Genomic DNA, 72,089 nt, shown 5'->3' with positions numbered 1-72,089 from the left:
CCCTTTGTTCTGGGAAAAATAAACCTAAGCCAGAGCTCTGTGGCTTAATCGTTCCCCACCCATAGAGAACACAAGAACCCCTGGCCACGCTGAACATTCCTGTGTATGAGGAGGATGGGGGCCAGATGGGAGAGATGACTGATGGCTGAATGATCATTTGGCCCCCGTCTGCCACACAGGAATATTCAGCACATCCTGTGTTCAAATGTATGGCCACCTTTAGAAATGTAATTATAAGTATAATTATAGAGTTCATTAACACTCAGACCCTTGAGTCTACAGGTAGTCAGCGATTTATCAAACTAGTGTAAAGTAGAATTGTCTTAGTTGTCCCTAGCAACCAATCAGATTCCACCTTTAATTTTTCAAAGAATCTGTGAGGAATGAAAAGTGGAATCTGGTTGCTAGGGGCAACTAAGACAATTCTACTTTACACCAGTTTGATAAATCTCCCCCAATGTCCCCCAAGGACACTTGCTTCTGGAACAATGAGTTTAGGGCTGCTCGTATAAAATGTGTTTCATACATTGTTAAATATGTTATTTCTCAATGAAAGACTGAGGTGTAGAGAAGCTGCCTATACATAACACCTCACTTGCACTTTTTTCCTGTATCTCATTTTTTATAAGTATAGCAATTTACGCCATACATTTTAACTCTGATTATTCACTAGTTTCCAAGGCAATACAATACGCTTCACTGTGTGTGGTTTATAGGCGCGGAGCTTAGTGTCAGTGTTGCTATGCCAATCAAGTATGTGCCTTTAAGGTGTTGTCATTTCATTAGTTTTTAGTAGGTTTACAGTAAAATAGTATACCACTAAGTATACAGTATATGGATATGCTCTCTATACTTATTTCCAGGATCGTAGACTTTATAACATAGTGTAAATATGCATATACAGTATTATACCCGATCATTATAAAAAAAAAAATTGTTGGGGTCCTGTTATACAGGTTGATCATCAGGCAATTGAGTGTTTATAGCGTTCCCAGCATTAGGCCTGTCGGATGTTTTACAACCGTCTTGGTGGATGGCCGTAATTTTGGCCACATCCTACAAAATTTGCTAAATACACCTGTGTTTTAAGGTCAAAATGATGGCCATCCAATAAACAGCAAAAGGAAGACATTGTAAGAACATAGCCTCAGAATGGAGAACCTTGTGACCCTGGGTATAAAAACACCATAAAAAAAAGAAAAAACATCAAAATACTGGTTTCACACATGGTAGTTTTTTTAGAAAACTGCCACAGCAGTTTTTTCTGCCAAAACCAGAAGTGGATCCAATAGGAAAGAGAAATACAATTCCTAACATTATATTTTTCATCCCATTTGAATCCACTTCTGACTTTGGCAAAAAAAATTGTAGACTAATAGACTACAAATACAATAGATTACAAAATGAAAACACTGAAATATCAGGATTTTAAAAACACTGAAAAAGTAGAGTGTAATGTGTGAGAGCAGCCCTAACAAAAAGTGAGCAGGCTTTCTACTAAACGTTTCGTTAAATCTTCTGTTTTTACTAGATTGGGACAGGTTTTGAGCCCAATATTTCTATTCATCCAAACAATGTCTCAATCTTGAATACGGTGGTATTTTATTCCGAGATAAAGCTCTATTCACCGATGTTCCTTCCAAATAATACACCAGGAAATGCTTTTTTTTCTTGTTAATGCCATTCATTGCTAAGAGCTTGGAAACATCATTCATTGTTGAAAGCATTGGGTATGATTTAAAAGAAGGTTGCAATGTCAGGTTTTTCGTTCATTGTCACTTGGTATCATTTTATTTAGCAGAATGACTTTGTATTGAACAGTATTTTTCAGAAAGTTGTTTTTCTCACACAGTTCAACCTCTTATCCATAACACTTCTTAGGCGAGGCACCTTTGCCACATAGCATCTAGCTAGGTCATTTTTCTTTGTCTATCCTCCGTATTGAATGACTTCTACAAACACTTCTATGAATACAGATATAGCAATATTTCTAGTCACACCAGGTTTTAAATGATGAAATGCCTTTATAAACTAAAATTGGTTGACTAGCAGTACCCGAAACTCAAAAGAACAATAAGTAATACTGAAACTTAGTAAAAAAAAATGTTTATTAGGTTTTATTTACACAGTTTTTAGGCATTTTTTGTAGCCAACAAAAATTATTTTGAAACAGGTTAAAAAATCTGCAGATATTTATACATTTTATGCTCAAAATTGGTGTTTTATTTTACATAAAAAAATATGAGGGCATGCAAATTAATGGAAAACAAGGGAACACATTAATGTAAGAAAATATCTCAGTTTTTGGTTATGTTCACACAACATGCTCTTTCTATTTAAAAAGACGTCCACAATTTAATTGACCGCAGTGCAGTGCATTGAAGTCAATAGGTTGACGGACATCCAATGCACACAGTGTATAAAATGACGGACATTATCTGCACGGATGTCAAAATAATGATCATGACAATTATTTTCAGACGTCTTTTGTAATCAACGGACATTATTTTTTAGTTGTTCACACACAGTTCTTCTTTTTTCACCGTCCTTTCTCCGTTTTTACTATTTAATTCAATGTAATTTTTAATTAAAGACACACCCAAAGGGCAATTAGTAATCTGGAATAATATACCAGCAGCTGTTACTGCCAGAGCCGCACTCTCCATTGTGGGCACTGTCAGGCTTGTGCGCCCACTATTCAATAAATAGCAGCCACACAAAACTGACATGTCAGTTTTCGTTGCGGACGCTTGGGATCCCGGCTGGAGCGTATACAAATGTGTATACACTCCGGCCGTGTCTCCATAGACTGCAGCACAATGTAAATTTTCTATTACTTACGACAATTGTTGCAAATTTATGTTGTGTAAACGCAGCCTCAGGCTCGGTTCACACGTTGTAAGAGTACGGCTGTATGTGCGGCTGTAATTGTGCGGCGGTATTTTTGATGGTTCGTGTGTATGCTGGGAAGTATAGGATATGCGGCTGCACAGTGCACACTATCTCTGAATCTACGGCCCTATCGTAAACGGACCCGTAAAAAATGAACAAGACCATTGTTTGCGGCTGGAAATGCGGCCGAGGATTGACAGGCGGTCCGTACGGAGTACTTCAAAAATAGCCGGCAATGATGCCGAATGCCGATGCCTCTAATAGTTAATATATTAAATTAATCAAAGACATTTTATTTGTAATCAAGACACTTTCGTTGATCAATAATTTATTTCTAACGAATCCATCATTTTGCAATTAAATATACTGTTAAAAAAAATAGATATATAAATAAATGTATATTTATCTATATATTTATTTTTTGACAGTATATTGAATTGCACAATGATGGATTCGTTAGAATTAAATTATTGACCAACGAAACTGAATTTATTTCCAAGAAAATGTGTTTTATTCATTAAATATTAATTAGTACAGGAAGCTCTATAAGCCGGTAATTCATATGCCGGCAATAGAGCATTCTGTACTAATCATCACTTTACTTTAATGAAAACATCAAATGTTTCTTCTAATTATGTTATGACAATAGCATTATTAGAAGAAAAATTTAGAATTATATGTGCGCTCAGCTGATTGGCTGTTCGGCTGAGCGCACATATAATAAGCCGGTCCGCAGCACAGTGACTTCATTGTGCTGCGGACCAGCGAAGAGGACACATCGGGGTGAGTATAGAGCTCTCCCCACCCCCTCCCTGGCACTGCACCCCTCCCAGCAAGGATGGGGGGGTCAGTTAACCCCTTCCTTGCTGGGATGGGTGCAGTCTGACATCAGTCTGGCCCCCCGGGGGTTAAGGGGGATGCAATACATCCTCCCTTAACCCCTTGGGGGCCAGACTGTAAGCAGCGATCTGTAAAGATGCTGCATACTGTAAGGAGCACAACACCGCTCACAATGATGGGTGTTGTGCTCCTGTTTGTGTTTTTTTTGTGTGTTTCTCCCTTTTTGTTTTTCAGATATCGGTATCCTGGGGATTACGTCGGATTCCATGGACTACGTCGATGACCAGCGGTTGTTCTTTGAATTTTTTAAATAAAATGGTCAATGAGGGGTGTGGGGGTGTTTTTATTTGAATAAAAATTTTTTTAAACTTGTGTCTTGTCTTTATTTCTTTACTTTTTAGACTTAGTAGTGGAAGCCGTCTAATAGACGGAATCCATTACTAAGTTGGGGCCTAGTGTTAGCCGGTATAAAATGGCTAACACTAACCCCCTATTATTACCCCAGTACCCAATGCCACCAGGGGTACTGGGAAGAGCCGGGTGCCAGTGGTCCCGGAGCGTCAAAATTGGCGCTCCTGGACCGGGCGGCAGCAGGCTGGTAAGATTTAGGCTGGGGAGGGCCTAAACCAATGGCTCTTCCCACCCTGGTGTTACCAGGCTGCTGTCGTTTGGTTTTTAACCCGGCTGGTTATAAAAATAGGGGGGACCTTATGCGTTTTTTTTTTATTATTTATTTATTTAAAAAAAAAAAAACGCATAGGGTCCCCCCTATTTTTATAACCAGCCGGGTTAAAAACCAAACGACAGCAGCCTGGTAACACCAGGGTGGGAAGAGCCATTGGTTTAGGCCCTCCCCAGCCTAAATATTACCAGCCTGCTGCCGCCCGGTCCAGGAGCGCCAATTTTGACGCTCCGGGACCACTGGCACCCGGCTCTTCCCAGTACCCCTGGTGGCATTGGGTACTGGGGTAATAATAGGGGGTTAGTGTTAGCCATTTTATACCGGCTAACACTAGGCCCCAACTTAGTAATGGATTCCGTCTATTAGACGGCTTCCACTACTAAGTCTAAAAAGTAAAGAAATAAAGACAAGACACAAGTTTAAAAAATTTTTTATTCAAATAAAAACACCCCCACACCCCTCATTGACCATTTTATTTAAAAAATTCAAAGAACAACCGCTGGTCATCGACGTAGTCCATGGAATCCGACGTAATCCCCAGGATACCGATATCTGAAAAACAAAAAGGGAGAAACACACAAAAAAAACACAAACAGGAGCACAACACCCATCATTGTGAGCGGTGTTGTGCTCCTTACAGTATGCAGCATCTTTACAGATCGCTGCTTACAGTCTGACCCCCAAGGGGTTAAGGGAGGATGTATTGCATCCCCCTTAACCCCCGGGGGGCCAGACTGATGTCAGACTGCACCCATCCCAGCAAGGAAGGGGTTAACTGACCCCCCTTCCTTGCTGGGAGGGGTGCAGTGCTGGGGAGGGGGTGGGGAGAGCTCTATACTCACCCCGATGTGTCCTCTTCGCTGGTCCGCAGCACAATGAAGTCACTGTACTGCGGACCGGCTCATTATATGTGCGCTCAGCCGAACAGCCAATCAGCTGAGCGCACATATAATTCTAAATGTTTCTTCTAATAATGTTATTGTCACAACATAATTAGAAGAAACATTTGATGTTTTGAGTAAAGTAAAGTGATGATTAGTACAGAATGCTCTATTGCCGGGAATATGAATTACCGGCTTATAGAGCTTCCTGTACTAATTAATATTTAATTAAGAAAACACATTTTCGTTTAAATAAATACAGTTTCTTTGTTCAATAATTTAATTCTAACGAATCCATCATTGTGCAATTCAATATACTGTCAAAAAATAAATATATATATATAAATATACATTTATTTATATATATATTTATTTTAACAGTATATTTAATTGCAAAATGATGGAATCGTTTACATTTAATTATTGAACAATAAAAGGGACTTTATTAGACAGAAAATGTGTTTTATTAATTCAATATATTAACCATGAGAGACATCGGCTATAGTGCAGAGGATCGCAAACCCCGGTAATAGCAATTCATGTAAACTGTGTTCCCTGCTTTCCCAGATGCATCCAGAGGTGTTTGCATCACTTTCTTAACATTTTATTTGTTATTTTTAGTTGAACCAGATTTCCAAGTAAATGACCGTATGTTTTGAGCCGCATGTCTATTTTTTCCCACGGCAGTAGTTTCACCCGCACATTTACAGCCGCATAAAAAATACAGCCGCACAGTTACAGCGTGTGAATCCAGCCTCAAACTGTAAAATGGCTGTAAATCTCTCATTTTTACAGTTCAAAAAAATGTCTGTACTTTTAAAGTCTATAGAAAAGACGTTGTCAGTGCACACACTGAGGAAAGGGTGATTTATCAAGACTAGTGTATCCATACGCCAGTCTAAACTAAAATTCTTCCCTTCTGATTAGGGATGAACGAACCAAACTGTAACAAACCAGATTCGTTACGAACTTCGCAAAAAGTTTGGTTCGTCACCAAACCGAACTTTGAGAAAGTTCGTAACGAATCTGGAATATTCAATATTCGTACGCATATCTCCTGATATTCGAATATTTGATCGAATATTCGATCCCATTAAAGTCTATGGGAACAAGTATTCGATTATTGAAAAACATCTATTCGACCACTTGGAGGTCTCCAAGTCCACAATGACACCTCAGGAAATGATGCCAACACCACTGGAATGCAACTGGGACAGCAGGGGAAGCATCTGACACCCCAAAATCACCAGTAATAAAGTCACAAGTCAATGTTATACTGGTGAATTACCTGGTTTTTAAAGGGTGTATGAATATTTTATAGGTACAGCTGGTCGGCTGTATTATGTAGCACGTAGCACTTGGTAAACAGAGTGCCTTATAGTAGCACAGCAGCCTGCTTGTACCACCCGGTGTATTTATGTATGATGTAGCAGAACATAGCACTGGATGAACACACGTACTACTCTTTTGTTTAGATCGAGCAGTCTAGCACGTATCAGCAGCACAAAGCACTTGGTCAGCAGAGCGCTTGCACTACCCTTTGTAGATTTGCTCCTACATATTTGAATGGAAACACCCAGTAACCTTGTTTGCTGTCAATGAATGGAAACACCCAGTACTCTTGTTTGCTGTCACTGAATGGAAACACTCAGTAACCTTGTTTGCTGTCAATGAATGGAAACAGCCAGTACTCTTTTTTGCTGTCAATGAATGGAAACACCCAGCGACCTTGTTTGCTGTCACTGAGTGGAAACACCCAGCGACCTTGTTTGCTGTCACTGAGTGGAAACACCCAGCGACCGTGTTTGCTTTCACTGATTGAAAACACCCAGTAACCTTGTTTGCTGTCAATGAATGGAAACACCCAGTACTCTTGTTTTCTGTCAATGAATGGAAACACCCAGTGTCCTTGGTTGCTGCAATGAATGGAAACACCAGGGCTCTTGTTTACTGTCAATGAATGGAAACACCCAGTAGCCTTGTTTGCTGTCACTGAATGAAAACACACAGTAACCTTGCTTGCTATCACCAATTTTGGGATGGTTTATATGCTACCTCTGTTTTAATGGTTCACTGTGTGATCACTGCCATGCTGTTGCCCAGAATTTGGCGTTATGGTGCAATTAGGCAGCCTCAGAGGCATCCATGCATGCCTCCCCTCCTGTCCCATATGCATCCAGAGGTGTTGGCATCATTTCCTGAGGTTTCATTGTGCACTTGGTGACCTCCAATTCGTCAAATATGGATTTCCAGGTCCCAAGGATTTTTTTCCCATAGAACATAATGGGACTCGATATTCGTTCGAATAGTCAAATATCGGGAGCTATGTGAATCTAATCCAATCGAATATTTCACTATTCACTCATCTCTAATAACCAGGTAATTCACCTGTATAACATCGACTTGTGACTTTATTATTGGCGATTTTGGGGTGTCAGATACTTCCCCTGCTGTCCTAGTTGCATTCCAGTGGTGTTGGCATCATTTCCTGAGGTGTCATTGTGGACTTGGTGACCTCCAAGTGGTCGAATAGATGTTTTTCAATAATCGAATACTTGTTCGCATAGACTTTAACCCCTTCAAGACCAAGCCTATTTGCACCTAAAAGACCAGGCTCATTTTTCAAAATCTGACCTGTCTCACTTTATGCTCTTATAGCTCAGTGATGCTTTAACGTATGCTAGCGATTCTGAGATTGTTTTTTCGTCACGTATGGCACTTTATATTAGTGGAAAAATTTGGTCACTACTTTGTGTGTTTTTTGTGAAAAACATCAAAATATCATGAAAAATTGAAAAAATTAGCATTTTATGAACTTTGAAATTCTCTGCTTCTAAAAAAGAAAGTCGTATCACATAAATTAGTTACTAAGTCACATTACCGATATGTCCTCTTTATTCTGGCTTCATTTCATAAACATATTTTACTTTTTTAGGGTGTTACGGGGCTTAGAAATTTATCAGCAAATTACCACATTTTCGTAAAAGTTTCCAAAACTGATTTTTTTAGGGACCAGTTCTTTTCTTAAGTTGATTTAGGAGGCTTGTATACTGGAAACCCCCATAAGTGACCCCATTTTGGAAACTAGACACCTTAAAGAATTAATCTAGGGGTATAATGAGCATTTTAACCCTACAGGTGCTGGACGAAAGTATTCACCATTAGGCCGTAAAAAAATGAAAAATTTAAATTTTCCAATAATATATACGTTTAGATTAAAGTTTCTCATTTTCAAAAGGAACATGAGAGAAAACGCACCCCAAAATTTGTAACGCAGGTTCTCTTGAGTACTACGGTACCCCATATGTGGGCGTAAACCACTGTATGGGCACACAGCGGGGCTCAGAAGAAAGGGAGCGCCATCTAGCTTTTCCATTGCAGATTTTGCTGAAGAAGTTTCCGAGCGCCAGGTGCATTTGCAGTGCCCCTGTAGTGTCAGCAGAGAGAAAACCCCCCATAAGTCACCCCATTTTGGAAAGTACACCCCTCAAAGAATTGATCTTGGGGTAGGATGAGCATTTTGACTCCACAGGTGTTAGAGGAAAGTATTCAAAATTAGACAGTAAAAATGAAAAACTCAAATTTTTCCAATAATATGTTCCTTTAGTTAGAATTTTCTCAATTTCACGAGGAACAGGAGAAAAAATTCACCCCAAAATCTGTAACGCAGGTTCTTCTGAGTAAAAAGGTACCTCATATGTGGGCATAAACCACTGTATGGGCACACAGCAGGGCTCAGAACGGAAGGAGTGCCAATTAGCTTTTTCAATGCAGATTTTGCTGAAGAAGTTTCTGAGCGCCAGGTGCGTTTGCAGTGTCCCTGTAGTGCCAGTGGAGTAAAATCTCGCCCATAGTCACCCCATTTTGGAAAGTACACCCCTCACATAATTCATTTTGGGGTGTGGTGAGCATTTTGACCCCACAGGTATTAGAGGAAAGTATTCAAAAGTAGACAGTAAAAATGAAAAACTTGAATTTATCCAATAATATGTTCCTTTAGTTTAAAATTTCTCAATTTCACGAGGAACAGGAGAAAAAAAGTACCCCAAAATTTGTAACACAGGTTCTCCTGAGTAAAAAGGTACCTCATATGTCGGTATAAACCACTGTATGGGCACACAGCCGGGCTCAGAAGGGAAGGAGCGCCAATTAGCTTTTTCAATGCAGATTTTGCTGCAGAAGTTTCTGAGTGCCAGGTGCGTTTGCAGAGCCCCTGTAGTGCCAGCGGAGTAAAATCTCGCCATAAGTCACCCCATTTTGGAAAGTGCACCCCTCAAAGAATTCATTTTGGGGTGTGGTGAGCATTTTGACCCCACCGGTATAAGAGGAAAGTATTCAAAAGTAGACAGTAAAAATGAAAAACTCGAATTTTTCCAATAATTTGTTCCTTTAGTTTGAAATTTCTCAATTTCACAAGGAACAGGAGAGAAAATTCACCCCAAAATCTGTAACGCAGGTTCTCCTGAGTAGAACGGTACCCCATATGTGGGTATAAACCACTGTATGGGCACACAGCCGGGCTCAGAAGGGAAGGAGCGCCAATTAGCATTTTCCGTGCAGATTTTTCTGAAGAAGTTTCTGAGCGCCAGGTGCATTTGCAGCGCCCCTGTAATGTCTACAGAATAGACCCCCCCCCCAAAAGTCACCCCATTTTGGAAAGTACACCCCTCAAAGAATTCATCTTGGGGTAGGATGAGCATTTTGGCCCCACAGGTATTAGAGGAAAGTATTCAAAATTGGCCAGTAAAAATGAAAAACTTGAATTTTTCCAATAATATGTTGGTTTAGTTTGAAATTTCTAAATTTCACAAGGAACATGAGAGAAAACGTACCCCAAAATCTGTAACGCAGGTTCTCCCGAGTACAATGGTACCCCATATGTGGGCATAAACCACTGTATGGGCACACAGCAGGGCTCAGAAGGGAAGGAGTGCCAATTTGCTGGAGCAAAACAGTAGCTAGTAATAGTTATTAGAATAGCGCAGTTACTAAAATAAAATAAAAAAAAAATAGATTACAGGTAATGTGGGGTGGTTCCGGGTAATTTGGAGGTAGTTACGGGCAGTCTGGGGTGGTTACGGGCAGTCTGAGGTGGTTACGGGTAATCTGGGGTGGTTACGGGTAATCTGGGGTGGTTACGAGTAATCTGGGATGGATACCGTCAACATGGGGAGGTCACGGGCAACCTGCTGTGGTTACGGCAACCTGGGGTGGTTACAGGCAATCTGGGGTGGTTACAGGCAACCTGGGGTGGTTACAGGCAACCTGGGGTGAATACGGACAACCTGCTGTGGTTACGGACAACCTGCTGTGGTTACATCACTTTTTATCCCCTGTCACCAATCATTCATGGTGACAGGGGATAAAATGTTCCGGCGGCACATGGCACAAGCGATTAGCGGTATATAGTATATACCGCTGATCGATTGTACCGGGACCCCACAGGGGGGGTCCCCGATGACTGCCCCATGCTCTCCGCTACCTCCGGTGGCGGAGAGCATGGGGTTTTCATTCATTTTTACAAAGAGATCACTGTGAACAGACATTAGTCTGTTCACAGTAATCGCGGCGGCCATCTTGGATCTGATGGCCGCCGTGGGGAAGGGGGGTTAGATACCGGGGCACTAGGGGGTCTGATCTGGGGTCTGATTTTAACTATTTCATCTCCCCCCACCGTGGATTCACGGTGGGGGGAGATGAAATATAGCGGCGGCACCGGCCCATTAAGGGGTTAATGGGGGTCAGCTGCGGGATCGCAGCTGATTCTCATTATCTCCGGTGCCTCACTCAGATGAGAGCGGGATCGCTGTCCCTGCAGCGATCCCGTTCTCATCACAAACCCCCGTCAAAGCAGGAACGTATATGTACATTCCTACTGCACGGGGCATGTGCAATAGGAACGTATATATATACAGATGGCTGACGTGAAGGGGTTAATGGGATCGAATATTCGATCGAATATCAGGAGATATGCGTACGCATATCGAATATTCGAATATTTCACTATTTGCTTATCACTATTAGCAAGGTTCGTTTTAGGTTCGGTTCATATGAATCCGAACTTCACGAAAGTTCGCCGGATCGAACCGAACCGAACTTTTCAAAAGTTCGCTCATCCCTACTTCTGATCCATCTGAGGCTGGAGTGCAATATACTTTCAGATGCTTCTCCTGCCTCATTTTCAGGGTTTACAATATATTAAATAGTAGCAGTAGTACAGTCATGGCCAAAAGTTTTGAGAATGGCACAAATATTATATTTTCACATGATCTGCTGCCCTCTGCTTTTTATGTGTGTTTGTCAGATATTTTTATCACATACAGAAATATAATTGCAATCATATTATGAGTAACAAAAGCTTATATTGACAGTTAGAATGAGTTAATGCAGCAAGTCAGCCCTGTCCTCATCAACACCCACACTTGTGTTAATGGAGCAATCACTGAAACGATGTTAGCTGGTCCTCTTAAGGCAGGGCTGCAATGATGTTAAAATGTGTTTTGGGGATAAAGTTCATTTTCTAGGCAAATATTGACTTTGCAAGTAATTGCTGTTAAGCTGATCACTCTTTATAACATGCTGGAGTATATGCAAATTGCCATTTTAAAAACCGAAGCAGTAGACTTTGTAAAAATTAATATTTGTATCATTCTCAAAACTTTTGGCCATGACTATAGTAGTAAAAGGCCATTGTGCATTTCAAAAGATACAGTACTCCTATATAACTCATTTCTCATTGCTATTTCCTTTGACTTACGGCTTAAATAATTCTGGTGACCAACTCATTTGCAATGTTAAAAGGGAACATCTCATAATGTAATGATGAAATAAAATCTTTCAATTTTTTTTCATCATTTAAAGGGGTATTCCCCCCAAAAGCTAAAAAAATAAAATGCTCCCAAACCTAGCTGGTCTTACTCACCAAGTCCCCCTGAGAATTTTGAGCCATCTCCCGTCTTTCTAGCTGCTTCCGTTCCTGAGTTATAAGTTTTTTAGAAAGCCAATCTATATCCAACATGGCGCCGGCCAGAAAACTACATCTCCCATCATGCAATGCTTACGTCTGATTGGTCTATGATGTAGCAGAGCTGATATCCACAAGATATAGCAAAGTTGAGAGCGTAGCATAGCAGAGTTGAGTGCGTTGCATAGCAGAGTTGAGTGTGTTGCATAGCAGAGTTGAGTGCGTAGCATAGCAGAATTGAGTGCGTAGCATAGCAGAGTTGAGTGCGTAGCATAGCAGAGTTAAGTGTGTAGCATAGAAGACTTGAGAGCGTAGCATAGCAGACTTGAGAGCGTAGCATAGCAGACTTGAGAGCGTAGCATAGCAGAGTTGCGTTAGTTGAGTGAGGGGGGCCGCAGGTCAGCTGGTGAGCCGTGCGGGGGGGGGGGGGTTTGGGTGCCGTGGGTTGAGTTGCGGGGGAGGCTGGGGGCTTGTGTGCAGTGCCGCAGGTGAGTTTCGAAGTACAATGATCCTATATGGAGGAGGGAGGGAGAGAGGAGGTGAAGATGGAGGAGAGAGGAGGTGATGGGGGAGATGGAGGAGGGAGGGAGATGGAGGAGGTGATATGGGAGATGGAGGAGGGAGAGAGGAGGTGTAGGGGTGGGGGGAGAGATGTGAAGGGGGGGGAGAGAGGAGGTGAAGGCTTGGGGGGGGTGAGACACGATACAAGCTGACAGGGAGCGCACAGCTGACAGGGAGCGGCGGTACCAACACCCCCGGACCCCACACAGCTCATTGTAGCACCCCTCGCCGCCGGCTGCTCTGCTTGCTTGGTTCCCGGGATGCGGGGGGTGCTATGCGGTGTTCAGTAATCGATCCGACCCCCCCCCCCCTCCGATGCCAAATACATCACCCCCTCTCCCCCTCCAGACCCTGTGTACCCCTCACCAGATCTGCTTCCCTCAGCTGCAGCAGCACTTCAGTAGCTTTGCTGTTCAGATTGGCAGAGATAGAGAGATAGATAGATAGATAGATAGATAGATAGATAGATAGATGTGAAATAGATAGATAGATAGATAGATAGATAGATAGATAGGAGATAGATAGATAGGAGATAGATAGATAGGAGATAGATAGATAGGAGATAGATGTCCATTCTGTACTGCATTAAGTACTGTGGAATTATAGACCAGATATAAAAGGATAAACAAGAAATGTTACTTCTGTTATGACCACATTGCCTTCTTGATCATCATTCATTGTTTCCTTTCATAATTAATTACAATTGAAGTCACGTTTCCTTACTTACTTCAGAAACGTTCATTAAAACTCAGATTTTTATAATTCCTGACATTCTACTTTGACTCCTTTTGGATCAGTTAGGATCACTACTATAATTGTGAAATGTCAGAATACTACTGTAGACAATGCATTATTTCAGCTTTTATTGCTTTTATCACATTCCATATGGCTCAGAAGTCTACATACATGTATTGCCTTTAGATTGTCTAACTTGGGTCAGATATATTGTATAGCCTTTTACAAGCTTGTCCCAATAGGTTCCTACAGTTTGGGCCAATTCCTCCCAACAGAACTAGTATAACTGATTCAGGTTTCTAAGCCATCTTGCTTACACAAAGTTTTTCAGTTCTGCTCCAAAAGAAAGTGGATGCCCAGTGAGCCATAACCAAGGATAACAGATAATGAAAAAAAACAGAACAGGGTTAATGAGTCTATATCTTTCAATTGACACATTTTACAAAATGATTGTACATTAGAAATATGTTTCATTTTACATAATGTATCAGTATAGAATTAGTTTTCTTTGAGACATCACTCCTTTAGACCATTTTGTCACAGCTTTGGAAGTATGCTGGAAATCATTGTCCATGTGGAAGATCTATTGGAGCCGTTGGTTTAAATTTATTATCTTCAAATAATTTTCCTCATAATGCCATCTATAGGGTGAAGTGTACCAGTCCCTTCTGCAGCATATCTGCCCCCACAACATAATGCTTCGTGGTTGATATGGTGTTCTTTGGCTTGTAGGCCTCCCCTTTCTTCTCTATATATAAATATGGTCAGAATGACTAATGCGTTACATTTTTGTTTAATCAGGTTAGAGGACACTTCTCTAAAAAGTAAGATCTTTGTCCTCTAGGAAACTGTACCCTGACTTTTTTATGGTGGCTTTAGAGCAGGGGTGGGGAACCTTTTTCCCTGTCAAGGTCCTTTGGGGCATTAATAAAATCATTTGAGGGCCATAGACTACATGGCTGTCATATGTAATGTTATACTGTGCGCAGCAGTTGTGTAATGAGGGTTGACAGCAAGTATTGTGCCCCCCAGATGCCTGTAGCAATGCAGTTAACCCTTCAGTGATGCCCCTGATAGCTATAGTTCACACCCAGTGATGCCCCTGGTAGCTATAGTTAACCCCTCAATGATGACCTTGGTAGCTGTGGTTCACCTGTCAGTGGAGCCCCTGGTAGCTGTAGTTCACCCCTAGTGGTGCTCCTGGTAACTGTAGCTCACCCCCTAGTGGTGCCAATGGTGGCTGTAGTTAACCTCCAGTGGTTCCCCTAGTAGCTGTAGTTCACTCCCTAATGATGACCCTGGTAGCTCTAGTTTACCCGCTAGTGGTGTCCCTGGTAGCTATAGTTTGCCCCCAGTTTTTTCTCACCAAGATAGATGTTTAAAAATTGCTCCCAAGAGCCAGGTTTGTGACTTTTCTGATGCCCCGGCTAATTTCTTTTCATTTTCCCATAATGTAAGCCAAAACGACAAGGATGCCTTCAATGTAAGCCTTAAAATCCAATTCTAGTATTTCTAATATGTCACATGAAACTCATAAAGCCATGAAATTATTTTCTAGAATTATCAAAGTGATTTTATAGCACAGTCAACTTACTTTATGTAAACTTCTGACCAACTAAAATTGTGATAGAATTATAAAAGAAATTACATGCATTACTTATTATTTGTGGTAGTGCGAGGCATTTGACTCCCAATGGCTGGAGAAGCTGAATGCAGCCCTAGGGAGTCTTTAAAAACATGGAAACAGCCTATGGTTTTCTTGGTAGGCCTAGGGCTGTCCATCTTCTCCACCCAGCTGTAGTCAAATGATGAATGTTTGGGTTCGTCCAAACCGAAACATTCGGTAAGTTCACTGAACACTTCTTATTATATTAAACAACTGTGATATGTGAAAAAAATAAAGTGCAAAAGTACTAAAAAAAACAAACTATAAATACAAAACAATTATATAAATAAATTATATAATCAATATCAATGTTGGTTGAATATTGTTTGGAATAACAATCATTTTATAAGTAAATTTTATTTTGCCAGATGTAAACACATACAACACATTTTATATACTACTGTGTATATACAATATACATAATCAAGTATTATTAAGCAGCAAATCAAAAACACTGTGCATAGTGTTTAGAATACATTTTATGGCCAAAAATGGAGAACAATATGCAATAACACTCCAGTATCAAATATCACATTACGGCAGTTACTTACTTTAAAAGTACATTATTTTAATTGCAAACACAAAATGATTAATTTATATACAATTTACAACTATGTACATATATTTAAATAAATCTATAAGATCATATGAATACTCGATACTTATATTACAGTGAATATAACACACCATTCATATACTGATGTGTGTATATGACAATGGATTTTAAGGTTCCTAGCAAAGTTCTGGCACAGGTCTACTAAAGTCTGTCAATAAAAAGTGCCCAAAATAATCATACTGCAGATGTTATCTGAGTTAACCCCAGTTCATTTACCCCACCCCCTCCTTGAGGTGTGTAGGAAGTCATTTCCACTGCTAGTCATACCGGCTTGGTAGTCCGCTCTCCATCCCTTGTGTAGGCTGGATCATGGACAGTGTTACCAACTCTGCTGTTTCCTTGCCTGTCCAACCTTAGTTTTGAAGGAAAACAAAAGTCTTTGAAGCACCTTTTGAAGTTTTCATCCAGAAACGCATACAAGATTGGATTCAAACTGCTATTAGTGTAGCCCAAAGCAATGCAGAAATAATAGATGGAGCTTACAGCAATGCCTTGAGGTACATCTACAAGGGTTTCAACCAACACGAAAATATGAATCGGGGTCCAGCATATAATAAACACAGCCACAACAACCAGCACAAGTCTTGTTATACGGCGGAGGTTTCTATCTTTTTCCCGAGATCCAGAGAGTAAGCGAACACTTTTTAACCGGAGGATCATTAAGGTATAACAGATAGTTATGATAAACACAGGAATGATGAAGGCAAAGATGAAGACACAGATTTTCATCACTGTGTCCCAGTACCAGTAAGGAGTTGGAAATTGAAGAGCACATTCTATGACACCTAAAAGGTTAAAAAGAAAAATCAAGTCATTAGATTGGCAAAATGTAATATGCCTGCGTGCCCATAGTCACATGAACATCTCTACAGACCTCAGGTGCTTATTTAATGAGATTCTATTTCATTTTCACCAATAAGGTATCCTTTTTTATAAGATAAGCTAATTGGCATAGAGGTGATACTTCACTTGCTATTATAGTAATTATTTTCTAAAAGAAAAAAAAAAGAACATTGAAAACTGTACTTTTTTTCCAGTTCATCTAGTGGCCAAGGACTCACTTTCAATAACAAGTAATAAAAAGAGATCACTGATGCTAGCAGTACCTCATCATAGAAAAGAATCGTTTGTATATTGATTTGTGTATAAAATAAATAATTATCCAAAATTATATATTATTATTATTATTATTAATGAGCAAATTTAAAGTAAGTTGAGACTTACGCGAACAAGAACTCTCTGCATTTGAATCCTGCTGCCTGGAGAAGTTGGATGCAGCATTGGGATTTGCGCAAACCCGAACTTACTGTAAGTTCGCTCATCTCTAAGGCCTTATTCACACGTTCAGTAGAATTGTCCGCAATTGCAGATCCGTAATCACGGTTCAACTTTGATTTCTGTTGGGCTATTCTCACAGTCCGTTTTAATTCTGATCTGTATTCTGTTCCGTAAAATGAAAGGACATGCTCTAGTGCGGATAGTACGGATTAACAATAGAAGTCTATGGGAACCGTATTTTTTACGGACATCACGGATGTCACATTTGTGACGTCTATAAAAAACACGGTTCAAATATATGCAAACTAGTACTATTCAAATTTTACAGAAACCGATACGGAAACGGAAATAGATGTAATATGGATGCAAATACGGATCAATTTATACAGACCACGGAGTAAAACTAGCGGGAGCTTTTACGGTCCAGAAAAATTACTGAACCTGTGAATGAGTCCTAATTGTTACATAATATCCAAAGACAAAGGTTTATGGACAGCATGGTTGCCATACATCAATGTTGTAATCTGGGTTAACACCCAAATGCAGTTTTCATCTTCTTCTAATTTTAAAAATGTACTGCTTATGACTTACAGAAATGTCATCATATTATACAAAGACAGAACGTATATAAAAAAAAGTTATGAAATTAAAAGAAAACACTGTCAAAACTACATTTATGTTACTATTAAAGTTTAAGTTTTCCTACCATCTGCTAAGCCTCTCAATACGCTGACCCTTTTGGTGTTGTAGAGATTAGTTCTCAACAATATCACAGGAAGGATCACAATGTAAGGTAACACCTCTATTATAGAACATAACACAGGATCACAACATTGCCAGCTCATCTCCTCTTTTCTCCCTCTTCTTCCTGCATAATGACCTACTGTATAAGGGCATTAAAAAATGCACACAACTAACTTCAACAGAAATCAGTAGGTCTTTTTCTAGCGTTCCCAAGCAAAATTGTAGCCCCATAATAATCTAAAACCAGGAATAAAAAATAACTGGAATACAAACAGAAAATTAAACAAAACATAGTATTAAATGATTTGCCCCAATATATATTTTTCATTAGTATAAAAAAAAAATCAAAGCTACACATTCCCTATAACAGTACCTTTTTTTTCTCCATAAATAATGTTTAGGAATATAAAAAAGTTAGGGCGGAGTATAGCATGTGCTATGTGCAGGAGAAATGGGAGACAGTCTGAGAAAGCCAAGCCTGGGCTATGTACTAAGCCACACTATCTAAAAGGATTCCAATTTATCTCCCACCACCCTTAACGCTCATGACAGCTGTCCCTTGTGTAAATACTAATGTAACTGCTGCTGTAGATCTACAGCGCTACAGTATAGGCTTCATTGCTTACTGTACCTCCTTCCATGTTATGTTCTTGTTTCCTTTACTTCACACAACACCTTGCAATGCCAGTGCATCAGTAACCCATTCTCCCCTTACATACCATTTAAAGTATTGTACTGTGTAAATCATCACCCTGCACAGTCACAGTCTTTTCAGTGCACTTTCAACAGGAGTATGATCTGTCATGATAAAGAGCAGCATGTGCTGTGATTGGTCAGGGATGTAAGAGAAAGGAAGTCCTGTATGTCTACTACTGGCAAACAGCCCAGCTCTGGTCCTGTCAACTTAAATGGAGAGAGTGGGACATAGCTGTACACCATGGAGGAACTCAATAACGGCAATAAGAGCACTAAAACCATCTTGTCTCTAATTTGAAGAGTTAATAAAACATAATCATGCAGGTTTGAAAAAAATATATATTTTTTTTAAACAACAGGTACATGTTACAATGGAAATGAAAGCAAGCAGTGACTGATGTATGTCAGCACTGAATATGTACTGTACTGAGTGATTTATCGCATCCACAGCTTACAGGACACATTCCTTGCATCTGTCCATTACCACTCGTCTTACAATTCACAAAAGAGTGATATCACTGCCAAGGCCGTATGTGCTGTATGATTATTTAGTAGTAACTTTTCAGGGTTTTCTTTCCCGAGGAATATAAAGATGCACAAATACAAATCCCTGGAACATTGTGATATGGCAGGTCGGAGTGAAGGACGGCAAAATGGAAACCGGTAGTGAGCCAACATGTTTACTTACAACACAAATTGAATTACTGCAGCTTAAAAAACATGACATTAATTTATGGGATTATAACAACCTCAACGTTCAATTTCAATCAGTCTTCATTTATAAGAACAGCACTGCAATGGTAATAAGAGGGTTTCTTCTCAAAGCTTAAAATAAAGCTAAATTAAATATGTAGTCAAAATGTACAATAATTTTCTAGTATCACTTTTAGGCTATGTTCACACTGCGTATGAGTCCGGCCGCATTTCGTACGCCGTACATGTACGGCTGAAACTACGTGCATGGGAAAAATAGACATGCGGACGGATGCGTACGAACCGCGAACATACGCCCGTAGTACAGTTATGCTTCCCTAGCTTGTTTCGAAGCGATCTGAGGCAGGTCATTTACTTGGAAATCTTCGCCCAGCGCAGTAAATCACACAGAACCTTTTGAATCGAAAAATCAAGTTCAATTTGGCTGAAATAAGTACTTCGTACGGGACCGCATGGAAATCCACGGCCGTGAGTTTCAACATTTCCGTCCTCAAACAATGGTCTTGTTCATTTTTCACGGCGCCACATACGATCCGGCCGTAAGCTCATACGTAGTGTGCATTGTGCGGGCGTATATCGTATACTTTCAAGCGAATACATCAACCTCAAAACTACGTGCGTATATTCGCTGTTCGCAATACGGCCGGAATCATACACAGTGTGAACATAGCCTCAAGTAGTAACTGGCTCCTAATCTAGCACAAGCCGAATGACAAAGACTACTGTCAAACAAAAAACAAGCGATTTTAAGACACAATCAGAACAATTTCTACTCTAATATCTATTATTATTATGATTGAAAAAAGGTTAACAATTATGGTGTTGGTATCCTGATTACAATTAGTATCTAATAATAGAGCCCATCCAGTCTGAAACAGTGCCACCTCTGTTCGTGACAGGAACTTTAGAAAGCATAAGAGCTTTTGTATGGAGATTTGCTGCTGCTTTGAAAAGTTCATGACATGGACAGAGATGGAAGTAGACAACACAATAGAAAGCTCCACTGCCTGTAGGACATGCAGCAGCTGATAAGTACTGGAAGGCTTGAAATTCTTTAATAGATGTAATTTACAAATCTGTATGACTTGCTCACAAAAGGTGATTTCAAAACAATTCTTTTTTTTTTTTTTTTTCCTCAGGAGTACCCTTTTAAGTGTCATTTAGTGCTCAAGTTTCAGTACTATGGATGTCTAGCCCAAAATTTTACTTAAGCAGAATAAGAAGTCATTGGGGATTGAGGGGTTAAGCTATTCATTTGAGTCTCTCGGTCCCACATCCAGGGCACTGTCTCCTGCCAAATAAGAATGATTTTAAAAGGCAACCATGCTGTACATACTGCGGCACTGGTGTGTATAATTTACATTTCAGTCCAATTGTATCTGTAAGTATGAGCTCAACTCATCATCTACCCAGCCTCCCTTGCACCTAAAGAAAGAAAATAATACACTATGTAACTAGTAATTCCACTTTTACCTTAAGAGACTCTGTTAGAAGGTTTATGCTGTCCTATCTCACGGTAGCCAAAACTACTGACAGAGAAGCTGAACAGAATGATGTATCACTTACATTGTTCTGTCTGGCTGATTCTGAGATATCCTCCTGAATAACATGGACAATAAGTAGTCCTCTCCATTACGTGCATGCGCATAGTAGTCCTTAATATTCATGAGAAGCAGAAAACTCCGCCCACCAGCTGCTGATTGGCAGTTATCTCTCCATGCTGTGTATAATCAGTCAACTGTCAATCAGCAGCTGGAGGGCAGGGGGGAAGGGTGTGCCAAGAATACTATTCTCCTGTTAGGAGAACGGCTGAACAAAACGATCTGTTCAGCATTTCTTTCACTATTATTATATGACCATGATTTGACAATTTTTGGTTAATGCATTTTCTATAACAAAGAAACAAGTTTATAAAAAGTAAAAAGATTTTTTAAGTACCAAATATATAAAAACTAAATAAATTAAAGACTCTAAGTTGTTGTTATGTTTCCATAGCAGCATGGACATTTGTTACCTTTTTCCTCAGCCGCTATTTCATTAAATCTTCCGTTTCATTACTATGCAAATGAGGTAGTCTGGTGCACTGGGGGTGGGACTACTGCTCTCCTGAATATTAAGAGGGCGCTCTGCAGTAACGTCACTCCAGGGCTTACTGCAGAGCACCAAATGAAAATTCATTCGTAGAGTAGGGCTGGGTGGGTGGGTGCACAGAGGGCAATAGTCCTGCCTTCAATCCACCAAACTTCATAAATTACATATTAAGAAATTGTCTTCATTCTCAGTGTTACATGCACTAAGGAGACATAACAGCAGATTAGAGTCTCCTAATCTGTGGTTAGTTTTCCTTTATACATAAGATTAATATTATCAATTATCTGATTATAGAATCTAAAACGTTTAGCACAACCCCGTAGTAAATGTATTAAGTCATTATTTTCCTTTGAACATTTGGGGCAGTAATATTATTTTCTATAGTTAAAGCAATTTGTACTGAGACCCACCCCCCAAAAAAGATACTCTTATGTAGCTTTAAAGGGTTAGTTCACCAACATAAAAAAAAATCTTTCAGGTCAACTGGTCCTAGAGAGTTCCAGAGATTTGTAATTTACTTCTACTAAAAAAACATCAAGTCTTCCTGTACTTTTCAACTGGTGTATGCCATGAAGGAAGTGATGTATTCTTTCCAGTCTGATGCAGTGCTTTCTGCTGCCACCTCTGTCCATGTCAGGAACGGCCCAGAAAAGTAGCAAATCCCCATAGAAAACCTCTCCTGCTTTCCAGACTGAAAAGAATACTACTTTTTGCTCTAATTTCATGTAACTACAGCAAAAATTACTATTCCATAGACATGGCTGAAAAGAACTTTGTACAAAACCTTATGCTACTCATCTTATTGAACTATTCCTACATATGTAATTTTTTTTTCTTTTTCAATTTAAGTTTTAAAAATAAATAGTGAATTAGCTAACATAAAAATATTTTATTGCCTGACATTATTATGTTTAGCCAAGAGACTCTCTGTATTTAATGGACTTGGCGGTTAATGGAATTTTTACACAGAAGGCACATTTTCCAGAATTAAACAAAAGATATGTGATTTCTCCAAGACCACCAAAGTATACTATTAATAATGCAACAAGAAAAGTATTTAACTGAAAAAAAGAATCAGTGACTTACAAAATACAAATTAAGACTAGTATACTTGTAACTTTTTTGACACCAATAAATTATCACACATTGATTAACTGCAAAGTCTATCTCAATAAAGAAGCCGGAAGAAGAAAACTAATTAAAGTAAAGACAAAACTAAATCAATATCCTGATACAAAAGAATAGTAAAGTGCTTCCCAAGAGGGCTTGAAGCCTCCATTGACTTCATTTAAATTCATAGTTAAACTGTGACAAACAATTGCCTGATTATCTTTAGATGTAAGAGCGGAGATTGTGTTCAAAGACCTGCTTACAAAAGCAGGATTAAAGAAAGGTTAAAAGATATACAGTTTACCATGTATATAAGGATGGAAACACACACAGCAGCTTTTCGGAAAACCAGAGAGTGTATTCAAATGGAATGGCAAATTTAAAGGGAGGACTCGTACTTTGATCCTTTTCTGGATTTGGCACAAAAAAATGCAGTGTCAGTTTTCCAAGAGACCACTGTGTGTTTCCAGCCTAAGAATGAGCAATAAAATAATAGGCTGGGTTCACACTGCAATCTTTCAGTCCGTTTTATGTAAACGTTTTATGAAAAAAACAGATGCAATTGTTTGCAATATACTGTATTTGGATCCCTTTTTTTCATTGATCTTCATTAAAAAAAAAAAAAAATGGATGTGTTTTTTGTACGTTTTTGTGTATGGTAAATATAACCAGTAAAAAAACGAGTGTGATCCCAGCCTTATCTGTTGGCTATGAGGTCTAGATTTTGTAACAACTTGATGATTAATATCTGTGAGTAATGGTGCTTTTTAGCATATAAAAGTATATAGACAAGCAGCACAGAGTTTCTGCCTATAAGCAATCTTTTCCGAGTGTAATTTTGGTACAAATAAATGTTTCTCTAAAATCTCCAATAATATGATTTTATGGACATGCTGAAACAATGAGTCACTGATACATTTTGTGTATTTTAAGGGGTTTTATAGGCAAATAGAAAACTTCTTTTATTCCCTCCCCATTTGCCTAAAAAAACTCTTTTAAGCCATGCCCCTTTCTAGCAAGTCTACTCCCACTTTCCAATACTTCATGCCCATACCCTTGCAAAGGTTTCTAGAACACAAAAATATGGTGTAAATATAGTGAATGATTTTCCAAGAATGGAGCAAAATTTCCCTAGAAAAATGTCCTGACATACAGTACATGACATTCTAGACTTCTACAATTTGACCATTCACTCTAATTCAACTTCCTGGAAAAGATTATTATCAGTTTCAACCAATCAACTCTTTGTTTTTACCATTTTTAATAAAATGATCTCATTGTCTTAGTTGGAATATTACTCTCTGGAAAACTAAGAATACAATATTTAATCTGACTATTGTTGGATTGAATAACGATGATGGCACTTTCAAGATTATTTTAACCTTAGTCATATTGCCACTTCTTTATATTGGATACATAGAATGACATGACTGGGAGGAAACAAACAGATATTAGTCTCATGGGACTATTACACACATGTGACAATACGGTGTCCTGTAACTGTATATTTGTCATTTGGCTTTGAAGGAGTTATATTTTTTCAGGCCACATTCAATTTTTTAACATAAGACCTTCTGGACTAGAGCCCAGCACTAGTAATGCTCCTGCTTCCAATTTAAAGGAGAAGTCCAGGGATGCTAAAATTTTTGGAAGAGGCAGGGGAAGGAACATAATAAGCAACACTACTCACACGTTTCCATGCCTGTCCAGTGCTGGATCATCGCTCCAGGACCCCCACTGGCCTCTGAGATCTTCTTCTCAGCCAACTTCACGACCCAGCTGATTGACAGCCCACACAGTCAGATAGTGACAAGCGGGACACTGCTCCAGTCACTGATTGGCAAAGCGAGTTGTCCATCAGCCGGGTTGGGCATTCCCCCCTAAGTTGTGTTGTCATCACAACTCGGGAGAAAATGCCTTATGGTGGGGGTCCCGAGATCGGTCAGATGGGACAGTTATTTCTCTGTGTTGGTCCCTAAACCTCAGGAGATGAACCAATAGGTGTAATGGACCACTGAGGTGAGGTCGATGGGTATATTAGTGTAGGTATTCCAATAGACAATGGTTTGTGGTTGATACATGTAACTGTATCCTTATATACACAATAAATAAGATATATTTCGTAGATATACATAAAACATACTCACCATCACTCATTTTGGTGCCCCCAAGTACAATGGCAGATATGCCAACAGAGGAGGAAAGCATCCATATACACACATTGATGAATTTGGCTTTTAAAGGTGTGCGAAAATCAAGTGCCTTTACAGGATGACATACGGCAATGTAACGGTCAACACTCATCATGGTTAAAGTGAATATACTAGTAAACATATTATAATAGTCAATAGATATAACTATTTTACACAAAATATCTCCAAACGGCCAGGAGTTCATTAGGAATTCAGTGCTCTGAAAAGGCATTGTGGTTGTCACAAGAGCATCAGCCAACGCCAGATTAAAGATATAAATGTTGGTTGCAGTCTTCATTTTGGTGTATCTGTCGAGAGAAAATAACATAAAGGACATTGAACCTCAATTAAAATGATGAAAAACTATGTATTAATAATTCAGAAGAAAACAGCGTAATAAGCTATTATTATGTAAATTTGTTAAATTAATAAGAAAAGACCACATTCAGGCATTTGCATCTATGTAATGTTCAGGAAGAACTATCAACTGCTTCAATAAAGAAATAAAAACAACTGTGCAATTAAGTATTATCACTATATTATTAGTACGACATAATAAATCATGATTTTATGTGCTGTAGATTACTACAAACCTAGAACAAAACATAAAAGAAACATTAATATAGGTTTAAAGTATGCTCAAGATACTATACTCAAGAATAGTCAGGAGACTATGTGACCTATATATCTTTATGCTTTTTCAGTACTTTGAAACTTTGTCTCAAACAGGGACTGTACATGTATATATTTAATTCATTACTGATATTTCAATAAGCTTAAGGCCCTATTACATGAAGCGATAATTGGCAGAATCAGCCCTATTCGGCCGATTATCATTCCGTGCAATAGAGAGAACGATCAGCCAATGAAATGATCTTCGGCTGATCATTGCTTTAGGCCCTGACCTAAAGACATTGGCTGACGACCGCGCATCGCTATTACACATAATGCCCACGGCTAACTATTGAACAAACAGTAGACGTTACTTGTCCATGCTCCAGGGCTTCTCCTGCGGTCTGCTTCCTCCCCGATCCCACGCACCACAGCTTCAGAGTGGCATGTCTGAGCTGACAGGCCGCTCAGCCAATTACTGGCTGTGGCGGTCCCGTAAAGTGATTGGCTGAGCGGCCTGTCAGCTCAGACATGCCGCTCTGAAGCTGCAGCGTGCAGGACTGAGAAGGAAGGAGAATGCAGGAGGCAACATAGACAGGTAATGTAAACTGTTTGGACAAGGGCTGAACGGACATCGCCAAAGATGTCCATGCAGCCCTTGCTAAATGATTATCAGGCCGTGTAATAGGCCCAATAAACGAGAGCTGATCCAGCAGATGAATTGATTGGGCCATCATCGGCCCATGTAATTAAACCCTTAGATTGGCCAGGGTCTCAGTGCTGCAATCTACTCTGATAAAGCCAGAAGAAGTACATGGCTGCACACTTTACTCTCAAGTTTGGCGCTCAGTCAAACTGATTGCAACAGATGGGCTGTCCAGTATAAGTCTATGGGTTGGTCCCTGACTGAAGAAAATTTTGAAATGTCTGTAATGTCAGTAAAATATTACAAAATGGTCCACAGATCTGAATGTAACCACAACATTTGACAAAAGGACAATGTCCTGTAGAAGAACTCATACAGTCAGGGGGGTCTGCTTCTGAATGCACTCTCAAAGCGACTCTGTACCCACAATCTGACCCCCTCCAAACCACTTGTACCTTCAGATAGCTGCTTTTAATCCAAGATCTGTCCTGCGGTCCATTTGGCAGGTGATTCAGTTATTGTGCTAAAAAACAACTTTTAAACTTGCAGCCCCGTGCCCAACGGGAGTATCTGTGCCCTAACTTTGCACCACCCCTCTGTCCCTCCTCCCCACCCTCTTCATCATCAGTAATGCCACTGGAACATTTACTCCATGCTGAACATTACACAGGTGGCTTAACGATCCAGCCCATATGCCGGGCTGACACAGCTGACGAATAGGAGGCAATCTGCCTGGAGCATTACTAATGATGAAGAGGGTGGGAAGGAGGGACGGAGAGGGTGTGCCAGCCTTATTCATACACAATGTAGGCCACTCCCGTAGGGCAAGAAGCTGCCAGTTTAAAAGTTGTCTTTTAGCACAATAACTGCATCACCTACCAAATGGACCCCAGGACAGATCTTGGATTAAAAGCAGCTATCCAAAGGTGGTTTGGGGGGGGGGGGGGTCAGATTGTGGGTACAGAGTCGCTTTAAGTAAATGAGTGGCTGCTCACTATAATACAGAATCCTCTACAAGAATAGGAATTCTTTTTACAGGTTCTGTTCTATATCAGTGGATGGGAATTCTAAGCTCCTACTCCAACATCCAAAACTCCAAGAGGGACAAAATCATTAACATATATTGAATGGATATCCCTTAATTATCATGTATGCCAATATCGTTGCAATTATTTCTATTAAAGAGGTTCTCCAAAATAAATGAAAAAAAATCAGCTAATTTGATGATTCAATTGTCTCAGTTATAAATTTGGATCCTAAAGAACTCATCTTGGGGTATGGATGGTTTGTTAGTGTGTGTTCACATATATAGGCATTGGGTATACAGAAAACAGATGGTTGTTTCCTCTGCAACATTTAGTTGTGTTTGCTAGCTGATAAAGATGTCTTTGACCAGGGAAGGGTTAATAGTAAACTACAGTATATAACATAAAGGTGTATAGCTTCGTACATCAGAGAACATATTATTCCCATTAGCTTCCATTGTAGTCAATAAGAAGCATATTATAACAATCCGAGAGGCCGTCTTCCTATTTAAATTACAAAAATCAATATTTAATAAAGGAAACTAAATTTGACATTAACACGATGAGTTAACAGGCTGTCTGTTCTGCTTTGCAGTTGTTTTACTGCTAAATCTATAGCTTCTGTCCACCGTCTGGGTACTAGCATTCATTGCTTTCCAGCAAATACAATAGGCTTGGCTTTCAGATAGTAGAAGCCCTTGGGGCCTGGTGTATAATATGCCCAAACCTTCAGGCAAACTGTGCCATCAAAAGATAGCTACGAAAGTATGCATTAAAACCTAAGCACAAAAGCTGCCTCAAATCCAATGCTGACACATATCTACAAACATATTTGGCCATTCTCCAATAGCATTGGCTGTTTGGAATTGGCTTGCTGGTTGAGTGCATGAGCGATCGTGAGCATGCATAGTAATAAACAGGGAGAGCTGAAGTTGGCCAACACGTTTTGTTAGTATTCCTATGGACAGGTTGCTTGGCTTCAACGGAATTCAATAGCCAGTCAATCCACGTGAACAGTAGTCTATAAGGCAGCCTACTGAAATCTAATAGGCTGTGTTTGGAGCTATTAGATACATTAGCACCGTGCCCATAGCTAGATGCAGAATATATTTGATTTTCTTGGAGGCCATTACTTTTAATCTATTTAATTTAAACAGGACTCCATTTGTATACACATACAGTACTAAGCCAAGTCAAATCCACTATTTTGCTTTTAGTTTGCTTCTTTATGTAGCTTCTAGATGTTAAGTGATGGTGCCAAATGGCAGAGTTGCCATCCAAGTTAAGTAATATAAAGACAGCAGACTGCAAGATCTTTTGGCAATTTTATTTTTCAAGGCTATCAAAGTCTTGAACACAATAGCAGTATTTTTTTCAAACAGCTCTAGTATTTAGCAGCTTTACAGATGAGGCTTTCTATACTTGCCAACAATATGCCATTGTACCACTTCTGCAGAACAGCATTTTGGAGTCAAGTGATTAACGTTGTTATGCTGATGTGCTTCTGTGTAGAACATTGATTTTATTGCATAGCAAGGTTTGTGGTGTTTTAGCAACAGGCATCAGCTGTTCAATTTGCACCAACTAATGAATGTTTAATAATTTGTTTACCCTTTAAAGCAGGGATGAGGAACCTTCGGCCCTCCAGCTGCTGCAAAACTGCAATTCCCATCATGCTTTCCAGGTAGTTTTGCAACAGCTGGAGGGCCGAAGGTTCCTTATCCCTGCTTTAAAAGAACACAACACTTAAGGAGTCCGTACACCTTATACTAAATTTGACATAACAATATAGTTGGCCAACGTTTTAAGTAAGGTCTATGGTGTCCCCCGATTCTCCACCAAGAAATATTGTCTGTAGAGTGCTAGAACTATGTTGCCTGACCCATGTGTTATGGGATGGGAGAGATAATTGTCAGCCGATCAAACATTTGGCTGACAGTTATAGGTATGTTGCCTTAAATAGGCAGTTATTAAAAAAAAAAATATATATATATATATATATATATATATATATATATATATATATATAGTGGAACCTTGGTCTGAGAGTAACTTGGATTAAGAGCATTTTGCAAGAAGAAATCACAATTCTTGTAACTTGGTTTAAGAGCACTGCTTTGGTTTAAGAGCTCCCTGTACTGGGTGGGAGGGGGAGTGGGGGAGAAGTATGGTCTGCATAGCAGGGTCTACAGCCCTGTACTCTGACCCAGGAAGTCTCCCTCACCTTCAAAATCATGGCAGATGCACTGCAGGCTGATGCTTGCATCAGGGGACAGGACTGTGGAGGTAATCTCTTCATAGCTGTAACCCCTCTCACCCCGGACAGTGAGTGCTTCTGTACTGTGCCCACATATGCACGGTACTTTCCTCCCTGCAGTGTCTGTCTGTCCTTGTGTTTCCCATCCTCTCCATTGCTGCTATAATGTGCCTGCACTTACATTCAGCTATACACACTGCTGCTATACTGTGCCTGCACTCACACTCAGTCATTCACACTGCCGTATAGGAAAGTTTCTGTCACTGTCCTCCTGCACATCTCTGTGATTATCACTTCCTGATTGGTCCATGCTGAACACTCACCCCTTCCCCATTGTGATCATGTGACCACAAAGATCTCTGTCAGCCCTGCTTCTCTATTCTAGCATGTTGTACTACACTACTGCATTATGGGATCTTCAGCTGCATCCTGTATCTACAAACTGCAGTTTTTTTAGGTTTATGCAGTTACTATACATTATACTCCACATAATGCTATAATTGTTACACTGTACAGTAACGTATAATATGACATATGCAGCTGTTTCTGAATGTTTGTTTTATTTGTTTTACACGTTTTTCAGAATTAAAAAAAATATTATTTTGGGGTGTGGAACAATTTGTCTGCATTTCAATGATTTCTTATGGGAAATTTTGCTTTGGTTTAGGAGTGGATTTGGATTACAAGTGCGGTCCCGGAACCCAATCCAAGGCACCGTAATCCAAGGCACCACTAAACTGTGTGTGTGTATATATATATATATATATATATATATATATATATATATATGTATATGAACATACATATTTCAACTTATCAAAAGTTTTGATCGGTCAGAGTCTGAGTGTTCCGGAATCTGGAACACAAACCAGAAAAAAGCACACAGTGAATTCACACCCAGTTCCATATCTCGAGTCCTGGAAGGAGTTTCAAAGCAAGTCTACGAGGTCCCTCTAGTATGTTTGTCTCCCAATTTGTTCTCCAGATCAGTTGAGGTCTGACCACTCAGACCCTGACCAATACCAGTTTTTTTCAAATGTCTCTCTGACGAATGTAAAGTTTTGTTTTGTTTTTTTTTTTACAGGGTCTCTAAGAATATTCATAAAAAAACTGCAGCAGTTTATCCCTATTCTTCTCCTATGTCAAGTCAGCCAAATCAGCCATGCTATTCTCTGCAGGATTTCAGTAAAACTCTTTATAAAGCTGGTTTATAAAGTTGAGGTCATTTATATGAATAATCCAACCAGCAACATGCCAGACTTATCCGGCATATCACTCCAACTTAAAAAACGATCACAGTGAACTTGTGCAAAGTGGTAAATCATCAGCTGAATTTGTCCGTTCACACCATGCAGCCAACCATAGCCAAAGAAAGTCAAAACAAATGACTGTTTGCATGAAATTTACAAATAATGGTTGGCTGGAATGGTCAAAAATGGGCATTTTTAAGAGGACAAAAGAAAAACTGAATCGTATAACCTTTTGTTCCCTCTGTGAGTCTTGGCCTGTTCTCAGCTGATAGAAGGAGGCAATGGATGTCACTGGACCTATGGATGGCAATGGACCTATGGATGGCAATGGACCTATATAAATACCTGCAACTACGCCACTGTCTTCAAGCGTTGCAAGTTCATGGAGACACTTCTAAAACGTTATATGAAAGTCAATTCTATAACCCGTCATTGCATCCCAAGGGGCTGTCTAGGGCGTATAAAGCCCTACAACTCCATTCAGGGTTTCCTCCATATAGGGATAAGTGGGAAAGTGACCTAGGGGGAAAATTCTCTGTGTTATAATGGGAACATGTCTATCGCTCAGCGGCCAAAGTTTCTAAATGTTTCTTAACCACATAGAAGCCTCTAGAAAATTGTTATATCGCTGGTATTTCAATCCTTATAGACTCTCTAAGATGTTCACTGGTACCTCCCCATTATTTTGGCGTTGCCAGGAACATATTGGAAATTTATTGCATGTGTAGTGGGACTGCCCTAAGATACAACCCCTCTGGGATGAGATTCATGATCTATTAAAAAGGATTATTGCCTCTCCTTTCCAATGGTCGCTGAGTCTAGCGTTGTTAGGCCTAGGAACAGAAGATTTCTCTAAACCTGATTTCACGGTGGGTTTGCATCTCCTGATGGCCACTCGTAACTATATCGCAAAAAGGTGGAAATCAGGGGATGTGCCTACGATGACGGAAATTTTTAACGCAGTTATTTATAACTACCAAATGGAAGTGGCCATAGCTACTCGTGTGGGCTCCCACACAGGGGTACAAAAAAGCTGGAGACAGTGGCCCCCCTTCTTTGATTCTACTATGTCTACGGGAAGGGGCTCGGGAGTGTCTACGTCTGCTGATGTATCTATCCCCCTTAGTTCTCCACTTGAACTTGCCTAACAAATTAACCCCCCCTCCCCCCCCCCTCTGCCCCACCCTTCCCTCCCCCACAACTAATAAAAAACGTCCACTGTTTGCAAAATACGTCCGAAAATAATGATCATGTTCATTATTTTGACGTTCGCGGTAAAAGCATCCGTTATTCAATGCATTGTGTGCATTGGACTTCTGTCTTTCCATTGACTTCAATGCATTGCTATTGCAGTCAGTTAACTGATGTTGCGGCAAAAACTGATGTTTTTTTTAAATATCAAAATCAGACGCCTTTTCTCTATTTTTGACGTTGTGTGAACATAGCCAAAAAAAAACTTAAACCATGTACAGAGTGTCACAGCTCAATCAAATGATTGCCTTATCTGTGAGTGCAGATGGCTGGGACTTCCTGCGTCTGTTCTCTGTTTTTCAACCAGCACAAGATTAAAAAGCTGCCTTCAGGAGACTGGACCTGGTTACAAGTAAGTATAGCTTTGTTTTTAATCATAAAATACAAAATAAATAATTGTTCTAAATTTTCCATCACATCCCCTGTTGATTTAGATTTTGTAAGTTATAATGACAGTGTGCATTTAAGGCTAGTTTCGTACACAATTTGCAAAAAATATATAAATGAATGGAAAAAAAATTCCATGATGCTTTTTAAGGCTTATTAAAGGAAATTTTTCTTTTAAAGTCTTTCTGAAGGAGAATGAAGGAGAATGAAGGAGAATCTCCTTGAATGAAGGAGAGTATCTCCTTGGGGAAACCGTCAAGCTAGCTTAGCTTAGCTTATAAACCATGCAAAGCTCCATGGAAAAAAATAGCTTTGTTCAAGTAGGAAAAGAGCTTGGTCTCCAGAGCCACCTATTTAAGTTAGTTTCCCTGTAAGACAATGCTTATTTCTCGAGCGTGCTCAGGTTTGTCTGAACCTAAGCGTGCACTGTACTGGTGGCTAAAGTTGGACGCAGCCCTAGGGAGTCCTGGAAAACATGGATATAGCCTATGGCTGCTGTGGATTTGCCATGTGAATTTCCACACAGAAAATCTAATGCAAATTTGTCTAGAGTGCATTTAGGGGGATTGAGCATTGACTTACAGGGTAGCTACCTCCATTTGGTGGCACAAAAAAGCAGGCCCTTTTTCCTCTTAACCCCTTAACGACTGCGGGCGTATATTTACGCCCTGCGCCTGCCTCAAGGAGTTCAGAGCGGGGCCACGCGGCGACCCCACTCTGAACCGCCGTGGTCCCAGGTGCGGCATGTAGCCCGGGACCGCGGCAATTAGCGGGCACGGTCCGATTGCCATGCCTGCTAATTAAGGATTCAGTTGCAGCTGACAAAGTTGGCAGCTGCATCTGAATCCTTTATGCAGCCCTTCCCTGGTGTCTAGTGGGGTGGATCGCTCCTCCGGGACAACGTGGAGCGATCCACACATCCGGCTCGAGCCAGGGTCTGTGCCGTAATGGCACTGATCCCGGCTCGGCACTCGATTGCTTCCAGCTGCAGCAGCCGGAAGCAATCCAGTGCCTATCTCATTGATCTATGCTGTATAACTAGAAGTCCCCCAGGGCGGCTTCTATTATATGTGCAAAAAAAAAAAAAAAAAGTGGCATTATAAATAAAAAAGCCCCCCTCCCCTAATAACAGTTTGAATTACCCCCCTTTTCCCATTTTATAAATAAAAATAAATAAATAAACATGTTTATTATCGCCGCGTGCTTAATTCCCTGAACTATTAATTTATCACATTCCTGATCTCGCACGGTAAACGGCGTAAGCATAAAAAAAATCCCAAAGTGGAAAATTGTGCATTTTTGGTCGCATCAAATCCAGAAAAATTGTAATAAAAAGCGATCAAAAAGTCGTATATGTGCAAACAAGGTATTGGTAGAAAGAACACATCATGTTGCAAAAAATGACACCTCACACAGCCCCATAGACCAAAGGATAAAAGCGCTATAAGCCTGGGAATGGAGCGATTTTAAGTAACATATATTTGTTAACAATGTTTGATTTTTTTACAGGCCATCAGATAAAAGAAAAAGTTATACATGTTACATATCGTTGTAATTGGAACGACTTGAGGAACATGTATAACAAGTCAGTTTTACCACAGGGCGAGCGGCGTAAAAACAAATACCCCCCAAATAAACAAAATGAGTTTTTGTTTTGTTTTTTTTCAATTTCCCCACACATTGAATTTTTTTCCTTCTTTTGCAGTGTACTTTCTGAAAAAATTCAGCCTGTCATTTCAAAGTACAATTAGTGGTGCAAAAATAGGGGGTCATGTGGGGTTCTAGGTGATAAAATGCAAGTGCTATGGCCTTTTAAGCACAAGGAGGAAAAAAACGGAAGAGCAAAATTGGCCCAGTCCTTAAGGGGTTAAAAAAGAGTCTTGTTGAAGTTTGATTCAAACCACGGCATGGGTATAGACTTTGAGAGTTTTTTCCTCAAAGGCTTTACTACAGAACTTCAATAACTCCAGGGGAAAAAACATCCCAATTATTAAGAGAATCAATTACAGAACAAATAACACACACTTGAAGAGTCATGAGAAAAAACTTGATATGTTAGGCTAGGTTCACACTGCGTTTTCAGCATCCGTTTAACGCATCCGTTTTTTGAAAAAAACGCATAAAAACGGATTGCAAAAAACGGATTCATTTGTGTGCATCCGTTTTTCCATTGACTTCCATTATAAAAAAAAACTGATCCGTTTTTTTTGACGGACCAAAAAACGTTGCTGACCCTATTTTTCTGGACGTTAAAAAAAACGGATCCGTTAAACGGATGCTGAAAACGCAGTGTGAACCTAGCCTTAGAGAGATGTCAAGAGTTTTGATCAGTCAGGGTCTGAGTGTTTAGCTCGCCATCAATCGGAAGAAGAAACAAGGAGAAGTCCACACTCTCATCACAGGTGACGGGACAGCCACATAATGTCTTTGGAGTCGTCTCACTCACACAGACGCAAAGTAGGAAGAGGAGCAACGTGGTCATCTTATAGAAACAGTAAAACATAGAAACAAAGAAGACTGTCAGAAAAAAAGACCACTTGGATCTTTTAGTATTTCCCTTCTTATTATCTTAGGATAGATATATGTTTATCCCAGGCAGTGACTGTATAATTACCAACTACATCTGCTGGTATTTTGTTCCAAGCATCTACTACTCTTTCAGTAAAGTAATATTCAGTATTTTATTTTTTTTTTATCAAAAACACTTCCCTCCTGATCCTTATTTAGTCCTTTAACATATTTAAGGGTGGGTTCACACTACGGAATTCGCGCGGATAATGTCCGCGGAATTCCGTCAGCTGTCCGCCCGCACATCTGGGCGCCTTTCCGCTGGCCCCATAGACACCATTCTATGGGCCGGCGTATTCTGCTATACGCTGAAAGAAGTGTCATGTCACTTCTTTTAGCGGATCGCAGAATACGCCGGCCCATAGAATGGTGTCTATGGAGCCGGCGGAAAAGCGTGTGCCCGTGCGGGCGGACAGCTGACGGAATTCCGCGGACATTGTTCGCGAGAATTCCGTAATGTGAACCCACCCTTAATGTTTTGATCATGTCGCCCCTTTCTCTTCTTTCCTCCAGAACATACAGATTTAGATTTTTAAAGGGGTTATCCAGCATTAGAAAAAAAGTGCCGCTTTCCTACAACACCACTCTTGTCTCCAATTCAAGTGTGGTTTGCAGTTAGGCTTCATTCACTTCAATTGAACTGAGTTGCAAAACCTGCACCCAAACTAGAGACAAGATTTGTGGCCAAATCTAACTAACTCTGGAAAACCCCTTCTAGTCATTCCTAATAGGTAATTTATGCTTCAGACCAGCCACCATTTTTGCATCCTGCCTTTGGACCCACTCATTCTACTAAACCTAAGGGGCCGAACGCTGAAGGCCTAACCGTTAAAAACACTTGACATGTTTTTCTGACAGGTATACAAGTCATGGGCCAAACTAGGGATTGCTATTGATAAAACATATAGCTTAGAATCAATCATAGGTGGTATCTCGGCACCAGGTCTAATATTCTAGTAAAATACAGAGATAAAGTAATAATGGGACCCAAAGCACCAAAATAACTTTTTATGTGAGAAAATAAATCTTTATTATTACTCCTAAACCAAAATGTGAGTAAGGACCTGAATATGCAGGTATAAAAAGGTATACAAATAACAAGGTAAAAACTAAGTGCTGCAATATAAAAAAAAAAGTTGGAATAATGATTACATTAGTAGCAGCACAAAGCAGCCCTGAGTGCTGGCTCACAACATAAAATCAGCAATTATCATCAATACAGTCAACAATATGAATTACAGTCATCAAACAAAATAGATACAAACTAGCTACGAAGAATGGCCTGAGATGAGGTTATCTGCCTCACAGGAGCCATACAGGAGGTTCATGCAATGTCTCAAATTAAAGCCAATTGACTAAACAGCGTAGGCAAGTGTCTCAAAAGTGAACATTTTCTCTTGCGTAATTGCATGGTTCAACACATATAACAACCAACTAACCTTTGCCCTAGTCATGAGCAAAACACACTGGGGAAAACTGGAGAATTAGATCACATATACTTGCAAATGAACTGGGTTTTGTAAAAAGAAAAAAAAAAGGAAATGGGACTGGAACAGTTTTACAATCTGTTAAAGTGCCACTTACATTTAAAAAAAAAAAAGTTTTGATTGGTAAGGGTCTTGGTACTGAGAATGGGAGAGAATCACCTAGCTGAGCACTTCTCCCCTATGTGGTTCTATACATCAATGGGTTTCTAAGCACCCAGACCATGACCAATTAAAACTACGACATATCAATACATAATTTAGGATAAAATCACAAAAATGTTGAAACAAAGAGGCCCCATATATCCACACAGTAAACATAGATCATTGCTCGGATTGAAATAGTCACTCAAGATTTTTTGAACTTCTTCTAGCTCTTACATTGAGGCAATCTCATCTCCTGTATGATTCTCAAGTGTTGTTTCAAAGGCTTGTTTTTGCTAGTCAATTCCGCTAGCCTTTGGTTGCTGACAATTGTAATTATATGATTTTTCTCCCAGCAACCAGTAAGGGCTGAGTGTTATTTTGCCAGAGCCTATTAGGACATAAAAGCTGAGCTGTGATTGGCTACCAGTTACCTGTTCACCTCAGCCACTGCTAAAGCCTCTACACCTGTCTCTGCAGTAACAGGCTGCTCAGCCAATTACTGGCCACAATGCTGTCCCATCTCGACCAATGATTGGCTGAGCGACCTGTAACTGAAGAGAAAACTATAGAAACTTTAGCTAGGGGCGGCTGCAGTTAGTGGGGAACAGGCAATAGGACCCCGGGGAGTGTGGAGAGGTAATAACTTTATTATTTTCTATATAAAGCAAGGGCTGCTTAGACATTTATAATAATGTCTGTGCAGCCCTTGCTGCATGATTATCAATCCGTGTAATAGGCTAAGTAAGCGCCAATCTAGCAGATCAGCCAGCACGCACTTACATAGAAAATCAGGCCATGTAATATGACTCTTAGCCATCAAGCTGCATACATAGGCTCTAGGTCACAATTATATTAGTTAGGAACAATGCGTGCAATGAGGAGTACCTTCACCCATAGTGATTGTTAAAGTTTACCTTTTGTTAAAACTTTCAAAACCTAAATCAACAGTAGATGTGATAGAAAGCAAGTTTGCAATTTACATTTATTATGATTATTATTATTATTTTAGTTATCAATAAAAACACGGCATTCCCTGTGTTCTGACATTTTTTCCAAGAGTGTAAACACAGGAAGACCAGTGTCTAAAAAGCTGCCTTCAGGAGACTGGAAAAATAGAAAAATCACAGCTCCAACAGATTTTTTATTTTTTTGACCCTGAAATGCGTTCGCATTATGTTTTTATCTGTTTTCACAATTTTTATATGCTTATGGAATAAAAATTATGGAATTTTAAAGAAGATCATTTTTCTATTTTTGCACATATCATCTGGGTAGATGGCCCAGGGTATGTCCACTTGCTTCGACCTTCAAAGGGTTACCTCATCTCTCTGGGACATTTTCACAGCCGTTTCACGCTCTACAGCGCTTTCTCTAGCCTATTGTCTACGCTGTAGAGCGTAAAATGTCTGTTGCCGCCAGTTGAACACCCCTGCATCTACTGTGTATCCCATGTATGTTCTGATCGGTGTATGTATTTCACTACAATAAAAGACCACAAGCTTCATTGGTGAGTGTTGCCTTATCTTCTATTATTCATCATGCCATACTGTGTACTCTTACAAGGCAGAGCGCCTGAACCAGCGGTCTCCCGATCACTATTGCTGTGAGTTGGCTGCTAATTGTTGGAAGCTGAGAGAGGAGCTGAGGCACGTTACACTTTGTGAAGACTGTTCCGGGATTCACTTCTACTATTGCTATTCCATAGGCAGTTAGTCCATCTGAACTAGAATAATTTACCAACAACCGTTATTGCACTGCCAGGCGGCCAAACCGCAAAGTAACAATGGTTATTTTGAACTCAAAATGACGGACGTCATTTTAAAAAATTATAAACTGACAAGAAAAACCATTGTGAGAATATAGACTGTATTTAAATGCACATAAATGCACAAAAGTGGGGACCCCGAAAAACTATGCATTTACTCTATACATCTACTTTATCTACTCTGTTGCCATCATTCTGTTTAATCAAATTTCCATTTTTCTTACTGTGTATCACAATGCATTCACATGAAATACTGAGTGGATTCTAGAGGTTGAATTGAACCAGAGGAATGATTATTTTGCTTAGCTATAAAGCATTCATTGGGTACTATTATGTGAACTGTCTCCATGGAGGCCTCGAGAGCATGCATCAAATGAGATGATGATTAAATAGTGAAAACTAGACAAAGGTTGAGTCTCTGAGCGTGATTACAAAGAGTTTATATCAAAAATACGACCATGCTTTATATACACTAAATAGTTGTAAAAAAACAATACCTATCTTATCTAGCAAATTAACTGCTATAATAGATCAGCACAGGGTCCCTCTCCAGTGTGATAGAAAAGGCTTGAGCAGGGGGTCATAGTGGTAACAGTAGTTTTGATTAGCATCCAGATTGAAGGAAAAGTGTACAGGGATAGGTTCATCAGGCTAAAAGGCTACGTTAAAAGCACCAAATTCACATAATTATTACTGTCATTATGACATAATACATTTTACATAGCTTTATACAATTATTGGAATGTACCTGAACGTTCGGCATTTGATTAGCGGTGGCTGCTGAACTTGGATAAAGCTCTAAGGTTGTCCGGAAAACATGGATACAGCCAATGACTATATTCATGATTTCCACATAGCCTTAGGGCTTTATCCAAGTTCAGCAGCCACCGCTAATCAAATGCCGAAAGTTCGGGTTCGGATCAACTCGAGCATGCTGGAGGTTCGCTCATCTCTAGTGCACAACACAAAAAGAGTCAACACAATAGCAAGGCAAATAAGATGAGCATTAGGCCGTTCACACTACGTATATTTTCATAAAACTACGGGCGTTGTTGCCGAGTGCAACAACGGCCGTGGTTATTCCGAAAATACACTTAATATTGACCCCCTATGGGATCCCGGCTGGAGTGTATACACATGGTATACATTCCGTCTGAGATCTCTCACAGAGCTGCAAGAAACTGACACGTCAGTTTTCTGCGGCCGCTATTCAATGAATAGCGGCCGCAGAAAACCTTGTCAGTGCACATTGTGGAGCGAGCAGCTCCGGACGCACGCTTCATAGTGTGCAGTAGGGGAGTTCTGATGTGGGCAAGCAAGGATGCGCCCACATCAGAACTCATTGGGCTGGTACTGCAGTACCGGCCGGGATGATCTTTTCAGAGACCAGCTGTTCAGTGACCGCTCCGTTCCATGGTCTCATACGAGGTCTGAACATAGCCTAAAGGATATCAATGCATAGGTAGTATAAGCTGCTAACACATTGACAATGAATGGTAAACTGAAGGAAACGACTTACAAAGTACAGAGAGCCTGTGGTATAAACATAACCGCTCTAAGGGTCTCTTTAGACACCATTTTCACCACTTTTAAATGTGTGTAAATAAAAAAAGTATTTTTCAAAACCTTTTATACGAAAAACTTAAGGAAATACTCTATATTCCGAGCATGTTGCTTCTTCCATGCTTCTGTCTGGGGTCTTTCATGCACTCTTTCTGTTTTTAGTGGGAACTGTCTGCTCCAAACGTTATATCTGGTGTACATCCTATAATGGACTTTCTGTTCTTTTATACACTGTAGCCAGGAATTTAGCCAGTTCCCATCCACTAAATCTTCTTGACAGTGCTTTACTGGCTAGAGTATACAGGTAAACAGGAAGTCCAGGGGGCTATAAACATTGAAACATAGAAAAATAGAAGATTGTCAGCAAAGACCACTTGGTGCATCTACTTTAGTTATCTTGGGATAGATAAATGTTAAATTTTAGTTATTCCAGATTTGCCTACCACATCTACTGCAAGTTTGTTATCTATTACTCTTTCAGTAAAGTAATATTTTCTTGTATTGTTTTTGACCTTTCCTTTAACTAATCTTGGATTGTACCCCCTTGTTCTAGTGTTCATTTTATTTTCTATTGAAAACACTCCTCCTTAACATGAGAATTCTGCAGGATTGGTTGCAAGAGACATATCAATACTCCCTGATAGCAAGGGGCGGAACATGTGAAGCCCTGCATCACTCCCTCTACTCCTCCTCCTCCTTCTCGGAGGCTCAAAGAGTGAATCCATTGTTCATATAAGTGTGGAGGTCTTGGAACACTTTACTGTACATCACAAACAAGATCAGTCTAGCCAGTGGTCTTTCTACCAACCTTTTTGCAACAGTATCCTCTTCCACTAAAGAAGACCTTACCCAATATTCCAGTGGTGGCGAACTAGTGGATTAAAAATTGCAGCAGACATTGTGAACCCTGCCACCTAGAAAGTTCTCTAATTCTCTCAGGCATGTTTGAAATATGATTTTCTGTGCCCTCATATGTTTTACTTCTTACAGTCTCAGGCCACGTTCACGCAATGTATATTTTCATTAAACAACGGCCGTTGTTGCAGTTTTGCAACAATGGCCGTTATTTAATGATAGCTGCTGATTGCATAGATCTTTATGGAATCCCGGACAGAGTACATATGCACTGTATACACTCCGGCTGGGATTCCATGCGGCCGCACAAAACTGACAGTGCAGACAATGTGAAAGTACGGCTCAAGCCGGACTTTACACTGTCTGCTATGGCTAATTGGAACGCGGGCACGTCTGAATGTGCCCGCATTCCAACTCCAAAGAAGCGATATTAATTCGGCCACTACTGCAGTACCGGCTGGGGTGGGGGGGTGGGGGGATTCACAGACACAGCCATTCTGTGACATGGGCGTGTCACAGAATGGCCGCTGTCTTACAGCATGTGAACATGGCCTCAAAGCTTTGTAATTTCAGTTTTCCTCTCTGTATCGCCAGAGAGTTGGGGAGATTTATGTTCCCGCCTACCTGCTTTCTCCCATACTGAGGGCGCCTTATCTCTAGCACTTAATTGTTCCTTCTTTTCTATCTCAACTACACATTCACGACCTATTGTATAACCAATGGTCCTAGTATGACCCTCAATTTTCCCCATCAGCACTTCTTAAAATATTGACCAAAACACTCAAATCTATGTCACTGCCATGCTACTGGGAAATTTTAATGAAAATCTTGTACAGAGGCTACATATCTCCTCAACAAAGCTTTTTCATGTGTTATATTCCCACCCTTGCCTTTTCCAGGAGCGGGGAGGTCACCACAATATGTTAATGCAGAAATCTTTCAAATGTTCACTTACCGTATAATAACAAACATAACCAAAGCATTGCCCACCAAGCCAATGACAAATACCATGGAGTAGACTGCTGTAATAATGACTGAGATTGTAGGAGAAATAGTGGTATAGTTGGTCTCATGTGTTGGTGACACTGTGTATCCACTGACATTCTCATAGTCTCCCCATCCGACTAGCAAACTGGAATTGGGATAACAGATGGAGGTACAGACGGGTATGCACCCCGGGGAGCATGTAGTACCCATTGCCGTTCTCTTTGGATCAATGTCCTCTTCTCGAAAAATCTGTACGGGAGATTCCATTGGAGCTAAGCAGCTGAGGTTCTGAAAAACATTGTAAATCATAAACAATAAGGAGCAATGTTCATTTAATATGAAGGTAAATATATCATTAGTTAAAATGAATATCAATTAAGACACTTAGGATTTTTTATTAATATTTAAATTCCTGAAAACAAGTGAAGTCAATATAACATTTAATGTAACAAAGTATAATATATAAAACAATAGCAGTTTACATGAAACTAAACATATAAAAGGTATCAGTATGTAGTGGAACATGAAGTCCTCATACTGCACTATGCAAACATAGAACATCAGAAATCCCTTCCCCCGCATGCAATCTCTACTACTGTATTGTAAATCAACACCTAACACAGTGTCAATCTGTTCAGTTTAGCCAGGGCACCTTTCTCTAGCTCTGTGTAATTCCTCCTCTCCTATTACAATGGCTGATTATCGGCCAATATTACCCCTTGTAATAGGGCCAGCAATCAGCTGTCAAACAAGCAACCCCTTAATTCTGACTTTGTCATTGTCCGTCTGCGGCACATCTACCTCTTTAATAAAGGATGTTAGGTTGACAGCTTATTAAAGCAAAGGGCTGCAAGATTACTGAGCTGTGTAATAGCCTTAGAGAACGAGAGCCAATCAATGAGATTGGTGCTTGTTAACCAAGTATCTGAGGACATTTAATACAGCATTAACAGGGTTTTCCAGGCAAAACGTACTGATGAGTTATCCCCTGGATAGCTCATCAGTCACTCACCGGTGGGGTACCAACACCCAGCGCTCCCACTAATCAGCTGTTCAATGTCCGTCACTACACAGTGAAGCTGATCATTTGACACATTTCCACCGCTACACAGTAAATGGAGCCAACTTCTTCTGGCCCTGATCACTATAGTATGGGTGTCTGATCAGTGACTGAACGATTTGCCCAAAAAACTCCTTTATAGAGCAACCAGAGTTGCAAGTAGGGGCTGTCCTGTCATTTCTATACAGAGAAGAAAGGGGAAAAAAAGCCAATATGAGGACTCTGGAGAAATACACCAGCTTTGGTCATGCACCCTAAAATGAAGAAAATGAAAAACCTGTTAGTATGGAAACCATTTTTCCTGTAGACAGGAGCAAGATGCATAAGTGGGGGTCCAAACAAACTGGGAACACCAGGCACCGATGAGCACGGAGATGCACTAACGCATCAGGAATGATGAGAGTCATAGTGGTATATAGGATATCTTTATTCGGACAACGTGTTTCCAGGGGGATCCCTCTTCATCAGGTCCATAGATCACCTCTCAGCTGTCTTTGCTGTAAACTACCACTTACATCTTTTGTCTTCTCTAAATAAATTCAGGGAAGAAAGAATATGCAAAGTAGCTCTCACACCTCTTAAAGAGGACCAATCACCTAAAAATCACTATCCCTATTATCAAAGGAAATCTCTCCCTAAGTCTATCTAAGAAGATACAGACTGCCTGTGCAGTCTGTATCTTATCCCTTTACCCAATTCTCTTGCTTGCTGAACGAAGGCCGGGCGCCGCCATCTTGATGACGTCACTTTGCGTTTCACCGCTGGAACGCAAGTGACGTATTCAAGATGGCGTCGCCCGGCCTTCCAGCACCGAACAAGAGGATCAGGTAAAGTATAAGCTACAGACTGTAAAGGCAGTCTATTTATGAAGATACAGACTGCCTTTGCAGTCTGTATCTTATACTTTACCTGTTCCTCTTGTTTGCTGCAGCAAGGCCGGCGCCGCCATCTTGATTACGTCGCTTGCGTTCCACCGCTGGAACGCAAGTGACGTATTCAAGATGGCGCCGCCCGGCATCAGACTGCAATGGACAAGAGGATCAGGTAAAGTATAAGATACAGACTGCAAAGGCAGTCTGTATCTTCATAAATAGACAAAATGAAGATACAGACTGCTGTTGCAGTCTGTATCTTATACTATACCTGTTCCTCTTGTTCGGCCCGGCCGCCGCCATCTTGATTACGCTACTTGCGTTCCACCACTGGAACGCAAATGACGTAATCAAGATGGCGGCGGCCGGCATTGCTGCCGCTGTGGATGACGGGAGCTTCCTGTCTCGAGCCGGCTCTTTTGAAAAGAGCCGGCGCGAGACAGTGAGTTAAAAAATGAATAAAACAAAAACGCGGCCGAAAAAATAAATAAAAGTATTTACAAATGTTAATTAAATTAATAATTACATTGAATTAGAAAATAAAATTTTTTTAAATTTCTTCCGTGATTGGTTCTCTTTAAGCAAAGAGATGTCCCTTTAAGTCAAGTCTCGCTCAGTCAAGGAGCCTTAGAACATTGACTGGAGATTTTATGCCAAGCCAAACTATCTCTCCAAAAGGAAAGATTTCCCATCTGCAGATAGCTATTTTGGGTTTTTGACCCTCATCAGTGCAGAGCAGGGTGTTGGCTGGCTAGTGAGAGGTCTATTGACGTGGGTCAAAGGGGTAATGACTCTCCTTAAGGAGAGCCCGTCTCAAGGACGTGTGGAGACTTACAGACCATTGCTGCTCCACTAGGAATAAATTCATGCATTTTTCATTTATGCCTCAACTTTAACACAAGAGTACTGTAAAAAAATGTTCAATGTTTTTTGCATAACCCAATATGGCACATCAACAGCATTTTCAGTATTCACATTTCAGTATACAGCCTCATATAACTTGTAGGTGTGTTTCCCGACATTTTGCTGCAAAAAGTCAAATATTGCTCCCAGTATCCTGTTAACCTGGAAGGAAGGAGTGTGTTTTTGGCTCTCTTTGTTCATAGATTTAATCCTTCTTATTCCAATGGGTAAAGATCCCTACCAGATAAAGTATACTGTAAATTGCAGTGGACTATAGGTACAACTATCTGCTCTGAATGCTATTATGCATAAGGCCATGTTCACATGGTAGAAGACACTGGCCGTTCCGTGACCCGGCCGGGTCATGGAATGGCCAGTGTCAGAGAAGATCTTCCTGTCCGGTACTGCAATACAGGTCAGATGATCTTCACTGCTGCTGAATTCAGATGCGGGCGCATCTGTGTGCGCCCGCATCCGAATTCCCTCCTGCACAAAATGGAGCGTCCGGTCGGAGACACACGCTCCATTGTGTGAACTGACATGTCAGTTTTTTGTGGCCTTGCCGGCGATCCCGGCCGGATTGTATACTGTGTGTATACACTCTGGCCAGGATTCCATAGAGAGCAACACAAAGTAAGTGTCAACAACGGCAACAACGGTCGTGATTAATATGACACATTGTGTTAACATAGCCTAACCAAAGATTCTGCTCACATTTACCAAAATGCTTCCCTCCTGCAGTTACACCTTTGCCTAATGTTTACCTAGTTCAATCTATAATCCTACAGTGTTAATCCAGAGGGAGACACAAGCCCCTACAAGGCATCTGATCAATTCTTGTCTGACACTATAGATGGAAATGAGAATGAACTGTGGACCAAAGATCCATTGTGATATCATTACTTTCCAGAAAGGCTTCCAGTCCCTTGAGACCCTTCAACAAATCAACCATCAAAACATCTGTAGCAAAGGAAGTAAAGAATTCCTGTCAATGGTAATGGTGGTGTCTCTAGACATAGTAGATGCTAACTTGCCATAGTTGCAGATCTATTTATGAAAAGTCATTAGACAGATGCTGCCCATACAGATTGTTATTGTCATGTACCAGAATGTGAAGTCTCTAAGTTGTAATCTATTTGACACAGGCTAAACTGTGGTGCAGATTCTGAATTATTCTCTAGTTTTCAGTTATGGACTTGTACAGGAAGATTTCCAGGTCACAGTCCCCATAATAATCACAATCGCATTGTTGGAGCTGTGACATGGTTATCAATGAAGCCAGAGTTTGTCACTAGGATAGCTTACATGACCTTTCTTTAAGGTCATATTTCTTCCAATCAAATAATAAAGTTTCATACAAACCATGCAGTCCAGGATTTGTTTTACTTTAAAATCTGTAGAGTACTTGGTAAGTCAGATGAAACGCTTTAAACGTGGAGCAAGTTCTGAACCAGATGTTCAGCCATATTCTATTGTCTGAAATAATTCTAGGACCCTGGTGTTGGCCTATTAGCACTCCTATTGGCCTTAGCAGCAACAATAATCCAAAATCTTGTGAACCAACACCCAGATGTTTTGAATATTGTTCTATGGAAGAGGAACATTGAGGTAGTAACCCTAGACTGTGATAAAAATGAATGTTTTTCTGGTAAACTATGTCCATGAAAGCTGAGCTGCTCTATCTGACCATTAGCTTACAGACAGTCACAGAGGTAAAGTCCAGGAAAATATTACCAAATTCTTTATGTCAGCTTATTTAGGTATACGGAGTACAAGGCTAATCTTTAATTAAAGGGAAAAATCTGGAAAAAATCTATAGTTAGCCGTGCTGCCAGGTCTATGAGGGACATGCCAGTAATGAATACTTACCTGTCCCACTCCCTAACGATGACGATCCCAGGCCGCCCACTCTGTGCCACTGTCAGCATTTTGAAAACATCTGATAACATGCCGCTGTGACTGGAAATGGCTGCTCGGTATAGAGTGAATTTTGACCAGCCATTTTAGACGTCATTGCATGTTACAAAAATGCTGACAGCAGAGTGAGTAGCTCAGGAACCCAGAAGTGATGAGGCAGTGGGACAGGTACATTGTCCATTACTAAATGTCCCCCGCAGCCCCAGCAGTGGGGTAACTATAAATTTTTTTTACGGACAACCCCTTTAGAGCAACATGTAAAATAAAAAAAAAAGTCCTAAGGCTAGTTCTCCTCAAAATATTGATTTTATTTTAAATTACATGAAATTACATCCATGGTGATGTAGAAACAGCCCATTGTAAATGTAAAAAATACCCTTTTCTAAACATTTGCACTATACTTCCCAGAACTTGAATATAAACTGGCCTTCATAATTGGAGACAAAGTGAATGATGATAAAAACTAAATTTCTCTCTGAAGATGATCTTGATCAAGAGTGGTATTAATGGTAAACCATTAATAACCATTTAAAAAAAGAAAACAGCCCATGGCCATCTAACGGGTAAAAACCAACACAGGAGGAAAATCAGTAACAAAGTCCACTGAGATGTTAGTCCTAGGATTATCAGAACGGGTAAGGACTGAAGCTGCCTGTTGGGATGGTTTAAAGTAAGCACATATGGTGAAATAAACAAAATCCTTGATTTTTATCTCCAACCAAGACATCTATATGAACAGGAGATGAGCTCACATGAGGCGCTCAATGAACCCAAAATAACACCTTGCTATGGAGATCAGGGGACACAAGAGAACAATCTCTAGGGGACACCTGAGGAGAGATATTGGTAGAGGTGTACACATGGATATTCTAGATGCACCATAGCTGTAAGGAAAGAATATCAGTTGTCAAGACCTAGAGAAGATGTCAAAAGTGATGGACAGTAGTTTTTACTCTGGCCAGAGCCTCTCCATAGAACAAGACTACATTGAATGCCCTAATACAATAGGAGCTCAAAGCATGTAATACTCTGCCTAATGCAGTCCTGAGAGGTCCTGGGATATTTATTGTACCATGGAAGTGCAGGAAAAAATGTATACATAGAATCTGTGTGTCAGATGACTGAAGTATGGTTGTGTGACCAAACCACAAGCTTGCTTGGAAGAAACAGATGTAGCGAAGACAAGCAGTTGCAAGACATCCAAGCAGAAATAAGCCTTGTGTTTGACCAGTTTATGGACATCAGTATGAAGGGGTTGAATCATCAGCAGCTTTAGAAATCAATAACCTGATAATTCTGTCATCACAAAATGGAATGTAGGGGTAAAGCCATTGGAAGGAAAAATCTTAGGTAGCTGTGCCAGCATAGTCCCAGATTGGGGGACCTAGGGCTTTTGGGCTTTTGGAACTGTGGGATGATAAGCAAATAGAGCAGTAAAGCAAATAAAATGCAATCAGTCAAGCGATGACATGGCGGTAAACCTAGGTGATAAAGGTCAGGGTCAGGATTATGACTGCAAGTGGCAGACCAGGCCAAGGAGTATCGGGTTGTCCCAGAAGCTGCTTCTTGGGATGTAGCGCTGGAACTGGGCAAGGTAAAAATAATTCTATTCCCAAACAGAATAACCTCTAATTTGATGTTTTCAATTGGTACTGCAATTCACTTATTTCCATAGTTATGGTCACCACCCTCCCCTGCACCCACTTCAGTTTAACAAGTCTTCTTTATGCACAGGTGCCTGAATTCTATGTAATATTCTGAGGCTGAATTTAGCTTTTCTATACTTCAAGGACCCGTGCTGAATGCTGATTCTGTTTACTTTTTAATCTACATTTTTTGTGACTTTATGTGTTATATAACACCCATTTGAAGGTTCATATTATTAGACTATTGCATGTTTAGCTCACATATATGCCCAGATACATACTGTAATACTCAAAATCTAATTTGATTTTAGCTTTTTTGTACATTATTATAGGGGCAGCCATCTTGCCTGAGCTCTTTCAAAAGAATTTAAAGACATATTTTACAGCAAGCCTCATAGGCATAGACAACAATGGACAGGCCCTGCACCGCTCACATGAATGGGAAATATTACTGAGCATACTTTGAAGGGAGAAGAGGCTGAGCTGTGAGCTTCATCTATTGTCACCTTTCACTGTAATGCTGTGCAGATCACTTTCCATCAACCTCTTCCTCCTCATCACAGATGAAACAGGAAGCCTCAGCCTAGTTTTAGGCTAAGTGTTAAAAATAGAAACTGTAGCAGAAAAATTTTAAATAAGAATCAATAAAAAGTCTTAGAAAATATGTTTAACGTAAAAGATTAACATAAACAATAGGTTATTTTCTGATGACATATTCCTTTAAGTGCATTTCTAGGTGTGGAAATATATTTGCTGGATGCTCTGGGAGGTAATGAGATAGGGGCTTTGGATATATCACCCATAATAAAAGAGAGAAATTAAACAATGCAGGTCAGCAGCTTTCCTATTGAAAAAGCTCATGTAATATATTCTCTTGCTTTACTCATATGGCATCAAAGCGTTCCATACTGCGAGGATCATGATTAAGTCAAACACAGTTGCAACAATCTGAGGATTTAAAGCAATTCATTTGGTTGAGAAACTGCAGCGTGAATACAGAACAATGGCCTCCACCTACAGTCATACACAATCTGAGTTTCTATATATAATGTATCCAGGGATATTCCATAATTTCCTGCTGCACCATGTTATTTTATGGTCAAGCTGTACTCAATGATTGCATTTGTTATTAACCTCTGATCTTTAATCATAATGTAATGTGGGGTAAATGGGCCTTGAGGAGACACATCCAGAGTCAGCAAGGAATTCCATGCCTAGTTAATAGCACAAGACCATTACAATACGTGGGAAGACTATTACTTATAATACAAACTTCACCCTCCGGATAGTGAATAATTTACTCCCGTCTTACTCTTTAAAATGAAGAAGTGTGAAGCCACTGAGCTATGTCTTACACAACCACCAACAGTGCACAAGAAATGAGTTGTCCAATGGTCCAATAATAGACACTATTGGTGGAAAATTGATCCCCCAGTACCTTATAATAAGGGCAATCAATTTCCATTGTGGTGTCCATCATTTTAAAAGAAATAATGGTGCTGCATTCTGATCCTTCCATCACATCTTATAGAAATACCAACTGAAGCTCTTAAAATTTGTCAGTGTGAACAATGCAAGAGCCCTGGCACTAGCATAACAGAGACAGAAAGGCTTGGGTGCCAAAAAAACAATGGATTTCTATACCATTTCGTAGCCAGAAGTGTGTCTCTGGTTTTATATCTGGTAGCTTAGCTAATACCCATCTCAGGCAATACACTGACCTATTATCTGGACCTGAATAAGTTTTTGCACACTATTAGAGATGAGCGAGTAGTGAAATATTCAACTTTCGAGAATTCGAATCGAATAGGCATCGATATTCGAGTATTCGAATGCATATTCGATCCCATTATAGTCTATGGGAAAAAAATTTGCGCCACTTGGAAATCAAAATTCAACCACTTGGAGGTCACCAAGTCCCCCCATGAAACCTCCCTAAACTATGCAAACACTTCCGGAATGACACTGGGACATTAGGGGGAGCATGCCTGGTTGCACCCAACACCCCAAAATCACAGTATAATGCCACACTCTGCAGTTGCAAAGGAAAAATATTTGCGAACTCTTTACGAACATTTATGGCAGTGTTCACTCATTTCGTTTGTATTTCTTGCGCAATGTTACGTACATGATTCCAATGTGCGTCCGCAGAGCGTCATGTTATTCGCGCGTATCACGCGTAATGCTGTACGAACGTTACAGGAACAGTATATATGACGTGCCTTTTTCTGGGCTACTGGAACAATATGTATCACGTGCCTTTTACTGGGTTACTGAAACAGTATATATCAGGTGCCCTTAGTGGGCTACTGGAACAATATGTATAACGTGCCCTTAGTGGTGTTAAACAGGGACACTATAAGTCACTTGTACACACAGGGTACTGGAATGAATACACCTGCTGATGCTGCTGTTATATGATCTATTTCTTAGCACTGAGAAGTGTTTTTGATTCAGAGATGACTTTTTCGCTGGATATTAGCCCTGAAAAGGACTTTTGGGTTCTGTAGTAAGCCTGCCTAACCAAAACGCTACTAAAACCTATCTCACCCTGCTGCAAGATTTTTCCCTGACTAGGTTGAAAGCTCATCTGCGGTCAAGAGGCTGGAGCCAAGTATTTAAGATTCATGGTCATGTGGTTCAATTATCCAATGAGGGTAGACGCTGTTTTTGCACTGCATGCGTACTTCCAGGGTCCCTCACAGCCTCCCTGCATGGTCATTGGATTAAAAAAAAGTGCCAACTGCGATGGGAGGGCTTTTGAATGTTTCCCGCGTATTCGCCTCACTACTCGATTGAATTCGAATCTTTCGAATACCGTAATATTCAATTGAATACCTACTCGATCGAATCGTATTCACTCATCTCTACACACTATGGGGGAGATTTATGAAAGGGTGCAAATATACACCTGGTGTAAACTGTCCACAGCAACCAATCACAGCTCAGCTTTAAGTTCTGATAGAATAAAATCTCCCCCTATGTTTCCTGAAAATATTATATGATTAATAAATTTGTTGTTATTTTTTCCACTCTAAATATTCAGAGACAGTCTTCTCCTCAGGATTTGAGCTATGACAACAATCAGGGGTGACTGTAGGGAGCCACAATTCAAAAATACATTCCCACTGGCACTGAAAACAATTGATCAAGAAATATAAACTGGCATGAACTATTTAAGATGCAAAGTATGAGTCATATTGCTGTCCCTGAAATTAAAGTACAAATGTATGTAATGTACAGCCTCAGACACTTATTGTCCTCAAAGAAGGTCCTTTGTTTTTCAAATTTTTTTAAATTAAATTTCTGGTAAAACAGATTAGCAAAAATTATCCACTTTAAAGGTCACACACACTGGATCCGCAGCGGATTTCACGCTGTGGATCCAGTGTCAGTGCAGTCACTGAGAATACATACTCGCAGCGGGATTTACATCAGTGCAGTCGGTGAAAACACACACACAGTGTGATTGACATCCCACTATGTGTATGTAAGTTATCTTCCCAGCAGCTGGAGCATACTTCACCTCCTCCCTGCTCGGCTTGCTTGGTTCCTGGCATCTGCTTGTCACGCTCAGCCAATCAGTGCACTGCCCTGCCGCAGCCACTGATTAGCTGAGCGGGATGTCCTGCCGAGAACCCCCAAAGCAAGCCGAAGCGGGGAAAAGGTAATGTATCCCACTGCGTGTATGGGGGGGGGGGGTAACTTACATACACACAGTGGGATGTCAATCCTGCTGCGAGTATATATTCTCATAGGGATGACCGCAGCATCTATAGGGCTCCTGACAGAGAATTCTCCCTCTAGAGAGGGAGAATTCTCTGTCCGCTGTCCACCGGGGCTCTGCAAAGTTATTGAAGAGCCCCAATAGTAGCCATGGAAACAGGAAGGCTTCCGGTTTCCTGTCTACGGAGGCCGGCGGTCGGAGGGAGGGAAGGGAGGGGGCACGGCCGTGTGCTCTACCCCCCCCTCTCCCCTGCCGCTGTCACAAAGGAGAGGGGGCAGACATAGGGACATCAGCTTACGGGATCATTATGATTCCATAGGCTGATATCCTAAAATGATCTGGGCATTGGTGTACTGTATCAATGACCCCAGGTCATGAAAGGGTTAACATCTTTTGTGGGTAAAGTATTTGATGTTATCCTCAAATATTTTAATGAGAATGTTCATATAACACAGCACCAGCACCAGCATGACTAAGCGGATCAGCTTCAACAAGGAAGCCAGCTACAGATTTTAACTAGATGAGGCTGTGGATCTTGTGGATTTGGACTTTTCATTAACATTTGATACTGTGCCACATAAAAGAGTTGTACATAAAAAGAGGACCTTGGGACTTGTGGAAAATATATGTAAATTGGTAGGTAACTGGCTAATTGAAAGGAAGCAGAGGGCAGTTATTGATGGAATAAACTCCAATTGGGTTTTCCTCTTTGTTTATTGATGACTTTAGACTGTAGATTATTTAAAGAAAAAAAAATCAATATTTGCAGATCAAACTAAACTCTTTAAACTGGAAAGGTTATCAAACCTGGAATTATTTAGTTTGGAAAAAAACAACATAAAGGTGACCTAGTCATTACAATGTAAAAATATAACAATGGGCAGTACAGAGACTGTAGCCAAAACATTGAAGCTGTATGCCGGTCTTAACTAAATCCTTGTCCCTGTGTCCCATGCTGGATTTGTTGAGTGGCAAATACTCCTTAATAAATTTAGCTAAACTGAGGCTGCCGTGTGGCAAATGCATGGTCATGGTTGATCCAGGAAACATGTTAAAGAAAAGCGGGAATACCTTCCTTGAAAAATAGAATTTAACCTCTTAAGGACAGAGACCAAAATGGCCTTAAACAGGATGTATCATCAGGTACATCCTCTTGAATTTAACACACCGATAGATCAGCGACATCATGGGGAAGCCGGTTCCCTCTGCTCTATGATGCGCCTCCATTAGAATCAATGGAGGTACATCCTCTTTAAGGACCGGACCAAATTTCAGGAATATGACATGGGTCACTTTATCCATTAATAACTTGGGGATGCTTTTACCTATCCTGCTGATTCTGAGATTGTTTTCTTGTGACATATTATACTTTATAATTCTGGTAAATTTAAGTCGATACGTGTAGCCTATCTTTATGAAAAACACCAAAATAAGGTGAAAAATTGCATTTTTCTAACTTTCTAACTTCTAATTTTCTGCTTGCAAGGTAAATAGTTAGGCCACATAAATTAGTTATGAAAGAGCATTAGCAACATATCTACTTTATGTTGGCAGCATTTATTAAACTTGCGTTCAATTGTTTAAGACATTAGAAAGATTCAAAGTTTAGTAGCATTTTTCCAAATTTTCGCAAGAATTTCAAAATCAGATTTTGCAAGGGACACGTTGGAAGTGGATTTAAGGGGACTGTATGTTATAAGGCCCCACAAAGCACCCCATTTCAGAAACTAAAGCCCCTAAACTGTTCAAAACCAATTCCAGAAAGTTTTTTAACCCTTTAGGTGAGTCACAGAAATAAAAGCTATGTGTCTAAGAAAATTAGGAATTTCTATTTTCTTTGCAAAATTTATATTGTGATCCAATATCTTTCATAATAGAAAACCTATTTCCTACTTTTAATGGCCTGTTTCTGCAGTTTATTTGACGCAACCACAGGCCTCAAATACAAAGGAGCGCCTAGTAAATTTTAAAGCCTTCATTACAATTAGCCAATTTTTAAAGTACCACTTCTGGTTGGCAGAGGCTCTGGGGTGCCAAAACAAACACCCCAAAAAGGACACCATTTAGGAAACTACACCCCTTAACGAGTGTAACAAGGGGTATAGTGAGCATATGGACCCCACTGGTGACAGACACAAATGTGGAACAATGTGACGTGAAAATGAAAAATCATATTTTTTACACTAAAACGTCGGTGTAACTTTGAATTTTTCATGTTCACAAGGGGTTAAAAGAAAAAATAAACCACTAATCATGTAGAGCAATTTCCCCCAATTATAGGAGTATCCCACATGTGGACACAAAGTGCAAAGCCAGTGCACGGAAAGCCTCCAAAGGGAAGGAGTGCAATTTGGCTTTTGGAAGCTGGATTTCGCCAGAAAGGAAGACAGAGGCCATGTCGGGTTCGCAGAGCACCCTGCTGCCAAAACATTGGAAACTCCCCACAAGTGACCCCATTATGGAAACTACACCCTTCAAGGAATGTAACAAGGGGTATAGTGAGCACATGGACCCCACTGGTGACGGGCACAATGTGCCGTGAAAATGAAAAATTTTATTTTTTTTACACTAAAACTTGGTCTAGCCTTAAATTTTTTTAGGTTCACAAGGGGTTAAAAGAAAAATAAAACATAAAACTTGTAGAGCAATTTTCCCCCGAGTACGAAAATACCCCACATGGGGAAATATTGTGCCATGACGATGCAGGACACACCTCCAAAAGGAAGGTGCGCCATTTGTCTTTTGGAAGCTGGATTTGGCCAGAATGGAGGTCGAAGGCCATGTCGGGTTAACAGAGCCCCTGTGCTGTCAAAACATTGGAAACCCTTCCACAAGTGACCCCAATGAACTCAGGAATCTGTGGCTTGAACGTGTCAGGGGCTGGGGTCTAGGTGGGGTCACTTGAGGGGGCTTCCTGGGACCTAGTCCTAAGGCGGCGCCTTGGGGCCTATCATCACTAAATGATGATGAAGAGGAAGGAAGAAGGAACAAGGGATCTTCCTCTTCTCAATCACTGGTTGTCTCAGTATCAGAGGCAATCCAGGCGTTTGCCTCCTTAGCCAAGAAGAACCTGTGGGCCATTTTTTATTTTTTTCTTCAAGGTGCCTTCACACAAACCGGATCCGCAGCGGATCCAGCGTCAGCGCATCCCTATGAGAATACATACTCACATTGGGAATGACATCCCGCAGCGTGTATGTAAGTTAACCCCCCGCTGGCCGGAGCATACATCCCCTTGTCCTTTCTCCGGTTTGCTTCGGGATTCCCGGCGTCTGCTCGTCCCGCGCAGCCAATCAGTGTGCTGCCCCGCTGCAGCCACTGATTGGCTGAGTGGGACATCCTGCTGAGAACCCCCAAAGCAAACCAGAGCGGGGAGGACGTGATGTATACACCGGCCAGTGGGGGGTTAACTTACATACATGCAGCGGGATCCATGACATACCTGTAGGTCATAGATCCTCAAGAGGTTAAAATTACGATTATGGTGGCTTCCAGCTGTTGCAAAACTACAATTCCCATCATGCTGGACAGCCAAAAGCATTAGCTGTCTTAGTAAGATGGAAATTGTAGTTTTGCAGTTTGACCAGTGCTCTAGATCAACACTTCATCATCATCAAGACCCAAAAGCTTTTAGCAAAATTTTCTGGTGTAGTATAACACATTTCAGAACACAAACTTAAAGGAAAACTTTGCCTTTAAGTACTATTACAGGTTATAGATAAAGTTATAAAAAAAACTAGGCCATGTTCAAATTCAACCACTGCTAAAACACCTTATTATGGCTACAAAAGGAATCCACAAAGAGACAGGGCAGTATTACCAGTTGCTGCTGCCCTAAGCACTAAACCTGAAGATGCCCCATCTTCAATCACCAATTAGCCAATCACAATTCAATCACCAATAATCATGATTTTTTAGTGTCTGAACATCATATTGATACCTGATCAGGCTAAGGCCCAGATTTACTGTATGTTACCACATGCCAGACCCTCATGCGGTACCCAATAGGTGTAAGGCCAATAATCCTGGTAACAGCACATGACTACTGGGGAAGAAATGGGAGCATGGTTTCAGCCACATGCATTTCTCTACATGGAGAAACATTGTCTGAATTACGTTTTTCATGGTTTTTAAATTCTTAAAACATAAACAAATTTCCACATTGAATGAATGATTACAGCTATCAGCATATTGTCTGAAGGAATTCTCACCACAGGATTGGTAGATTTGTAGGTAATAGCTCCAGACATCACATTTACCACCGCCACACCAGACCTGACCAATACCGCCATACTGTGACTGGATAACACCGCCATACCAGACCTGACCAATACCGCCACACTGTGACTGGATAACAACTATACCAGACCTAATTAATACCGCCATACTGACACTGGACAACACTGCCATACCAGACCTGACCAATACCATGATTTTTGTTACAGCTAGATAGGTCAAAAGAGACCATTGGTCAGCGTCCGGAGGCTTCTGCCTGCTGCACCAACTAGATTGATGGATCTCTCCATATACCCAAACAGAAAGATATCTATCAATCAAAGCTGTCACTGCCATGATAACTCAGCATGAAAGGGATGACAGGTTCCTTTTAAGAAAGTGCACCTTCTATAAGTCACTTTATGTGGATTTTTCTCTTTCTCTAAAGACTAAAGCCCTGATGCTAATGGCAAATATCAAAGAATATCATTGTTTCCCTTAACAGACCCCATGAGCCCTTATCAGCTTTCACCTTTCAGTGATCCCTTTTTTGATAGAAAATATCTTATATGGTGTAAGCAAAGTTTACTGCAATGACATTTCTATAGTGTTTATTATATGTGGTCTAAAAATTTGTATATATCACAAATATCATCCATGATGGATTTTTATTATAAAACAAATGAACAGAATCTCTATGATCCACATTATAGTTTCCATTTTTAACGTCACTCATGAGACAAAAGAGATTTTCACAAGTTCACTCAATTTAAAGTGACTCTGTACCCATATTCTGACACCCTCCCCCCCCCCCCCAAACCGCTTGTACCGTTGAGATCTCTCCTGGGGTCCGTTCGACAGGTGATGCAGTCACTGTTCTAAAAAAACAACTTTTAAACTTGCAGCCCTGTGTCAAATTGGCCTGGTCTAGAGTACCAATACCCTTGGATTGTGGCACCCCTCTATCCCTTCTCCCCACCCTACTCATCATTAGGAATGCCCCTAAAACTATTTCTTATATTCATTACCTGTGTGCACACTGCACATGTGCTGGATCGTCAGGGCAAATGTGCAGCGTTAAGACGTGATAAATAAGAATAATTCTGCCTGGGGCATTCCTAATGATGAGGGCGATGGGGAGGAGGACCAGAGGGACATCGCAAACCTGGGGCATGTGTACTCTAGGCAACACCGATTTGACACAGGGCTGCAAATTTGAAAGTTGTTTTTTAGGATAATAACTGCATCACCTGCTAAACGGACCCCAGGACAGATCTTTGCTATCTGCTATCAGCTATCTGATGGTATGATCAGTTTGTGGGGGTCAGATTAAGGGTATAGATTTGCTTTAAATCCCCATTTTAACCATTTTTAAGCACCCAACTAAAAGTCCCAAAGGTATCTTTTTATTTTACAATATTATGGGCAATAAGAAATCAATATCGAAATTTACCTCAATGGTAAAACGGGGGCAAGATTTACAAATGGAATTCTCATTACTGGATCGGAAAGCAGCTTTTGTCTTCACTTACAAAACTTTTAGAAGCACGTCTCATCAGCAAGCAGATTTTAAAGGGGTTATTCCGGGTTAGAAAAACATGGCCCCCTACTTTCAGAGACAACACATCTTATGATGGCATTATAATCCCTTATGCTTACATGGCATAGCATAGATCAGTATAAGCAATCTAATGATTGCATGTTTTATAGTTAATAAAAGTGTAATAAAAAAAGTTTTTAAAAGTATAAAAAAAAACTTATAAACCTCCCCAATAAAAGTTTAAAATACCTCCTTGCCCATTATAAAAACAAAAATATGTAAAAATAAATAAATAAACATATTACATATCGTAGCGTGTGGAGTTGTCCGATCTATTAAAGTATAACATTATTGTTCCCGCACGGTGAACGATGTAAACAAAAGAAGAAGAAAAAAACACCAGGATTGCTGATCTCTTAAAATTATATATGATAAAAAAATGAATAAAAAGCAATCAAAATTTTTCTTTTACACCAATATGATATTATTAAAAACTAGAGATCATGGTACAATGACACCCCAACAAGCCCTGTAGGTGGAAAAATAAATGCTCTGTGGCTCTTAGAAGACGGGGAGGAACATTGCATTAAAGTGACCCTGACATCCGTGCATCAATGACCTCCGCCATGAAGGGGTTAATGGCCGCCAAACTAGTGATAACTGAAAACCTCCTACACAACCTTCAATACAGGTAAATATTACAGAAATAACTACAATATAACATATACAGTATACACCTTTCATTCATTCTATTTCTTTACTATTTTTTAGTTTCCCATCTTATATTACTTGCCTTCTTTAAAAACATTATTGTCACATTAAAAATATTGTTTATGGGATTTACTCTCGAAAAATTTTCTTATTTGAAATTAAAATGCAATAATTTTTATTTGAGGTGGTTTTGAGTTTACGCCATTTTCCCTATGGTAAAACTGACATGTTATATATATTTTCCTCAAGTCAGTATGATTACGGCAATAGGCAACTTGCATAACTGTTACTTTATTTAATGGCTTTTAAAAAATTTTAAGCTTAAAAAAAAAACTTAATGTTCATTAAAATCGCTTTCCATCCTTATAACGCTTTTATCCTTTAGTCCATCCTGTTTCTACAAACTGCTGCAGTTTTTTCAGGTTTATGCCCTTACTGTACATTATACTCCACATGCTGATTGCTATATAGTGAAATAACGTATAATATAACATATTCAGCTGTTTATAACTGTTTGTTTCATTTGTATTACATATTATTCACCTTACCTTACCAAAGTTGTCATACAGCCCATACTTACCTTAAAAATATATGGGCTTTTATAAAAATGTGTCCAAAATACACTATAAGGCTATGTTCACACTACGTATATTTCAATCAGTATATGTATATTTCAGTCAGTATATTTCAGTCAGTATTGCAACCAAAACAAGGAGTGGATTAAAAACACAGAAAGGATCTGTTCACACAATGTTGAAATTGAGTGGATGGCTACCATTTAATGGCAAATATTTGCTGTTATTTTAGAACAACGGCTGTTGTATTGAAATAATGGCCGTTATTTACTGTTATATGGCGGCCATCCACTCAATTTCACCATTGTGTGAACAGATCCTTTCTGTGTTTTTAATCCACTCCTGGTTTTGGTTGCAATACTGACTGAAATATACGTAGTGTGAACGCAGCCTCATAAAACATGCACTGAAAACTCTAAGAACAAAGGAGAAATTCTTGTGCCTAAAAGGTCGTATTTCTCATGGAAATTGTACTGATCTGTAATATTCTTGTGGCATATTGCTTTGCTGATCAACCCCAGACCTTTGGCTTACTATATAGTTTTCACCTTGATTGATCTTAGATGCAATGGTTAGCAACAAAGGGTCCTCCTTGGTAAATAACTAAAACCCAACTGAATTATTAATAGTATAACTCCTCTGGGATTCAGTGTTCATTTTTACATCAATAAATCTATTTTATGTGTCTTTATAACTTATTCTTTTTTGTTCATTGCAACTTCAAGGTCCTTATATGTTTTAATCAATACATACAGGCCATAATTACATACATTTACCACATCAGATAATGCTCTTTCAGCTCTGCCTGGAAATATAGCAAAGAAGCTAAAGAATATTAAAGCAGTCTATTGTTTAGGTCTATTAGGGACGATATATTATATAATTATTAATCATGTAAGGTAGAAGAGGAATAATTGTGATATACAAAGGACATAAAAAAAAATAAAAACACTTGAGCAGTTCTTAAAGCGGCATTCCCATCTCAACTAATATAGTTATACTTGTAGGGCTCGTCAAGTTAAATTTTTGTAAATATTTTGTAAAATTTTTGTAATTTAGCAAACTTCCACTCTTTCCTTCCCATTGTTAATAGCAAATTGTCTAGATTACCAACCACGGCTCTGCTCTAACAGCAGTGACCTGGCTGATAACCCTTTAAGATAGGATCTATGATGCTTAGATCCACGCATTTGCATTCCCAAATTGTCGTCTTATTAGATCTGTAATCTGTATCAAGGTCTCAAAAGATTTTGAATATGTGATATAGAACATGGAACACATATGGCTACAGGTCTCAAGGCAGTTCTTTGCAATTCTAATTTATAGACAATAACAAACAAGATAAAAATTAAACTGTACAGGTGATCCCAGCTTTATGTAAATAATTCCTAATCAAAAATTATGCAACTTTGTATTTCAATTCATTACATTGCAAGATCACTAGAGTAAAGTCCCGTGGCTGCAGTTGTGTGAACTGCATATGAATGGGACATATGTTCAATGTCTTTATGTGGACAACAATATTCTTATTAGCTGGCAGTAAGAAGAGATACTGAAAATGGTGATTAGCGGAAACATGAAGTATATTAGATTGTTGAAAACCATTTACTGCATGGTGATTAAGCTTTATTTCTTTACAACGAGAAAGCCATCTTAAACTATTACAAAACTAATGACCAGTGGGAAGCAAATCTTATAAAATTCTGTCTTCCATTGATTCTCCATAGATCTTAAAGGTAGTCAATCAGCAGATTTATATTGCCCAAATCACATCAGCATCAAATCCTGACAATGAAGTTTACCTTCGAAATATTGCAAAGTGTCATTGACAGAGTTGGGATTTATTAAGCATTTTGCTCCAGTTTCTTGCGCAATTTGCACTTTTCTATCTTTGACTTTTTAAACACATTTTTGAGCATTTATAAATTGACCAATAGGTAGTATATACTTAAAGATGCCGTATTCAACATGAGCAACTGTGATAATATGTGACAATTCATATTCTAAGAAGTAAGCTGTAAAAATAAAGTATTAGTAAATCTGCCCAAATCTTTCATAACTATGGCTTTCTGTAACCTCCCTAAATGAAGGTTTTAGATATAGGAATGGAAATAGTAGTTCTGCAGGAATAACAACAAAATTCATAGTTTACCCGATTTTATAAGATTGCCTTGTTCAAATCCAGGTTTAAGTCTTCGTGAGCAGCTCTAGCCAGTGGTTACATCCAGTTGAAAGGCAACTAGACACAACCTTCTCTGTTGCTCCAGATTAGTGCTGAAAGGACCTGTCAAATTGGGTTCGGCAACATTCTCCAAACCTGAAAGCTCGACATTTGATTCCCTACAGCTGCAGAAGTTGGATGCTGCCCCTAGGGAGTCCCGGAAAACATGGATACAGTCATAGGTCATAAATATCAAACTTTTGCAGCTGCGGGAAATCAACTGTCAAATCAGGTCTTGAGAATGTTGTCAAACCTGAACAGTTTGATAGGTCTGCTCAACACTACTTCTAATCCCGCATTCTGTCTTTTGAGATCACTGTAACAAGGTGACGTGTGGGGACTTGCTGTGGCACCCAACTGGCTTGGCTTAGGGCTATGCTCAGGAGTGGAAACTAAATACCCCTAGGTTTAAACTCTTTAACCTCCAACTTGTAGTCCCATGTTCATCACTCCTATCCTGTACCTTTGGTCCCTTTGCTCACAAGGATACAGAGGTACACTAGTGCACTGCTTTCGCCTCAGCTTCACCATGTTGCCCCTACTTCCTGTTCCAGTGGTGTAGTGTAACCCTAGAGGCCCTGTCCCTTTTCTGTGACATCACATCTAATGGGAACAACTTTCTGCTATAATGAGCTATCCCTTTTCGTTGCTGCAGCAGCCAAGTCTTAACACTCAAGGTGTCCGGTGTTCTACTGACCAGACAGAGGTGCTCTGTGTGTGGGACACCGGCAGCTGCAGCAACAGTGCTATGCTGTTGGCTGAGCCATGCCACCCCCTCCAGTCCTTGCACCCCTCTCCCCTAAGCTACTCCGCTGCTCACAACAGTGAACTTCTGCTACGACAAAGTTCACCTATAACAGCCTCTTGTCCTACTATGTTTGTCCCTATGTTTATCTACACAAAACCCTTCTAAGGAATAGTCATGATTAAGGATAGCCATTCTGTGCTATATGCTGTTTTTATTTTTCTGTGTAGGCATTTAGCAAACAGTTCTCCAAGTAATATTTCTTCTCTTTATCTATTTCTCTCATTCATTTCTCTTTGTGAACAGTATTTGGAGCAAAGATATGTTGATAAAAAGAAGGTATTTTATCTAAAAGTTTTTCAGTCTTCTCAAACTGTAGAAATACCTGATGAAAATGGCCTTAAAGCGTCTCTGTACCCACAATCTGACCCCCCCCAAACCACTTGTACCTTTGGATAGCTGCTTTTAATCCAAGATCTGTCCTGGGGTCCATTCGGCAGGGGATGCAGTTATTGTCCTAAAAACAACTTTTAATTTTGCAGCGCTGTGTCTAACGGCCGGGGCTTACATTTGTATATGCATTAGGCTGGCACCACCTCTCCGTCCTTCCTCCCCACCCTCCTCATCATTAGGAATGATCCAGGAACATTTACTGCTGTTTGAGCTTTGCACAGGTGTCTTAACGATCCAGCCCATGTTCATTATGCACACAGGTGGGGAATAGGAAGCAATCTGCCTGGAGCATTCCTAATGATGAGGAGGGTGGGGAGGAAGGACAGAGAGGTGGTGCCAGCCTAATGCATATACAAATGTAAGCCCCGGCCGTTAGACACAGCACTGCAGGATTAAAAGTTGTTTTTATGACAATAACTGCATCCCCTGCCGAACAGACCCCAGGACAGATCTTGGATTAAAAGCAGCAATCCAAAGGTACAAGTGGTTTGGGGGGGGTCAGATTGTGGGTACAGAGTCGCTTTAAGACACAAAAATGTGTGAGGCTCAGAAATTAATACGAATAACTTAAATGAAGGGACTCTTATAAATGCATACAAATGCTCATAGGCTTTCTATAAATCCAATCACTGCACTTCGGCCCATTCTTTTTAGCGATGAAGGGGGGAGGGTCTGCTGCACTCAGAAAGCCACAGATCAAACCTTCTGACCTATTACCATAATGTCAAAAGTTTGTCAGACACAGACAACAATGTGGATTGTTTAAACGTTAAAGGATTCCTAATATTTTTACAATTAGCACCACGCACAGGGCCCACTAGGGCAATCCTTTAAGGTCATTTTGGAGATGTCTTTGATAGATGATAGTGATTGCAAGTCATTTAAAAATCTATAGAAAAAACATTACAGCAAACAAGCTGTCTGGTTGTCAACCTTGATAACAACCGCACTATTTTTCATAAAATTCATGTGAAGCTCTAACAGACCCAGCCTGTCACTGACATTATCAAATGGTAGTATGATCTTGTGTAAAGTGTTGACAAGTAAAAACATACAGATGTGTTCTTTCTTTCTTTCTTTCTTTCTCTTCACATGATGTGATTCCTTTCTTTCTTTCCCTTCACATGATGTGATTCCTTATACAGTACATCACTTCATCTTCCAAATCACTTCATTTACTAAAATTGACTCCTTAACTTCTAATAATACTCAAGTCTTGGCCACAAGGTGGCTCCCTTCCCTGCAATCTACTGTTCAGTACCTGTTGTTACAGGAATTCTGTCTGTAGTAACAGACACAGCAAGACAGAACACAGGAGGTGGAGGCAAGGCTTAACATGTGCTCACTGCAGGGAGGAGAGAGGTTTTTGTATAAAGTACACTGCATAACCAGGAAAAAATTCAATGTGTGGTGAAATTGAAAAAAAAAAAAAAACGCATTTTCTTTATTTGGGGGGTATTTGTATTTACGCCATTCGCCCTGTGGTAAAACTGACTTGTTATATATGTTCCTCAAGTTGTAGCAATTACAAGGATATGTAACATCTATAACATGTATAAATTCAAACTATTGTTAACAAATATTCCCAGGCTTATAACGCTTTTATCCTTTGGTCTATGGGGCTGTGTGAGGTGTCACTTTTTGTGCCACGATGTCTTCTTTCTATCGGTACATTGATTGCGCATATGCAACTTTTTGATCACTTTTTATTACAATTTTTCTGGATTTGATGCGACCAAAAATGTGCAATTTTGCACACTGATCTCTCATTGAGATCTATGCAGTATAGTTATACTGCACAGATCAATTAGATAGGCACTCGATTGCTTTCGGCTGCTGCAGCTGAAAGCAATCGAGTGCCGAGCCGCGATCAGCACCACCATGATATAAAACATACTAATACATTGCTATCACTAAAAGTACTAGCTTCACCACTGACAGGAAATGAAAAATAGACTACAAAACCTTGGCTGGATCTTGTCTCCCCCTCCAACCTACACCACTATCTCTCTGGGCAGACAAGGAGTAAAAGAAGCAGGTGCTGAAACATCACTGATTGTGCAATAGTCTGCAGTGAAATGAGATCTTCTACAACAGCTTTGGGCAAGGAATTGGCAGAAGTGCTGGGGGAGGGTAGTAGGCATTGTGAGAGAGCTAAAGCATTGTGATGAACAGCTGAGGGAAAGCAATGCATTCTGGAACTTGTAATACTGAGCAACTGCTTAACTGCGAAGTACAACCATAAAGAACTAAGACCCCCAAAATAAATGGATCTTTGGTGGTTTAAGAACTGGGACAGTAAGGTGAGCAATGCTATATGCTTTTGTAGGATGTCTGTTTTTTTTTTTTTTTTTTACCTGATGTCGGAGTACCCCTTCAAGAGACCCTGTCCGTTAGAAGGTGCCTAAAGACATAGGGGGCATTTATGAAGACTGGTGTACAAGTACGCTGGTCTAACATAAAGCCCCAACACTATGCATGCCTCTAAATCAAGCAAATCTGAGGCCCTGAGGCTATGAGCTGGTGCAGGTTTTTCGCAATGATAAATCAGATGTGGTAGATGTGCCTCTTCCTCAGTTTGTCACGTGTCCCTCCCCACCTGTCTATCAGGCAAACAAACAAAAAAGGTAAAAAATTTTGCACTAACCAATCCGTACTGTTTTGTGGACATATGCCGGGCATATGTGTTTTAATAAATCCCTCCCACCCATACTCTCTTCATGTTATAGAGCAGGAGGAGCTAAGCAGAGTGATATATTGGTTTTGGGAAAGTTCCTGGATCACTTCCTTATATAAACCTCTGCTCATTCTGGGATAAGCAGTCAAGTGGGTGGTCCTTGCAGTGATGACAGCTATGTCTGCATACGTGCACATATAGCCACTTATTTAGCCCACCCACATGGTTACTGAGCCCAGACCGAGTAGAGTTTACATGAATAAATGGAAACTGGAACTTTTCTCACAAAACTCTACATTAGTTGTTCAGCGCCTCCTGCTCTCCTACTCGGTTCTGAAGGTCAATGAACAATAGACCTTTCATAACAGGAATGGGATTAGAAAAAGTATTCGATATTTGGTCATGTTACTGCCTACCCTCACAACCAACAGATTATCGACACTATTTGTATGCAATAAGCTGAACACTTCTTGCAAACCGTCAATGAACTTCCTGGTGAAGAAACATTAGTAACATAATCAATGGCCTTATTACCATTCAATAGCCATATATTGCCATCCACCAACAAGCTTTGTTACTTTACTATGCAAACTGCATAGAAATGTTGTTTGTATGTTGACTATGGTAATGGAAGATAACTTTTATCCTGAGTATTTATGACCTGCTTCATGGAAATGAAATCCCAACCTTCCATTTACCTTGTTGTCCTTTATATATGGACTGCCAGTATGTGATCAATGTGAACCATTAAAAGGCAGACAGCCGTCATTGGTCATACTTCCCCATGTGGATACTACGTTCACAAATCTGGCTACACACTGCTACTATAAATGTATGAATTATTAGAATGTAATAATTCAATGGTCGGTGAATGAGTATTCACACAACTATCAATAATTCATTTAGACTTTCCACATACGTAACATTTATAGTACCTGTTACATCAGAGTATACTATATAGGATGGAGACTAGTGTACCTATGGAAACTAAGAAGTTCTGAAGGAAAGGAGCACATGCTGTCATGTAAATCTGTGGCTAATGGTTGCTGATTATTATCACCATGGTTAGCACGCACCACCGTTCCCTATAACGCAAGAGGATACGACAACAGGATCAAGCACTTGGCTGAGTAGCTGACAGCTCAGCCGCATTTACCGTGGATGGAGTAAATAATATGCTACAACAGGTCTAACCGTAAGATCTTAGGTATTGTAATTGAATGCGGCTTCAGCATACCAATGTGCCACTTTTACACAGCATTAATTCCCATTTCTGTCTCAATCCCTTAGGTGCAGGATATTGATCACTGTTAGGGGTGGTGGCAGTCATATTAAACGGGACTCATTAACCGGTCACTTCTCCTGCTTTTTCTATCATTTGCTATCTCATCTGTCCACATCCTGCCTTTTCCCATGAAAATTCTCTCGGACTGTCACACATCAACACTTTCTTTCAGTACTTCATCATAATATTACAAGAAAACAAACACTCTACATCAACGAGCATAGCATGAAAGCATTTATACACTGCAAACAGATACTATACATAGGAGTATAGACAGAAAGTTCCTTTATATAGGTATACATTACAGGACAGTGACATATATATATATATATATATATATATATATATATATATATATATATATATGAAATATCTGACACGTAGCTATTGCTCAGGATAAATGCTGAAGTGGCAAAGCTCAGTTAGATGTAACTCAGCTAAATATACCATTTGGTGAAACTCATCATGCTGCCATAATATTATAGGACCAAAACTAGACTGAATCAATAGTAACAAATATAGAGGAAACCATATAAAAATGCACTTTCTTCTAGAAGCATTTGCATAATAAAGATGGAAAATGAAACATGAAAATTACCTGTTCCAGGCAGCTTGGGAGAAGTGGGATGTGATGCTTTGCTGGAGATGCTGGTCACTCTGTAGTGTCTTTCCTGACACCTGATAGAGAAGAGATGATCTCCCTTCAGAGGTCTAGGTTAGGCTCTCAGGCTTTTCATGCTTCTTTCCTTTTCACATGTAATCTGTGTCTGTAGAAAGCTCCTTTTTCAATTGTTACTTTCCTTCCCTGTCTCTCAGCTTCTCCTTTTCCCTATGCTAACCTCATGGTAACACTTTTCTCTGCTTGTGGTTCACAGCCCCTCCTCTCCACTTTGCTCTCTCTCTCTCTTTTCCCCCTCTCTTCTGAAGCAGATCTCTGGTCTAGCACAGCTCTCCAATGATTGGATATATGGCAAGCTATAGCACCATGACATCTGCCTGCCAAATGCACAGAAAAGCCAAAAGGCATGGAATACACCCAGGAGCAATAACTCATTTTTGTGTTTATTTCCTTGAATTTCAATTAAATTGTAAAATGTTATGACATATAGAATTATATTGTGTTGGATATGCACTTTCGCTGTGGGTGTATATCAGCACATGTTATACAATGAATCCAGCTTTTTATATTGCTATACAGTACTAAGGTCAAGAATTATTCTGAACTCCAGCATAATGGAGGCCCTTGGATTGTTACCTGTTGCTATAGCAGCATGATGAACTACTATAAAGAAATCAGAGCAGTATTCCCTTTGTAAAAGACTATACACTAATTCAATGACAAGTAGTACAATATGGGGAAGACTGGGGAATAAACTAACATCCCTTGCTTTATTCATGTTATAAACATACTGGATTAGGGGGCTTTTACACCTGCTGGTTATTACCTGCTATTGGCCGCTCATTGTCTATATACAAGGTGATCTGTGCTTGTTCAAAAAGACCACAAAAGGGCCATTTAGACCTACGTTATTGGCTGTATGAATGACCACTTGATCATCCATGTGACTGTTCACTTCCATTATTGATAGCAGCGCATTCTCTCTATATACAGGAAGATGATTTTTAGACCGGAACTAAAGATGAGATCGACCAACAAGCATCTATCTCTGCTCATTGACCAGCTTTGTGTGAATATCATGCAAAATAGGTAAATGAATCACTGACACTCATTTATTTATCACTGTCAATATAAATTACTGATAATCCTTGTAAAGTAAATATTTGGATGCATTATTCTGGGCCAGAAATGGCTTTTCTTTAAAGGGGTTATCCAGGATTAAAAAACAAACAAACATTTCTTGCAAACCAGTACCACCCCTGAACCTGCAATTCAGCTCCATTTACGCCATTGGACTAAGCTACAAAACTACCTGCAAACTCTGGACAAGTCAGGGGTGTAACTAAAAATAGCTGGGCCCCATAGCAAGCTTTTGAGTGCCCCCCAACCATCGAGTGTAGTCAGTGACTATCACATCAGTAATTGAAGTTTGTAATTTGCAGTAACCTATGCAGCATTTGAGACTTGTCAAAAGTTAAGGACCTGAGATCTGGTGCAATCCAGTGATACAGCCGGAGAACTAGAGAGTGTGCAGCTAAACGCCCAACTCTTTTGCTCCAGACTCTAATTTTGGTATCTGTGGTGATAAGAGGAGGCTGCTGTAAAGTGATCTGTACAGCATTGTAGCGACATGTGACCCCAGTAGATAGAGGAGACACCACATCACACTAATCAGTGATTACATGGCCAAGGGGCAAGGAAACAACAGCCTCTCCTGAGTAGTATAGGGGAAAGGACTCCCTGTTGTTTCACCTCTCTCTCTTTTTCTGTGATCAATTGATATAGATAGATAGATAGATAGATAGATAGATAGATAGATAGATAGATAGTGTTTACTGTGCAAAATAGAAGCAAATCAAGGCAGTGGTGGTAAGCTTTTTTTTTTGCATTTTATTTTTTTATGGGATCCCTGGAGTTCCCCTTTAACCCCTTGCCGCAAAATGACGTTTGGGGAACGTCATGTAAAACAAGTAGTTCCCGCAACATGACGTTCCCCAAACGTCATGCTTTCCCTGCCTCCCCCCGCTGTCCCTGACGGTGATCGGGCAGCGGGTGGAGGCTATGTCACACAGCATCCTCCCGCTGCCTCTGCCCGGAGGGGAGCCGCGCTCCCCGCGGGCAGTTGATCCCATAAACGCCGCGGTCAATGCGACCGCAGCGTCTATGGGGGAGATTTGTGTTCTCCCGCCGATCGGGCGGCGGGAGGAGGCTGCAGAACGTTGCCTCCTCCCGCCGCCACTTCTAATGTGTTCTATCACCATTATAGCGGCGATCCGCCGGTAACGGGTATTACTGGCACCGCCGACAGCTTTCATCTCCCCCCACCGTGAATCCACGGTGGGGGGAGATGAAAATGTATCCCCCAGACCCCAGATCAGCCCCCCTAGTGGACGATCACTAACCCTCTCCCCTCCCCGGGCGGCCATCACATCCAAGATGGCCGCCCCCATCCCTGCGAACAAACGATGTTTGTTTGCAGGGATGGAAATGAATAAATGATCAAAGCCCCATGCTCTCCGCCACCGGAGGTAGCGGAGAGCATGGGGCAGTGATCGGGGACCCCCCCGTGTGGTCCCGGAGCAGGCGATCGGCGGTATATACTATATACCGCTGATCGCCTGTTCCCAGTGCAAAGAAGCACTTTTTATCCCCTGTCACCATAAACCATTGGTGACAGGGGATAAAAAGTGATACAGTGTCGCCCCCCCAAGTCGCTCCCCACCCCCCCTGTCACCCCCGTCCCCCAGTCACCCCCCCTTCCCCATATACGTTACCTGATCCTGGAGCTCCTTCCTCCTCGACGTCCTGGATGGTTATGAAGTGTGCATGCGCTCCACAACCAGCCAACTCTAAAAATTTAAAGTGACAGAGACCAATTTGCTCTCTGTCACTGAACTATGATTACTGTGATAGAAAATATCACAGTAATCATAGTAATATAGTGAAAATGAATGTATAAAGTACAAAAAGTGAAAAACATACAAAAAAATAAAACACACACTTTTCATTATAGTAATAATTGCAGTTTACTCCCAAATTACCCCTAACCCCCCCAGATTACCCGTAACCACCGCAGGTTGCTCATATCCACCCCAGGTTGCCCGTATCCGCCCCAGGTTGCCCGTAATCACGCCAGATTGCACGTAATCACCGCACGTTGCCCATAACCACCGCACATTGCCCATAACCACCGCACGTTGCCCCTAACCACCGCACGTTTCCCCTAACCACCGCACGTTGCCCATAACCACCGCACGTTGCCCATAACCACCGCATGTTGCCCATAACCACCGCACATTGCCTCTAACCACCGCACGTTGCCTCTAACCACCGCACGTTGCCTCTAACCACCGCACGTTGCCCATAACCACCGCACATTGCCCATAACCACCACACATTACCCATAACCACCGCATGTTGCCTGTAACCACCACATGTTGACCGTAACCACCCCAAATTGCCAGTGACCCCCTCCAGATGGTGTGTAATTAGCCCCGATTTCCCGTAACCCCCCAGATTGCACGTAACCACCGCACATTGCCCCTAACCACCGCACGTTGCCTCTAACCACCGCATGTTGCCCCTAACCACCGCACGTTGCCCCTAACCACCGCACGTTGCCCATAACCACCGCACGTTGCCTCTAACCGCCGCACGTTGCCTGTAACCGCCGCACGTTGCCTCTCACCACTGCACGTTGCCTCTCACCACCGCACGTTGCCTCTGACTACCGCACGTTGCCTATAACCACCGCACGTTGCCTCTAACCACCGCACGTTGCCTCTGACCACCGCACGTTGCCTCTGACCACCGCACGTTGCCTCTAACCACCCCAACCCTCTCCAGATTGCCCGTAACCACGCCAGATTGCCTGTAACAACCCCAAATTACAGGTACCCATCCCAGATTACCTATAAGCACTTCAGTTTATCCGTAACCACCCCATGTTGCCCGTTACCACCTCACGTTGCCCGTTACCACCCCACGTTGCCCGTAACCACCCCAGATTGTCTGTAACCACCACAGGTAGCCCATAACCACCCCAGGTTGCCCATAACCACACCAGGTTGCCCGTGACCACCCCAGGTTGCCCGTGACCACACCAGGTTGCCCGTGACCACCCCACATTACCTGTAATCTCATTTTTTATTGTATTTTAGTAACTGCGCTATTCTAATAACTATTACTAGCTGCGGTTTTGCTCCAGCTAATTGGCGCTCCCTTCCTTCTGAGCCCTGCTGTGTGCCCATACTGTGGTTTATGCCCACATATGGGGTACCGTTTTACTCAGAAGAAGCTGCGTTACAGATTTTGGGGTACGTTTTTTCTCCCATTCCTCGTGAAATTAAGAAATTTTAAACTAAACAAACATATTATTGGAAAAATTTGAGGTTTTCATTTTTACTGTCTTATTTTGAATACTTTCCTCTAATACTTGTGGGGTCAAACCGCTCACTGCACCCCAAGATGAGTTCTTTGAGGGGTGTACTTTCCTAAATGGGGTGACTTTTGGGGGGGTTCTATTCTGCTGACACTACAGGGGCGCTGCAAACGCACCTGGCGCTCAGAAACTTCTTCGGAAAAATCTGCACTGAAAATGCTAATTGGCGCTCCTTCCCTTCTGAGCCCGGCTGTGTGCCCATACAGTGGTTTACGCCCACATATGGGGTACCGTTCTACTCAGGAGAACCTGCGTTACAGATTTTGGCATGCAGCTTTTCCCCTGTTCCTAATGAAATTGAGAAATTTCAAACTAAACGAACATATTATTGGAAAAATTCTAGTTTTTCAATTTTACTGTCTTATTTTGAATACTTTCCTCTAATACCTGTGGGGTCAAAATGGTCACCACACCCCAAGATGTATTCTTTGAGGGGTGTACTTTCCAAAATGGGGGGACTTTTGGGGGGGGTTCTCTTCTGCGGACACTACAGGGGCACTACAAACGCACCTGGCGCTCAGAAACTACTTCAGCAAAATCTGAACTGAAAATGCTAATTGACGCTCCATTCCTTCTGAGCCCTCCTGTGTGGCCATACAGTGGTTTATGCCCACATATGGGGTACCGTTGTACTCAGGAGAACCTGCGTTACAAATTTTGTGGTGCGGATTTTCTCATGTTCCTTGTGAAATTGAGAAATTTAAAACTAAACAAACATATTATTGGAAAAATTCAAGTTTTTCATTTTTACTGTTTAATTTTAAATACTTTCCTCTAATACCTGTGGGGTCAAAATGGTCACCACACCCCAAGATGTATTCTTTGAGGGGTGTACTTTCCAAAATGGGGTGACTTTTGGGGGGTTTCTCTTCTGCGGACACTACAGGGGCGCTGCAAACGCACCTGACGCTCAGAAACTTCTTCAGCAAAATCTGCATTGAAAAAGCTAATTGGCGCTCATTTTCTTCTGAGCCCGGCTGTGTGCCCATACAGTGGTTTATGCCTACATATGGGGTACTGTTG

The 72,089-nt window shown here is 40.5% G+C and overlaps 1 protein-coding gene across 1 annotated transcript; it reads right to left on the bottom strand.

Moving 5' to 3' along the window:
- Nucleotides 1-16,087: 16,087 nt before the first annotated feature.
- OPRK1 (opioid receptor kappa 1) lies at nt 16,088-66,755 on the bottom strand. The gene is made up of 4 exons (XM_069960041.1): nt 66,605-66,755; nt 41,428-41,747; nt 24,618-24,970; nt 16,088-16,622 (listed from the first exon to the last, which is right to left on the bottom strand). Exons 2-4 carry the CDS (start codon nt 41,724-41,726, stop codon nt 16,099-16,101), a joined length of 1,176 nt encoding a protein of 391 aa, XP_069816142.1. The 5' UTR covers nt 41,727-41,747; nt 66,605-66,755; the 3' UTR covers nt 16,088-16,098.
- Nucleotides 66,756-72,089: the final 5,334 nt, after the last annotated feature.

The sequence above is a fragment of the Dendropsophus ebraccatus genome, chromosome 2 (assembly GCF_027789765.1).
Source record: "Dendropsophus ebraccatus isolate aDenEbr1 chromosome 2, aDenEbr1.pat, whole genome shotgun sequence".
NCBI classification, from domain to species: Eukaryota; Metazoa; Chordata; class Amphibia; order Anura; family Hylidae; genus Dendropsophus; species Dendropsophus ebraccatus.
The sequence above is the reverse complement of the archived record's forward strand: the minus strand, read 5'-3'. Positions and strand labels throughout refer to the sequence as shown.

Coding starts and splice junctions, on each gene's coding strand:
- OPRK1 (XM_069960041.1), bottom strand. CDS start 41,726: ATGGAATCTCCCGTACAGATTTTTCGAGAAGAGGACATTGATCCAAAG. Junction 24,971..41,427: donor GTTATGTTTGTTATTATACG/GTAAGTGAACAT, acceptor TTCTCTCGACAG/ATACACCAAAATGAAGACTG. Junction 16,623..24,617: donor GGGCACCAAAATGAGTGATG/GTGAGTATGTTT, acceptor TTAACCTTTTAG/GTGTCATAGAATGTGCTCTT.